The sequence below is a fragment of the Aulonocara sp. 'chitande type north' Nkhata Bay genome, linkage group LG13 (assembly GCF_057382095.1).
Source record: "Aulonocara sp. 'chitande type north' Nkhata Bay isolate Kocher_YH1m ecotype deep benthic linkage group LG13, A_spYH_male_GT1.1, whole genome shotgun sequence".
NCBI lineage: Eukaryota > Metazoa > Chordata > Actinopteri > Cichliformes > Cichlidae > Aulonocara > Aulonocara sp. 'chitande type north' Nkhata Bay.
The window spans coordinates 11,657,296-11,729,384 of record NC_141356.1 but is presented as its reverse complement, the minus strand read 5'-3'; the positions used below and the strand labels follow the sequence as shown (position 1 = coordinate 11,729,384).

Sequence of the window (72,089 nt, the reverse complement as noted above, 5' to 3'; positions counted from 1 at the left end):
TCAGCCATCCCAACAACAGACTGTTCTCTCTGTTGAGGTCAGGAAAGCGATTCCGCTCCCTGAAGACCAACACAGAGAGACTGAGGAGGAGCTTCTTCCCGCAGGCGATACGGTCTCTCAATCACACCACCACACAGTACTGACCCACACATACAGTTCTTACACACACACTGGACTTTCTGGACTTTGTTTACACTAATTCGATTAGATGCGTGGTCATCTAATCGAATCACTTCATCACTAAATCACTTTAAGCATATTCGCACTGCACAAGACACAAATGTGGACACTGGACATTATATTTCTTCATTTCCATTTAATACTTGTACAGCTGCTGTTATTGTGTATATATATTTATATTTCTTCATACATTCTTATATATTTCTATACTGTGTATTTGTGTATTGTGTATTTTGTTGTACAGTTATTTTATTTTCAACTTTAATTTTTATATTTTATTTTATTCTTTCCTAGTTAAATTTACCCTTTTTAATTTTCATATTTACCTTATTCATAGCCTTTTTTTTTTCTTTAGGTCACGAGCAGTTGTGTAAGCATTTCGCTGCAAATTTGAATTTGAATTTGAATTGAACATAGAACATTTTATTTGACTGAAATAAAACTAAAAAAGTAGTTTTTGGAAGAATTTTGTGACGAAACAAAGTAAAACAGAGGAAATGTTTTTGGTTTTTGTCAGTTTGATCGACACAGTCAGACTTTATTATGTTTTTTTCATTAGATTTTGAACGTCTGAGTCAGTTTTCTGTATGCATTTTAATACCTATTCTGATTTCTTTTAAACCTTACTCCTAACAAAGCCCTTTATAGAATAATAATCATGACTTAATCATTACTAATTAAGTCAAACTAAACATTTTCAATCAATCCTAAACTGAAAAGAAAAATCTGGAATCTAACTGAATCTAAAAGAAACTGGAAACAGAATAAAATAATAATAATAATAAAAGACGGTTTTGTGCTACCGGATGTTGCTGGATACAGTCTAGATCACGCAGACATATTGTTTGTCAGACAAACAAAAATGCTCCAAAGCTCCAACACTGTGATTAAGGTGAAGCCTACAGCAGGCAGATAGCAGACAGTCGAGCCCTGATTTGGCTAATCAGGTTCACTGCTGGAGCCTCTGCTGGACATTAGAGGAACTGCAGGTTTATTCACCTCCAAGGTGGATTCATATATTTTTAAAAGTCAGTATAGTAATGTGCCCCGTGGTGTTGGGTAACATTTTATCTAATATGATAATATGAACAACAAGCATATGTCAGGATTGGTATGATTAGCATTTACTGGTTGTGTTTTTATTATTTTCAATTTATTCATTTTTAATTTTAAAATTATTTTTTGCCTTTTTGTTATTGACACACACACACACACACACACAAATGTTTATTGATGTTTTTTACCTCTAGGCTGCAAAAAAGTGAGATGTTATATGTAGTTCAGAGTTTATTGATGGTTACAGTTTGTGAGTAAAGTTTGGAGCGAGTGTTTCAAGTGTCCAAAGCTGTATCTGCCGTCTCCACACACGGAGGTTAGTGTTGACATATGGCTGCTGTCTTATCAGGTTTCTGCAGCAGAGATCCGTCTTTCACATTATCAACTGTTACTGGGTCATTTTACAAGATCTGAGCATAGTCAGACGCACCCTTTCCCTCAAGTCACAGGAGCTGTGAATCATGGTGAGAGTGAACATTTACACCGAGACAAAGCTGCGACAGTCACACTCGAGACGCTCCCTGTGCAGCTGCTATTTCAAAAATCCTTGTGGAAGTGTTAAGGTTCAATGCAGGGGACTCAAATACGGGACTCCTGAATCAGCTGAACACAAGGATTTATTTACAGAGTTCACCAGGTGTATATACAGAGAGTGCCGGGCAGTGCTATATACAACAATGTGAGGGACGGGGCTCCAGAGAAATCCAAGGGGGGAATCACTCGCTCTCCAATTCTCCACATACACGACTGCAGTTCCTTTCTTCACACTTGACACACAGATTCATACGGGAAAGGTTATCCAGGGAGTGGTAGACAACGATCCAGCGAAGACCAGCAGTCACCTCCTGGCTTAAATGCCGTTCACCTTGATGGGCATCAGGTGTGTTCTTTTCCGTGGGCCGAGGGCGTGAACCCACAATGAGTTCCGCCCTGGCGACAAAGAGGAGGAGAGAGAGAGAAAAGAAAGAAAAAGGCCGATCAGCGTCTCGCCGATCCCCCAGGCCGTGACAGGAAGAGGTGAAAAGTTGACAGGCTTTTCTTCTGAAGGAGCAGCTTTAAAATTGACTTTAAACGCAGCACGATGAAAAGACTCTGAGACTAAAAGAGACGCAGAGAAGAATAAGCTCAAGGTAAAGAAAAGACACCCCAACATGTTTTATGATTTTAGGAACAGACTATCAAGTATGGCCTCCTCACGTCTTCTATTTGAATGCATGGAAAACAACTGCAACAATCGCAGCTTCAATTATAATTCCCGTGGGTACATAACCTTTAAGAGGGGATTTTTTCCTGTTGTTGGGATTTTATCTTCTGACGTTTATTGGAGACATCGAATAGAGTAAGTTCTCAGAGTTCGGGACAGTGTCTATAGTGAGAAGAGATGTTTGCTCTCTTGATCTTTTAATTTTGTGCGTAAGAGCCTAAATAAAAGATAAGTTTTTCCTTATTAATGCCGCAGCCCTTTGAAATGTTCCTACAGACTCTATTGAATTAACCTGTTACTTAACTGTTACGAAGAAATCGTGCCTTTAACAGTCAGTTTAGTTTATAAAATATTATGAGCAATTATTAGAGAAAAGGTCACTTCAATAAAAACCTTTGGTAACCTTTTTGTTATTTACAGTGCCAACCTGGCAGAATGAAAGCCTCCTGAGGAAATGGCAGCACTTTAATTTAATTATCAAAAGTTCTAACGCCGTCACACTGCCCCCTGCTGGATAAACACTTTGATCCTAGTACTGCAGAGGGTAGTTATAAAAAGGACCTTTAAGAACAAGACTTAAGGGTAATTTGCAAGTATTATACAGGTGCATGTGCAGCACAGCAGACTTACAGACATCAGCACAGATACAATTATTCTGATTTTATTCATTTGTGACGATGAACTCGACTTGCTGGGTCATAAACATGAGCTATAGGGCAGTCTCTCAGATTATCCAGGAGGTGCAGCTCCCTCACACACACACACACACACACACACACACACAGGCATCCAACATTAGATCAGTGTGATGTGCGATTAATTAGATCACATTTCCACAGCAGCAGGGCCACAGGGCTGTAAATAGGTGGTAATGTGAGGCAGTAAAAGTCTGAGGGCCAGACTGGGACACTGACAACAAAGTGCACAAATACACACACACATGTGTGATGATACATCTGTGAGGACAATAGTGAGACACTGCAAGGACAACACAAAGAGGAATCCTGACCAATAAATCCACAATTTCCTCAGTCCCAGGTTTCAGTGAATACAAGGCAGACGTAGCTGTGTACTTGGAACCTCCAGCAGAAATAAAATGAAAAGGGGAAAACCTGGGAGGGAAAAGTGCTGTGCCTATGTGATTATTCTTTGGAAGATTTTACAAAATGAGCTGTCCTGTTAAAGCAGTGTCAGGTAGACGTGACATGTGGAAAATCCATTTTCTTCAGCAGTCTGAGTGCTCATGTCCAGACTTCTCTCTCCTCTGCTACCTCATCAGCTCCTCTGACAGGACACTGAAGTGTTTCTAAGCCAGTCGGAGGTAAAATCTCTCTAGTGTGCCCTAGGTCTGCCTGAGAGGCTTCTCCTGGTTGGACACACCTGTAAAAATGTAACCTAGCAAGTGTCCAGCAGGCATCCTAGTCAGAAGCCTGAACGACCGAGCTCTACTCTGAAACGGCTGATCTCTAGATGAACAAGCATTCCTTTCTGGAAATACCCTCCCACATAAAGCCAGGAGCACAGATCAGTCAGTTAAAGCCTTAACCTTCATCACAAGTGTGATGAGGCTGGGGTGAGCCATCTTGAAGTCAGTGGGGAAAAAGGTGAAATTGGCACACCAGGGTCAGAGTGACTTGGTGCCCCAAGTGGAGGATTTCAAGTACCATGGGTACTTGAAAGTCAGGGAAGAAGGGAGCAGCAGACTGATAGATGTGTGCAGCGTCTGCAGCCCCAGTCTGCTCTGTGTTCCTACCCTCAGCTATGACCTCCAGCTGTGGGGAGGATGAGATCGTGGTTATGAGCGCCACAAATGAGTTCGTTAGAGAAAAGGTGAGGAGCTCAGTTAATCTTTCCCCTCACCTGGCAGATTGTCGCCCTTCCTGAGGTTAGTTCTGCTCAAGATCTCTTCCTCTCAAAAGGCACTTCTTCCTCTCCACAGTAGCCAGTGTGGTTATCTGACCCTTAATATTGCACAGTCCTTATCTTATAATAAAATGACCTTGACATAACAGTTGCTGTAAAGAGATTCTGTATAATAAATAAATAAATAAATAAATAAATAAATAAATAAATACCGCATTAGTATTTGTAATTCAAATGACCAAACTGCAGAGAAAAGCTTGTGAAATATCTGGAGAAAAGCATAACAGACGCAAAATATTTTATCTTTTCATTTATTTCAATGAGACATCACAGCATGTGGAAAAATAATTTATTCCACGTCAACTTTTGGCGTCACGAAGCATCCTGCAGCACGGGGTCATTCAGAGCGCTCTCATTGGCTGGTATTCTGGCAGTGACATCAAAACATCTGTCGATCCGGAAAATTCTGGGCTTAAATAGATTTGATTAACAGCTGATGCTGGTCTTTTATTTATTGCTTTCATTTCTTTTATTTAGTTTTTGTTGTTAGCTCCGAATCTTGAAGGTGAAAAATGAGCAAAACTGACGAAACAAATGAATGAACATGTGGTTAGCTCTGCTTGTGCTGACATCAGCACAAGCGTGATGATTTGCGTGATGAAAACTCACGCAAATCATCAAAGACATTTATATTTAATAAAATATGATCTTTTCTCAGGAACCAGCCTCATTTGACTCTTTTCAGCAGTTCCATCTGATAGAATAAGAAGAGATTTTAAAAGAATTGCATGAAATGAATGCAGACCATGCTTTGATGGGTAAACAGCGCCCTCTTGTGTTCAGACGAGGAATGACTCAAACCGCATCATCGTCTCAGTTTTAAGATCTAATTTTTAAAGCAAGCAAACTGAGATATTACTGTTGTTCTTTGTTTGTTTATTTATGAAATATTTCAGTTTCAGTTTTCTTCTGTAATCATTTATCTGACTATCAGTTCCCCATTTATTTACTTTCTTTCCGCAGTTTTACTTTCAGCAGCCAATTTGTTGTTTTCAACCAACCAGCAGTCGTACAGTTAAACCCATGCTGCATAAATTAGCGCTCCCTCCATCTCCTGAAGAGGCGTTGCCTTTGCAGGCCTCCACTGTAAATAAGGATGTGTGCTTAATGACTTTCCTGACTAGCAAACATTTTTTTTATTTGTAAAAACTGATCTTAAGAGCTTGAAAAGTTGAAATGTAAAAACAAAACAAAAAAGCATTTTTTTTTGTTTTTACATTTGTGAGGATGTTTCACGTCTCATTCAAGAGGCTTCTTCAGCTCGTTCACCCACTGTTGATCATTAGACTTGTCACGTGACCCTGAAGAACTGAAGAAGCCTATTGGTTGAAAAGTGAAGCACCCTCACAAACTTTGTCTTCATTTTTCAAACTCTTAAGACTACCAGTGACAATCTTGTGAATATAATAATAATAATAATAATAATAATAATAATAATAATAATAATGTCTCATCTGCTGTTTATTTTTCAAACACAGAGGTTATAAAAAGTACCTTCAGCGACGTCCTTCTTATTTGTCTCCAAAGCAGAAATGAGGCAAATTCAAATCACATTTTTAAAATCATCTTCTACATTAATGTAATAATTGATTTATTTGCTCTCTGTTGATGTTTTTCCCTGACCGCCTGTTTGTTGTTGGGTAGATTTTGGCACTTTTGATCCTTCATTTAAAATTTTTTTGTTTTTTTTATTTCATGAAACATTTTGGACAAGAATCTAAACATCCAAACTTCTTCTCCGATCCTTTCGTCCTTTGTTAAAGTTCCCTTAATTTTTCCAGCCTTCTTCAGAAACACGCTTGTGTTTGGGCCGGATCAGAAACATCATCATGTGCAGGAAATAGCTGCACCGCTCACCCTCCTCTTCCTCCTCCTGTCTGAATCTCCTCTGAACTCCAGTAACCTCTCTCCCTCTCCTCTCTGTTTTTTGGGGGAAAGGCGTGTGCGAGCGCGTCGCTGCCAAGCGGCCTGAAGCTGAGGATTCTGCTCCTCTCGCTCTCCCAGATGTTGCTCCTGCTCTCTGTCCCACACTTTGAGGCGTTGCTATGAATCAAACCAAATATTCCTCCTGACAACAGATGCCTCTCCCCTCTGAGCTCCTCTGTGCTCTCACATCAGCACAAACTGACGGCGATCAGACAGGATGAACCGACCAACCCGCTGTCCTTACACGCACGCACACGCACACACACTGCCTGTGTTTTTATTCAAATTCAACGCATTATGGAAAACCTTTTATTTACTTGGATTTTACAGTTATCCACCAAATAAACAAATAAAGATCTTTTTCATGCAGTTTGCTTCATATTCCTCTGGTCCCTTCACCCCCGTGTCACATCGCAGAGGAGCGTTGCCACCAGGCGGCGGAGAAGCTCACCGTCACGGTAACACCATCCGCCCTCCGTAAACTGCAATGTGTGGCCCAAATGTGCATTTGAAAAAAAAAAAACACACTGTTGACAGAGACGCAGGCAGGCTGGGAGTTTATTTCTCACTTCCAGGATGAAGAAACATTTGCATGTTGACAAACAACGATTTAGCTTCAGTAGTTACTGAACACAGTCGAGACATTTGCCTGCATTTGTGTGACGTAGACCTATAGTTGTGTTATATCAAACCTGTCTCCTCCACTCTCCTCCATCCCCTCCCCACACAAAGCTGAGTTTTCACAGTCACACTTAGAAATGTCCTCCTCCTATTTTCTTTCATTTCGTGATGATTGTGGTGGATCAGCGTAGCTGCCACACACACACACACACACACACACACACACACACACACTCTCTCTCTCTCTCTCTCTCTCTCTCTCTCTCTCTCTAACTTCAAAGCCTGTGGAAATCTGGGTATTAGCTTGTGTGCCTGTGCACACCCAGACACATCTGTGTTGCAAGAGTTGGTTATATGAGCAGGTCCAACATGAACGTACAACTCGGCGGATTGAATTTATATCTGTCTCTCTATTAACTTAATGCATCAGTGGGGAAATTACAGAAATTGATTGGTGAGCTATCGCCAATCACTTTGCCCAGCGTTGATCCCTGGCTGTGCTCGTGTCATTAGCAATTCTGAGACCCAAATGTTAGGAGTTAAAAGTGTCCCATATTCTTTCATTTCCAATAAAATTATCAGTGTAGCTGTTCTCCCAGCTGTTACAATGAAGTTTAACACACTGGTATCTGTGAAATAATGATTTTACAGTATTTAGTTGAGTCAGAAGCTAGCAAGACTTTAGCCAGCTAGCTTCCATCTAAAGATGATAGTATGACAGTCCGAAGCCTTTCTAAAGAAGCGAACCATACAGCTCTGCTAGAAATTTGAACACAAACCAAGATGAAGATCTAAATACGAGTAACATATCTAGCTACCATACCTGGTACCATACCTGGTAGCTAGGTATGGTTTGGCTAATATAAACACATTAGCACAGCAAAGATGGAGGATGAGGCTGAAGTTGTTCTCAATAGAAGTCATCATTATGCTGCTCTTTGGTTTTGTTTACTCACTCTGAACAAGTCCTGATTCTAAGCTCAGTGTCCTCTCTAAAATATGAGTCAGCCCAACTAGCACCCAAATACGTACTGGACCACCGCGAGTCCATGGGTTGTAGTGAGTTTCAAAACTGAGCTTAAAGATGTGTTTGACCTGATCATGGATGGAGCCAATCCTAGCTAGCATAGGGCGAAAGGCAGGAGGGTACATCCAGGCCAGGCTGCCAGAGTGTCCCATTGGATAAGACGGACAACCATTCCCTGCACATCAACAGTGCTGATAATAAACTGAAGAAGCTGGGAATGACCACTCAAGAGTTTCTGAATGCTCGTATCTGTTCAAATAAAGAAGATAAAAACAACCAAAGCCCATTAAAAAGATGAGGGCCCCATCCAACACAGGACAGTCTTATAACTGATCTTTAAACTGATTCTGGCAGCAAGATAAACCTTTAATAACTACGTATAATCAAACTAATAACCTGTAATCAAGCTTCTTGCAACATTTTTACTTTTTGGATACTCGCTGGTTAGCATTAGGTGGTTTTAAAAAACTGTACAGTTTCCTCTTTGCCACCCAGTCCACATCTGCTCAGAGACAGAAACTGGTTACCTGAGATCCCCATATCAGGGATGTTAAAGTGAATGTTTAAAGCAGGCTGCAGCCCGGGTTTGGCTCTCAGGGATTATTTGTGTATGCAGTGACCTAATTGCTTGAAACTTCAGCTATGTTTTGATATCAGGCTCCATTAATGTAATAGTCTACATATAACAGAACATAAGGAAAGGCCATAAAGGTCTCGTTTAATAACCTTTGCGAGAATAAACACACATGTTTGTGCTGAAAAAAGCAAGCAGTCCTTCAGCTGACTGCTCACTCATTCATTCACTCTTTATGTTTTCATCTCCCCTCTCTCGTTCATTTTCCAGATCTGTGTCGGATCCCCAAATTGTTTAAGGAGAGATCCGCAGCCCATAAATCCATGAGTCAGCCGCAGTCCTGCTGCTGTTATGTAACATTCCCATAATGCAACAGTGCCTGGTCCCTCAGTCTGCTGCCTCGAATCCCAGCACGCCACGATGTAACAAAGAGGAGAACAAATCTGATCTGTCATCAGACATAAACACAACATGTCTGTTTACTACAGCTGATGTCTCCAGCGTGGGCCGGAGGCTCACACGAGAGCTCCCAGCAGCTTTGTGTTTCACCATCAGGTGCAGAGAGGCCCGAGCGAATGAACGTCTGAGGTCCAGAAGCCATAAAAAACTCTGTGCTGACGCAAAACACATCTGCTGTTACAGCAACCCTCAGCGCTTGCTGCTGAACAGACTCTGAGCTCGGAAAACAAACAGAGCTCGAGCCGACGGCGAGACTCGACCAATTTTAGAAAAGCTGGTGCCTGAAAGCTGCTTTCGGTTCCTCTACAAAAACAAACTGCTTGTCCAAAAAGTCCATTTTTACACAGCAGCTGACCACCTCTGTGTGATGAGTGAAGCTCAACAGAAAGTTCTCCACTTCATGTTCACGTCTTCCTCAGGTTATTCTGTTGTCACAGGTAAGTCAAAGACGGGGACACAATATTAGGAACCACTGTCAGTGAAAGTCAGTACAATTACAAAGTATTATTTTATTTCATTCAGATTTATTACAGGAATGTTGCCTATAACACCTCGACCATCATTGCTCTCCTTTAGCAAGTTGTAGTTGTTGTTGAGGAGGTGGAAAATGTTTGAAACCTGAAACACATCTTTAGTTAGTCACACAGAAAGTTTGCAGACTGCTGGAGCTTTTCACCCCAGCCTTAGCCTGAAAAAGCTATGTGGGCCCGCCACCCACAGGAGGGGTCGTACAGGTTCAACGCTCTTTGAATCAGTCAGAGATGGAGGTCCTCGAGGCCCAATCCCCAGTTCCAAACCGGCTGAAACACTAGTTCATGCATTTATTACTTCCAGGCTGGACGACTGTAATTCATTATTATCAGGAAGTCCTAAAAACTCCCTGAAAATCCTTCAGCTAATCCAAAATGCTGCAGCAAGAGTCCTGACAGGGACTAGAAAGAGAGAGCATATACTTCACTTCACCCATACTGACTTCTCTTGAGTGACTCCGTGTTAAATCCAGAAAACGAGGTTTTGAATAGAATCAGGCCCCATCTTTTCTGAAAGACCTCATTTTACCGTATCACCCCAATAGAGCACTACTTAAAAGTAGAATTGGAGGCAGAGCCTTCAGCTGCCAGGCCCCTCTTCAGTGGAACCAGCTTCCAATACTTTTAATATTAGGCTCAACTTTCCTTTGTGACAAAGCATATGGTTAGGGCCGATCAGGTGACCGTGAATCCCCCCTTCATTACCCTGCAGTAGGTCTGGGTGTGTGTTTCGGTCAGCTGCAGCATTTCAAGCTGACATTTCATCAAATCAAGATGTTAACCAACTGAAAAAAGGATGATACAGAAGATGTGATTGGTTGGAGCTACATCCACTGAAACTTAGTGTACACTTAAGCCTATATTAACCTATAAATACAAGACAAAAATACACACTGTGGCACTCGGCTTGTCCCCTAAATTGCAACTGGCACTGCGAGGTACCAGCAAAAGCAGCACATTGTCACCACTAACCATATATTTCAGCTCTGCTTCGTTTGATACAAGCCTCAGTTGTCTGACTTTATACTGGCCTTGGAATAAAAGTGAGTGCAAAAGAGCAGAGCTTGCATTATGAGAATATCTGATCTAAAAATGTGTTCAAGGCTTTTCCAGGACCTGCAGAAAGACTGGAGCTGTTTTTAGGAAACCAGACGGAGAGTTCAGATGATCTCAAGCTTACCGAGAAAACCACACACACACACACACACACACACACACACACACACACACACACACACACAGATTTGTGAGGAGCTGTTCAGTTTCTTTATGTTCAGTGAGAGTTGGCCTGTAGCCCAGATCCAGTTTCTCTAATTATGGACAGAGGTTAAATTGTGGCGGTGACGCAGAGTCTACAGCTCCGCACAGTCAACGCAGGAGGAATCACAGCTCCTTACTTCCCTTCAGCTTCCTTTCAAAACAAAAGTACCAGTGTGGAAATAGCAAAGTATACAATACATTTGGAATTATCATCAGAGACACAGATGCTCAGTGCTCACAGTGTACCAGTTATTTTCTGACCACTTGTTTAATGTCCATAAATAAATCTCACAGAAAAATTCTGATAATAAGAAAATCCAAATGAGCAGAGGAGAGAGAAGAGAGAAAAGCAGACAAACAAGACCAAACAAAGTGTGGGAGAGAGCAGGCAACAGGTTTTATATCTCACAAAGAAAATGCCTTTAAAAATGTTTGAAACCCAAAAACAGATAAACGAGGAAATATTTTCTTTCTCGTTAGTAAATTTCTGTTTCTACCAAGCAAAAGGACAACAAGCATGTCCCTCCCACCTGCTGACGAAATATCAGATGACGATTTTTTGACATAAATCACAATTCCGAGATGATCGCTTTATGTTATATAAATAAAATTATTGGTTTCTTAACTTTAAGCAATGTGATTTTAAAAAATATTAATGAATGCACTTATTTATCTAATAATTATTTTTAATTACGTATTTTTTATTCTTGCTTTTTTGATTGGACCTTTTTTGCAGGTATTCGTTGATTCTTGTTGCGTTTATATTTGCTTGAATTACTTAAATTCACAGAGATTGTGAAAGTTTCAGCACCAACATGCGTTTATTCTTACAAAGGTTCTTTCGTTCTCTCTTCTAAAGCTCATGTTGCCCACTGTCTGCCGTTATTTCCTCCTCTCTCTAGCTCTCTCTCTCCCGTGTGTGTGTGTGTGTGTGTGTGTGTGTGTGTGTGTGTGTGTGTGTGTGTGTGTGTGTGTGTGAGAGAGAGAGAGAGAGAGAGAGAGAGAGAGAGAGAGAGAGAGAGAAGCTGTGCTCTCCAGGCGCCTCCTCCTCCTTCTCCAAACATGGCGCCGGCCCGCAGCTGTGCTGCCTCCCCGTCAGACGACGCAGAGAGGGAGAGAAAGAGAAGAAGAAGCGGGTAGAAACTCGCCCCAAAGTTTAGGAAAAAAACTTAATTTAAAACCAAGACTGCTTCGTGCTTTTTAAAGTACATCGGAGACTTTACGCGCCGCTTTTGGAGACGTTTACGCGTCAGGCTGTGCGCGTAACGGAAAGCCCACCTGTCCGACGAAGGTAGATTTCACTCCGTTTCTCGTAGGATGTGAGTCTTCCTGATTTTTGTGAAATAACGGAGCAGAGCGAGCAGGCAGCCGGGGGACTCGGGGTCAGAGCTGGCTCTGGTTAAAAACATGTGCAGCCCTGTGACCAACAGCAGCACAGAGGCTGTAGAGGAGTGAGTCTTTCCAGGGGACGGGGAAAAACGCAAAACAACGTTTCCACTCTTCCACGCTCAGAGGATGGATGGAGAACATTCTGCGCTGTCAGGAGTTGAGAGGGAGAGAGAGAGGCTCCCACCAATTTACAACAGCTCCCCTCCTGCTGTAAGAAACCCGCCTTTTATCTTTATCTATTCCACAACAGAGCGATCCCTGTCATCCCTTTCTGTTTGTTGTACAGAAAACATGTTTCACGTGCTACTGGTTGTTCTGGTGATAAGGAGGCATATTTGAAAAGTTATAAAAAAATAAGCAACGTTTGAACATTACAGGTAGAAATGTTAGACATCATTATCCCGTTTGAAAAAGACAATATATGAATTCAGGGTAAGGTTTTTCATGCATGTGCTTTAAAAAGCAAACCAATGACAGGTTTTTAGGAAGCATTCATCTTTGCAACTGGTGCAGGTTCAGGAACCGCACTGGGGTCTGTGTGCCCATACTGTTACATTCAGAACTGATTGTTTGAGTTTTACTGTGTAATAATAGATATCAGGCGTTTCGTGTTCTAAGAAATAATAAAAAAACGTTATGCAACACAATTAGAGCAAAGGATTTTACTGCAGGTCATCACTGCATGAGTCTCTCAGCGTGCATCTTTTTTAATGCAGTTTCACGTTCCACTTGATCCAAAATCATTTTGTAATAAGACAAAAATCTTCACTGTTTGTACTTCAGGAATCGGGTACATGGATTTGAACTTGTGTAAAGTCCCCTAAACTTCCTGAACAGATAGAAAAGTGACATTTAACAAAAAAAATAAATAAAAGACTGCACTTTTGTTGCTTTTTGGAAAAAGTGATGCCCCTGCCTTACATAATGATGCCTGACTCCAGCTCCCCAGCAGTGATGTAATCATTCGAACACAGAGCCGGGCGCTCGCCTCGCTTGTTGGGCTTTTCACCGGCGTTGTTTTCGGTTTGGTTCTCTGTGTCACTTTGGAGCAGACTGGCGGGCTCGCTGGCTGCTCGGTTGATGTCATCTACATTGTGTCAGGGAGCAGGAATGTGCAGATCAGAAGGTTCGGGGCTAATAAACAGTCTGTCACTGCTGAGACCCACTCTGTCTGGAAATGCCATAAAGTGGCCGCATGCGCTTTTTCTCTCCGGGGCTTTGGCCTGACTGATTCTGATTCTTCTTCAGAAGTTTTCTGGCTGCTTAGGCTCAGTGCGAGCTGAAAAGATTCAGGCTTCAAGTTTGGAGAAACAGCTCCTGGAGACAGTGGCTGCCATTGTTTTACCCACCAGTAAAAACAGACCAATTGAAGGCGGCTGGTGCTCCCTGTTTTTTTTTTTTTTTACCTGATCCAGAATTCTTGTTTCTGAGAGTTGCCCGATGATGAGAAAGCATGTTATTATCTGGAAGACTTTTTCCAGACCTCCAAGAGTTTGATGAGCTGATGGTCTGGTTACTTAAGTCAAGTAAAACCTGACTCAGCAGATTCATGACAAACATTTTTTTGGGTTTCAAGCTTTGATTGTTGGGTTCTGCTGTTTTTCTCTGAAAGTATTTCAACTGTGAGTTATTGCATATAAAATCAGCCAAATCTGAAATAAAGCCGGTTTAAAGGTTTTAATTCCTTGACTAAATAGAAACTCGACTTTTACATGTGTTACAAGTTGTTAGAATATGACTGTGTCACACACAGAAGATGAGCCTTGTGTTAATTGTTATATTGAGATTGAAATAAAAATAGTTTCTCTGAATTTTTTTTCATGTCACTGTGGGATGGTGCTTCAGGGTTTAGCACTGGGAGCTCACAGGTGGACGCTCCTCCTGTTCTCCCAGGTTTGTCCTGGAGCTGGCTTAGTTCTCGGCTCAGGGAATTGTTAAACGCTTTGCTTCCAGGTTTAAAAAAATCTTTGATAGACTTCCATTTATATGGTTCCACTCCACACAAACTTTCACAGTAGCATCTCTGTAGATATGCTGTAGCCCCATGGTTATATTTGAGCATTTCCATCATCCATCTGACGCCATCCACGATTATTTTGATGTTGGACAGTCTCCTTTGTCTTTGTTTAGCAGTTCAGCCGCTGGTAAGCAGCTAGCCCTGGCCCTTTATTCTTTCATGTTTTCTCTGTTGATCATTGCCATGGCAACATGTTTCAAGTACCTGCTGATTAGCCTATTAAGAAAAGCCTTGAAGCATAAATTAAGTGGCACAAGCTGAGTGCTATTTGATTTGAAGATGACTTTCCGAGAATGCCTTTGACAGACCTGGCTCGCGTTCATCTAATCCATCCATGATAATCCATAACCAGGGAATTCAGTTTAAAATGAATTACATGTGGATTTGAAGATGAGATTCCCAGTTTGGAGGAGAAAATAACTCCAAATATAAGAATGTTTATCAGACAGAAATGATTTTTTGTACAGATTGCCTGGGTGACATTCGTGTTTATCCACAGCAAACAGCCAGCGTGCTAACTGAATCTTCGCTGACAGCTCGCTAGAAATTGAAAGAGCAGCAGTGCTTCAGTGAGTGTGTCTGTGTTTGTGTTCATCTCAGCTTCAGACTAAACTCAGAACTCCACAGAAACTCTTGGTGTTCCCCTAGTTTCCCTTTAGTCCCCTGTCCAGGGTGACATCGGGGCTTTCCTTTGACTTTGAACACAACACGCCGGCTCTGAGATGAGCTTCAGGTTCTCTTTGAACACGCAGTGCACATCTGATTTCTGCATCTTAAAGAAAGAGCTCAACTTTATTTGCTTTGCCACTGCAGACAGCGCGTCCTCAGTATAAGCAGGACTGATCATCAGAGCACGTGACCCTGGTGTAACCTGCAGTGTTTCACGTCACTTTTTGGTATAATCTCAGCTCGCTTCACATCTCCAGCAAGGTGGTACTAAATAACGAGGCTCCTGGGAACTGTGCACGATTACTAAACCAAAAAAAAGAGCCAGGCAGTACTGGGCTACTCTATCAGTGGTTTGGGGAGTTTTTCTTCAGCCCCAGATATTGGCGCTTGGTGAAAAATCCTAACGGGACTAATGCTTGCTTTATTTTGCCATGACCGGTCTCCAAACTGATGCCAGACTTGTGGTGATGATGCTGATGATGATGCACCAGAATGAGCTCACTGATTCTGTGAGCCATCTCGGATAAATGTTGGCTGCTCATTGGAGCTGATTTCAGCCTAAATCAACCCAAACCAGCTGACTTGAACACAAGTTTAAATCTGGGATCCAGAGTCAGACTCACATCTGGTGCTGTGCTTCCAAAACTCAGCCAGATCTGGCATCATTAAGCCGTGCTTACTCAAACTTGATGAGGAATAATGTCTGTGTATTTGGAAACCATTTCTAACAGACTGTTGAGTCTTTGTGTTCAGGAAGCAGACTGTACATCAGCTGCAGGTCAATCTGCTGGATGAGATCGTGAACTGAAGCATCTATAGCTGGTGTAAAGACAGTGCTTCACGTTTATATACAGCATATTCGATCTGATTAGAGATGAGCAGCTGACAGAGGAGAGGCTGAGCAGAGTGTGTGAGACACAGTCAGACGCTGAGCTCTTCGTGGCGTGGTTTCTCTCTGGATGACAGCATTTCCTCTCAGACTAAATGACTGAGCAGAGCCGGACACGACGGAAATCACAAGACTGCTGCTAAAGCCGTTTAATTATTGTCAGATGTGAAGCGGGATCTAGTTATCGAGAAAACTTGAGCAGGAATGATTTGTTGACAGCCTCATTTCCTTGATTGAGTTGTTTATGCTGCACGCTTTCCCGGACATCACCTGTCAATCAGCTGGCGTGGGCAGGCCTGTGGCGATGATGAAAGAGTGAGTGATGTGGCTTCACTGGGAGAGGACTGTAATTATACACACATCACTTCTAAGGGAGTGATGCAGGAAAGCAGCTCTGCATGAAGAGAACGAAGAAGTTTACAGCGGCGCTTCGGGCTCTGTGAGGTCTTCAACACCGTGGCAGCATGTCGATATTTAGCATCTTAGTTTGGCTTTTTAGTGCACTAATTAGCACCATTTATAAAGCAAATATACTTATATACAGCATATATACCATATATACAGCAAACTGATGTCAGTGTCATTAATTTCATGAACATTTATCAATAAAAATGTTCTTAATGGAAACCAGCTGAGCTGATAAATGATAATAAATGCAAGTAAAAAATGTATAAAATATCTCAACAGTGTCGTTGTTGGTCACAGTTATGGGATGGTAATATGACAGTTCCAAATCAAACATGTTAGTTCAGACATCAACGTCAAGCTCAGCCACAATCCCAGCCCCTGAGATTTACTGGGATTGTGGCTGAGCGTGACAGTGCCAACCCACATCATGATGGCTCAGCTGATACCTTTCTACATATCACAAACTGCATGTCGGCTGTGTTACTTAGGCTGCTTTAGCTTGCCCGCAGTTCTTGCCCATCTGCCGGCTGCTTTGCAACCCACCTCCACCTTTAGCTTAAGATCGTTTTTGATTGTGGGCACAAAAGCAGTGACGAGCAGTCAGGCTTGCAGCGTTATAATTGTTTCCACTGTGGCCACAACGTTTTTCTCTGGAGTGCTCGTTTTGGCTCAACCCTGTTTTATTGGGGTCTGCTGCTAATTAAAGGGGAAAATAGGTCTAAAGGAACCTTTCAAAAGATTTAAGTAAATGCATATCAGTATCTGTTTTTAAAAACTTTTTAACACCAAATTGTCCTCTGAAGATATATAAGATAGAGTCCTTACAATAGGGACAAGATGACAAGAGACAGCAATACAAGCTACATTGTAGCCACAGCCACCCCTTTGCAGGCTGCAGGACACTGCTGCCAGGCCCTCTGACCACCACCAGTAGGCAACGGGTGAAGTGTCTTGCCCAAGGACACAATGACAGAGACTGTCCAAGCCGGGGCTCGACCTTTCGATTACAAGGCGAACTCCCAACTCTTGAGCCGTGATCGCCCCAATCTCCAAGAGAGATCTGCTGTGATTATTTGGATGTTAAATACTGGTTTTGTTGTCAAATAGCTGTATGAGTCTGAATGTAAGTTTGCAAAAAAATTCAAAATAAAAACATTCAATACTGAGGAAACATGTATATCCTGACTTTTGTGGAAATGTCCTTAAACAGCTGTAGTTAAAACACCAAATGTCAGGCTCGCAGAGTCTCAAGAAGAAAAGCCAACGAGTTAGAAAGCTGTGCATTAAACGCTTTTTGCAGAATTTCTCAACCTGTGGCGATTTAACGAACTCAGATGGAGCAACTGCTTTACTGCCTGCACTGAGTGAAATTTAAATGCACTTTAATTTGAAGTAATGAGAATCTTCTTCGACATGTGATTTATTGAATGATTTCAGTGTCTGCTTTTGTATTCCTGCATTAATTCTGGGTTTTCAAAAAGTGTTTGATCTGATTTGAGTGAAAAACCTGTTGCATCTCATTAACACTGTGGAACGTCTGAGCTGAGAGATGAGATGAAAGGGCACGTGTCGGCTCGTGTGTGTGTGTGTGTGTGTATCTGTTGTACTATTTGTATTCTGCGTGACGTGTGACACATAAGACTGCACATACACAAATGAGCCACAACATTAAAAGCACTGCTGGGTGAATCACCTTGTTACAATTCAGTGTGCATTAAGAAGACCTCCTAACTTTGAGCCTGTTCAAATGGACTAGTTATAAAAATTTGAACTACTACCCAGTTGTGATGAATGGGGAAACTATTCATAGAGGCCAGAGAGCATTTTTCTGTGTGTGTAAGACCGTAAACGTATGTATATCTACTGTGAAGTTGGGTAATTTTACGTTGGGGTCTATTGGGACTGACTTTGGAAGCAGCCTCAAGTGGACGTTAGAGGAACTGCAGCTACTGGCACTCCCACTTTGGCTTTGTTTTTCAGCCTGGAGGTTTCTGCATGAACGAAAGCACACCCCACGCATTACAGGCCTCACCCACAGCCCACAGGACTGTAAGCTGCCTCAGTAGCACAAGAGAGACACATACAAAATGAGACAGGTGGTTTTAATTATGTGGCTGATCGTCTATGCCATCATCGTAATCTGTTCTTTTTTTGAAAATGTAGCATGTACCTGACTGTTTTTCTGTTCTTTTTAGTGCTTTAGAGAAAATAACATGGAAAAACAACTGTGTGTGTGTGTGTGTGTGTGTGTGTGTGTGTGTGTGTGTGTGTGTGTGTGGGCTGTCGTCAGGGCTAAAAGGGCTAAAATTCTGTTCACAATATCCCTCAGGGTCTCATTTCTTTTGAAACTGATTCATTTTGAATGGATGATTAACTGTCTTCCCGTTCCATCACCTGAACACAACACTGCTGGTGCTGCTGCTGTGTGTGTGTGTGTGTGTATGTGTGTGTATGAGAGAGAGAGCGTGGTGTGTTTGCGGCTGTCATGAGCGGCTGCTGTGCATCTGTTGAACTCCCCACCTCCTCTTCCTTCCACCTCTCAAGCCTCCTCTACGATCTGTTCTCTCCATCTGTTCTTTCATTTCCATTTCTTCACTGACTTCCTGTCTCATATCCTCCTTCATTTTTCCCCACTTTCTCCCATCTTTTCTGCATTACTTCACTTTCCCTCACTTATCCTTCTTTCCTGCTCTCTCTTTTCAACATGCTTTCTCATCAATCTTCTCATCTTGTTACCACATTTTTCTCATTGCACTTGTGGTTCACAGACACCTAAAACTCATCAAATACCAAAAAGATTAGAAGTGTGATTCATCACAGAGAAGACTGAGTGAATATTAAGTTCATTCATTCGGTTCAGGTCATGTTGTCATTGTCTGTTCATGCAGCTGAAAACCTGATTTCATTTAGAGGTTCTGACTCAAGAGCTAGAGCACCACTAAGTGCTGGTTTCTTGGTGTTATGGGTGAAATCTGGGCTTAAAATGTTCACAATCGAGTTGAAGTCCTAACCTGGATCATCTAGAAGAGATAGAAAAAAGGAGAGAAGATGGAGGTTGTGTCTGGTTTTAAAGGGCTCCATAGTTCTGTTTTAGTTTGTATGTGATTGGATCTCGGAAAATAAACAGAGCTGGTTTTCCATAAAGTTTTGGAGTAAAGGTTTGTGTGTGTAGCTGAAGTCATGTCCGGTAGTCTCTCACTAAAGCTGGCATCTCCACTTTGATTCTTCACGTTTCTCTCAAGGTAGACTGGTGACGTTGATTATGGAGTTACAGACTGAAGCATTTGAGACTTCAGGACTTTGCAGCGGTTCAAAAAGATAAAACAAAGGAGGAGATAACTGGTCTGTTGTGCGTGCATGCAAAAAAACTTTCTTTCCACTCGTTTTCATGATCATGTTTTTGTGTGGTAGGGTTTGGGGCGAGGAGCCAAGCAGCCTTTTCCATCTCTGGGCACCTTCATCTCCACGCTCAGCCAGAGGAGGGACATGGCTGGACGTGGACTGGCTGGTGGCATCATGGGCAACTTGACCGGTAACCACGGACTCAGACACGGTGAGTTCAGACACAACTTATTATTATTTCAGCAAACAGAGTGGTTTTGCCCCTTTTCTGTCTTTCTTTGCACATCGAAAAAGGAAATTTAATCAAATTTCCCAAAATGCTGTCTCTATCCTCCATTCTGTGTTCGTGCCTTTGGTCCAGGACCAGATTAGAGCTTTGGCTTTCAGGAAATGACACCGGACTCGAGCTAGCATTCATAAAACATTATGAGTAAAAATACAAAATAATTTAAAAAACAGTTAAAAAAAACTCGATCCATCCATCTTCTTCCGCTTAGCAGGCTCGGGTCACGTGGGCAGCAGCCTAAGAAGAGAAGCCCAGACCTGCCTTATTGTGGTGGAGAGGTTTGTGTGTTGCAGGGATCCCAGGGGCTTTGTTGTCTGGGGGCTTTTGCCACCTGGCAGGGTCTCCCATGGCAAACTGGTCCTGAGTGAGGGACCAGACAAAGAGCGATTCAGAAGAACCCTATGAGTAGAACACCAAGGGAACAGTTCACCCTTCCCGGGATAGAGTTACCGGGGCCCCGCCCTGGAGTCAGGCCCGGGAAGGGGGCCGAACGCGAGCGTCTGGTGGCTGGGCCTTAGTCCATAGGGCCTGGGCACAGCCCGAAAAGGGGACACGGGCCCATCAGCAGCCAGGAGCGAATTAAAACTGTTTTGGCAAAATCTGCCTGTTGAAAGAACCTGACTGGAGAAGCACTGCTCTGTAAACCCAAACGCTAAAAGGATTTAAATAGGAGAATTATTTGGAGTTATTTGTTGCATTCTCCCTTTTTTCCATTGATTTTTTTTTACATTATTTTAAGCCAGACTTAAAAAAACGTGTAATGTGCATCTAAGTTACTGCAATAATGCTGAAGCGTTCCAGCAGAATTAGACTGTTGAGCTGTCATTGGGAAAACACAGACACACAACCATTCGCACTGCACCACTGTGCCGCAGACACTGTGACAACTGATTCATATTAATGAAAAATATTTGAACTGACATAATAAGAACTTTACCATAGACATCATACAGAGATCAAGAGATATGACACTCACAAACCCAAACGATGAAGATGGTGTGATGTTGTGAAACTATGTGCATGCACAGTTTGATGCTGCTGCTGCAAATGGAATAAAGTGTTTAAAACCTGATTTAGGGGCAAAGGTGCCAAACCTCTGAAGTGTTGGCATTGATATGAAAGGTTTGGCTTTTTAGATAGGATTAAGTTTTGAGACTTGCTTCCAGAAGCACTTTAAATATTTGATTACGTGCAAAATGCACTACTTTACTGCAAAAAACATTGAAACTCTTAGAGCTTTTGATGTTTAGGTTCTTCACCATAAAAGCAATTGTGAGGCTTCTCTGTGGTTTTAAATGTGTAGATGAAACACTTTGCCTTTAGCATCTTTAGTCAAATTGAACTTGTGGCTTTTTTACTTCTACTTGTGCAACAAGCTTTGCTCCGACTTCCTGTCGTCTGAATCGGCACTGCTTCATTCCAAAGCAGTAAAGCTGCTCAGTGTTTTGTAATATTGTTCGCCGCCTCTTTGCTCTCTTGGAAGCACCGATCCCCGTCCTCGTCTGCGATGTAATGATGTGTTACTTCCTCTGTTTACAGTGTGCTTGATGTATGCACTCACACTCTGTTTATGCTGCCTGCAAATGATGACATCGCTACTCTGAAATGAAAAGCTTTGAAAAGGAAGAAGAAGAGAAAAAGCTGTGCGGCTGTGGATTTCAACATCCCGCAGTGTGAGAAGATCAGACGCCTTCACTAATAACGAGACACTTACAGACATTTTTAAGGGGTGATTCAGATCTCAGCTGACTCACAGTTGAAGCTCAAGTCACTTAGACTCAAGAGCTGGAAACAAGTAATAATTACAAATGGTTTGTTCTCCTGCACGTGAAGCATTTTTGGGCAAGTGGCATAAAAAATGTGTTTAGATAAGGTTTTTAGTTTCTCTTATTAAATTAGCATTGCAGTTATCAGATTGCGAGCTTTTCTGCGTGGCTTTAATTATTTTTTCATTGTGAGTGTTTTGACGGTAAAGGGGATGCTGCTTCCTGTTAAAGGCGTGGTTGTTTTTAAATGCCGCGTGAGAACAGAGACCCGGCGGAGCACCCACCAGCCCACTTTGTCACCACGGCTACTGATGCCAGAATAATTATACAAACCTCCGCCCCAAATCAAAACCATATGAAAGTGAAAACCATCAAGACACACACATGAGATATTGTTGCATTCCTCGGGCCCGTTACAGTCGGCCAGCCTGCTGGATAATCACCACAATTTGCTACTTCATCTGTAACGTGTTACGGGTTTTTGTAGAGATTTGTCAAAATAAAAGTGGAGTTTGGTCTCAGAAGGAACACTGTTCCACTGCAGCGTGATATGACTCAATGCAGTAAATATATAAAATGGCTAAATTGGTTGAACGAAGTGCAAAAGTCTTGAACCACCACTATTTTCTTTGTATGTACTTCCGGTGAGCTTTCTCGTCATTTTTTAAAGTCGTCTTGAGTAACAGTTCTCGAGGCTTCTGCAGGTCTTTCAAAGTCCTTCTTTGGACTTTGGCTGCTTTTGTCACGGACCCGGTGCCGGGGACTCGGGGTTCGTGAACAGTGTGGACCTTTATTGTTATTAGTGTATTGGATGTATGTTTGCTGCACTGTGCTCTTGTGTTCCATGCTGGTGTGTGTGTGTGTGTGTGTGTGTGAGGCTGGAGGATGAAGGACAGCCACCTGCAGGCCTGATGGGTGTGGCCCTGCCAGCTGCTGGTCACGCCTAGCTTACCACACACCTGCTTCTGATCAGGATCGTCGGGGGAGCTACTTAACAGAGCGATGGAGCTTCCTCCGGCGCAGGATCGTTGAGTTAGACTCCATGTCAGTGTTTCTAGTGTTGTTAAAGTGTATGCCTGCCGGAGTTGGTGCCATAACGGCTGTGTCTGTGTTTTTCCCCAGGAGGACAGCGGAACACAGGACTGCAAGACACACGGGGTGTGTGAAGGCACAGGGGCAGAGAGCACGGGATACCAGCACTTGGGAGAAGACACGTCACGGGAGTCGAGGGAGCACTTTTGGAGATTTAATGTGTGGTGTACAATTACCTCACTGTAAATAAATCCACTGTTCATTCCATTAAGTCTGCGTTTTGGGTCCTTTCTCCTACATCCCCCACGGTCTGCCCTCCAGACCGTGACAGCTTTTGCACTCGTTTTCAGTCCCAGCCTGGTACGTGATCAGTTTCAGAGAAGTGTCTGTTGAAACAATCAGATATAAAAAGGTAGCTAACTTAACAGACAATATAGCAAAAAAATAAATAAAAAACAAATTTTAAATCGAATCTTTAGGAACTGTTTTACTTGTAGCCTCTGGCAAAAATACCTCATATGTTCCTATTTCTTTTGCTAAAAATATGAAAACTGTCAAAGATGTCACAGTGTGACTGAAACAACATTTTTGCACCAATGCGGTGATTTCCAAAGAACTTTAGCTGCCATGTCTCAGAATCCTTAAAAAAGTTGTGGAAACATATGTACATGGAAGACCAATGAAGAAGTTTACATATCCACTGGTGTTTGACTGCAGTGACTACTCTAGTTTTTAGCGCTTGACTTCATTTTTCTGCCCCAAAGGTTGCCACTTGATGCATGACTAAGTTAAACAGAATAAAAAAAATGCATAATTGTAATAAACAGTAGTCATGTAGCCATGTGCTCACACATAGAGCAGGTAACCAGCAATCATATTTTGCTGTGACGTGACTGAATAAGAAGCTATCACTGTGCAACTTGCCTCACAAACAAGGTGCACACATCATCTCCAGTCTGATGCTTGCTTTGTTCAGAAACCTCTGCAGCAATGAAAGCAGGATTGAATGGAAAGCACTTGAAAACACTTTGGGAAGATCTCTCTCACCCATCATCAAGAGACATCAAAGTAAACTCTGGAGAAAGAAAGAGAAGGAGGAAAAAGATGAATGTGACTCTTATGATCAAAAGGTGTCATGACAACGGATGCTTGTTGTTGTCAGCCCTGCGCTCAGTGATATACGAGCTGACAAAGCAATGATAATTAGGATGGTGAGGGACAGGGGAGTGAAGATGGAAGGTGAGATTTAACAATATGTTCTTCTCCTTATTGCAGCTTTGTTTCCTCTTTGATTATGAATTTCTGTCTGATTTCATTAATGAAACAACTAATTCCTTCATCGAGGAGAATTTCATGACAGAAATGGAGCATAATGAAAAAAAGAGCCAATTCAAATTTGGTTCCAATCCAGATAATTTTATTCAAAATAGTTAAATAGTCCTGGCTTTGGCAGACAAAGCACAATCTAAATGCTTTTGTAGTTGATTCATTTCATGGACCGTTTGCATGTTTGATATTCTTGATCCACAGAGGATGGCTTGTTCCTTTTCATCTTCCTTCACAATCACCATCAATACAAAGTTTACTTTTGATCAGCGGTTTGATCCATTGTCTGGAATGCTCTTTGGACAGTTTCATGGTTCAGAACGTCTTGTTTTGTGCGCAATCAGATACACACAGAGCAGCACAAGATGTTTGGACTGATGGAGAAAAGTAAAAGGTAAACCAGGTACTAAATCTTCAGCCAACACCGAACCAAACTGGCAGCCTGCTGACACAAGTGCACTCGGGGGGGGGGGGGGCATCTTTCACTGAGGCTGAGAAAATCACAACGAGTGATGAAATGGAAATTTCTATTTGAAATCTACTTCTACACATTTTTTTTCACTATTGGATTAATTACTTTTTCTAAAACAATGATTTCTTCATTGTAGCATCTTTCCTCACCCTCGGGACAAAATGCAGACATTTAGCTGTTCTGTTGGTGGATGAGAGGAGTTTCTCTGTGATATAACACGTGCCCATCTCTGTTCTTGTGTCCCTTTTATCTTCTGCTTGCACAATCCTTCCACTTCTGCAGAATGAGCATCCACAATGCACCTGGACAGGGCTGCGCCTGCCTATTGTTAGTGTTGGGATTGAGGCTAATTATAAAGAGAATGGATGGATGGTCATCAGTGTGGGAGGATAGATGAATGCATGTGTGTTATGCAGCGCAGCCTGGCCTCTGTGATTGCACACTGATTGGGGTTAATAGCTGTTGTTGATTCATTTCTCTGTTTGTGGACCTCTTTTGTCTCCCAGCACATATTCCCTACACCTACATGTTCTGAGAAACATTCAAAACAGGCCCAATGTCTGTTTTGCAGTTGTTGTTTTTATTTTCATTTTCACTCCATGTGTCAGTTTAAACGCTGTCGAGCTGCAGATCTACAGCTGTGAGTAATTAACAGTTTGATGTTTTTATTGAATCTACCCACCCATCTTTATCCATCCATCCCTCTTCATCCATCCATCCACCCCTCGTCGACCATCCATCCATCATTCATCTCTCTTTATCCATCCATCCACCCCTCGTCGACCATCCATCCATCATTCATCCCTCTTTATCCATCCATCCATCCATCCATCCATCCATCCATCCATCCATCCATCACCAATCATCCATCCATCCATCCATCCATCCATCAATCATCCATCCATCATCAATCATCCATCCATCATCAATCATCCATCCATCTTTATCCATCCATCCATCCATCTTTATCCATCCATCCATCCATCCATCCATCCATCCATCCATCCATCACCAATCATCCATCCATCCATCCATCCATCCATCCATCCATCCATCAATCATCCATCCATCCATCATCAATCATCCATCCATCATCAATCATCCATCCATCCATCTTTATCCATCCATCCATCTTTATCCATCCATCTTTATCCATCTACCATCCATCCATCCATCTTTATCCATCCATCCATCTTCATCCATTATTTGGGCAAGACAATTTACCCTACCGCCTACTGGTGATGGCCAGAGGGGCCGATGGCGCGATATGGCAGCCTCGCTTCTGTCAGTCTGCCCCAGGGCACCTGTGGCTACAACTGTAGCTGCCTCCACCAGTGTGTGAATGTGAGAGTGAATGAATAGTGGAATTGTAAAGCGTTTTGAGGGTCTCGAAACAGAGATTGCATTGCATAATTATTAATAATCTGCACATAAAACAAGATGTCTTGAACCAGATATCTGCTTTACATTATGAACATTTAACGAGCAGACTTGATATTATATTATGACCGTGATTAGGCCTTTGTGAGTGCTGCTATAGCTGAGAAAGCTTTTATTGTGTAGCTCACTAGGCTGAGAAAATGAGAGGATGTGGCTTCCTGTAAAATTCTACTTTGGCATCCAGATTCCTTTTTAAACTCTTTTTCTTTAAAGAACTCCTTAAGTCATGTTTTCTGTGCAGATGGTCAGTGTTACTGAGAGTGTGCTATAGTTGAACTGGTTCCTCTTCTTTATTTTCCTCTCCTGCAGGGAGAGAGCTGCCTCCGATATGCAGCAATGTTCGTCAAAAGCATCGGCTCTCCATCGACACTCTTCCTCCAGAGGTCAAAGCTCCATTCCCCTCTGACCCCATCATCCCCCTGCGCACCAAGACTACCAAGGAGTTTCAGTAGGTGTCAGTTCGCTGGAGCTTTAAACACACTTTAAACATGCAGGAAACATCCTTAAATCAAAGGTAAAGAGGTCGGTCTCCGTGAAGTCTTTCGTGTGTTTTGGCTGCTAGGGAGGACATGGAGCGTGCCCTCCAATCAGGAGACTGGAGGGAGGTCCGGGAGTTTTACCTGACAACCTTTGACTCCTTCATAGAAATCAACGCTGCCTTCAAGGTATATCACACACAGAATCTGGTTCTCAGCGAATGGCCTGTTGTGAGAAAACACTTTTAAATGCTGGTAAAATTTCACAGAACTGTTTTACGATGTGGTGCGATGGGAAAGCAGTTTTCACTAACTCTCTCCGTGTGTTACTCTGCCTTCGTTTTCCCCGTCACTCCTTTCCCAGCGAGAGGCGAATGGATTGTTTAACACTATAGAGGACTCAGGAGTCAACACCAAGTTTGTCAACGCTGTTTATGACGCACTGCTCAACACGGTGAGACCACACCTTCAGACATGCTTACATACGCTCAGAAACGAGGAGAAAATACTCTGAAATTCGTTTGTTGGCTGTTTGCAATCACGATAGTTTTCCTGTAATCACTTTTGAATGTAAAATATTTTACATTTGATGGGCCTCATCAGCCAACATCTTGTGTGCAACTGCTGGAGCAAATCAGCTTAAGGCTTTTCTGGGAGCTTTTAGGAACTGACTGTAGGGAATGACAATACTCCAGCATAGAAGTGAACTAGTTTTTTAGCATCAAGCATTTAGCATGTTTCTAATTTAATCAGTATTGCACATATTAAACAAGGCAGTCATAGAGATTTTTGGGTTATGTGTATTAAGAGATATATCCTGGTCAAAACTGACTCCAGGGTTCCTCGCAGTAGTACTGGAGTCGTCCACACCTGGTGAGCGTTTTCTCAATTTAAAAGTAGAACAAGTGACCTTCTAAAGGTCTAAAGGTTCTAAAGGTTAGATGAATATGCCGTTCAGTGTTTTTATTTCTCTTTGTAGGCCTCTGTACACTAAGCTTGTTTTCGGTTGTGTTTTTAGCCTCAGGACATCCAGAAGTCAGTGCTGAAAGGGATCATTAACAGCCTGCTGAGGGAGTGGAAAGGGTGAGACGAGCTCTCTGCATCTTTGTGTTATCATGTTCCACTTATGAAGTTTACTATACATGCTTTTATGAAAGGAAATTATTAACATTTCATTGATATTTTTCACATTCTAATCACTGATGTTGGAATTCTTGTTCATTTATTTTAAATTGTAGTAAAATAGCTTAAAGTAATACCTTGAATCTCTGTTTTGTACCTCTTTGCTGGTGTAGTTATTTGTTATATTGTGGGACTATTTGTTAACAGTGTCTCACTGTGTTCTGGGTTTGGTCTGTTCTTTTTTCAGGCCTCGGACAAAAGATGATCTGCGAGCTTACTTCATTCTCGTTCAGGTACGATTGTGGGGAGTACCCAGAAGGCCCCTTACAGTGAACTAATCTTCATCACAAATCAGTGAAGAAATCAAATAAATGAGAACAGAGAGTACAGCTGATTAAGTCAGATACAGCATGAAAGTGGGAGCTAGAGTGTAGGTGGGTTGCAAAGTGGCTGACAGACTAAAACAGTGCGCCCTGTTGGCAACTTTACACTTAAACATGCATCATGTCTTGATGCATGTTCAATCATCCAGGTAAGGAAATCCCAAAAAGTAGATTCTGTTGATTTGGACATAGAGTTTTCATCCAAGTGACTTCTTCACTATCTGCTACATCCAAATGAACAGAATCAGCTTTTTGGGATTGTCTGCAAGCACTTGCTAAGTAACCACTGAGTGACTATGAAACTGCGACAGTAAAAGGAGGTTGTTCAAATGACCTGAAAGACCTTCAAAATAAAAGTTTTCCCTTTCCGCTGAAACCAAGATGTTTCAAAAGGTTTAACTTTTACTTTGACGGTGAATGGTCTCCTGTTCTGGTTTGTTCCGTTTCACAAGTGTTTGAAGTCGGGGTGCTGTTGGTGCCTTCGAGCTACCGAAACAACAAGGTTTTCGGTGTAGCACTCTTTGCCACCAGTTTTTTGTAACAACAGTCAGCAAACAACCTCTCACCAAACAGTTAACGTTTACACATTTTTGTCCCCTAATAATCGGTAGTTACCATGGGCTCAGTGACTGGTTTTTAAGCCTACGTCACTGGGACTTGAGAACATTTGTTAAATTTGGTAGTTTTTGCCCATATTTATTCTTATTTAACAAAGACATTTTCATCAAAATGTTTTGTTTTCTTTTTGAAATTTCCCTTTGCTATTCTTCTTAATCTTGCCTCTTGTTTTCATTCCAGTCTTCTGTCTTTCTCTCTTTTTGGGGATCTTTCTTTGATGCTATTTTTCATCTCGGTCTGTCTTTCGTTCTCTCCGTCCAGTCTGATTCCCATATATGGTTTTGGGGATCAGCATCAGATAAAGACAGCAGTCTACAGTAGTCCCACTGTGGTTCCACCCTCCATCACACACACACACGGCCGAGCCAAACTTCTGATTTTGCCCCATTTGACTTTGAGGACTTGTCTCGTCTTTCAGCTCTCATGAGAACATAACCACGCACACACAAACACACAGATCGGGACTGGATGAGGTCATTTTGCAGTTGAGGACTGTTGGTTTCCTGCCTGATGATGACTCTCCTTCCTTTATGGGCTCTGGTTGCTACAAATTCATCTCTTTTTCCCTTCATCTGTGCATTATAACCATTCTCAGACTGAAGTGAGCTTTTCGGGATTATCTCACTCATTTTGTCATTTGTTATTACTTTTATTGCATCCAAACTTGTGCGCGTGCGGTCAAAGTGAAAGTGGGTCACACTTGAGGAAAAAAAGTAAAGAATAACAATCATTTAAATCCTACTTCAGTCGGCCTTTAGCCCTGCAGTTAGTTGAACGAATGAGAGATTTTTAAGAAATTGCAGTAAACCAGCCTTCTCTGGATCTTACAAATATGAACCGTATGTTGAACATGAAGCATTTTCAATGGAAAACTCAAACATTATGTTCAACTTGAACCATTGTTTTGTTTTGTTTCAACTTGTTTTCATAGTTCTGCCCATTATTTCTTTATGTTATAATGTTGTACTCTCCAAGTTAATTAATAAGAGCTGAGAACATGAGGCCGTAATGAAGTCCACCGGGGCAGTTAACTCTTGTTTTCATTCTTTCATCTAAACAAATTTGTCTAGTGGGTTGTTTAAGGGTTGTTTGGATGCTTGTGGGAGACCCAGCAGATTCCCTTTAACGCATGTTCCCGTGATCCCAAATGAAAGGTTTAAGACTGGTGAGTAAATGTTCTAAAAAGTCAAAGAAATCATACACAAAACTATCAAAATAAGGGGTACTTTCCTCAAAAAGAGTATTTTCTTAGTAATGCAAACTAATGAGATATTTATGGTCACTTTATTTTATCTAAAAATGCACTCAACAACAGAAATAAGGAGATGAGTAAGAAATAAAACAGGGAAAATATGCTTATGACAAGCATGCGGTAAAAGCCACTTGGTTATGGTTAGAACATGAATAAAGAATAAACTCCATCAGTCATATTTTCCCACTTCATGATGCTCTTAAACTTATTTTATTTTATCCTATCAAGTAATAAAAGAATAAGAAACTCATGAAAACTAATGTTCCACAAACTTGACTCAGACTCTTGCTCAACACTTCATGGCTTATCCTGCTGATCTGAACAACACCCTAAACAAGCAGCAGTCCACTGGAGAAGGTCCACCTGAGACAGAATCTGCATGTAAATGCTCATCCATAGTGTTCATAGTTAAAAAGCAGCCATCCAGTAATTGGTGTAGCTCAAGTGTGATGTTTTCCTTCTATTTCTATTCCGTGTTTTTCTTGGTTGACTGTCGTCCATGAAAACAACACTGAAAACTGTCCTCTTATGGTCTCGCCTTTGACTTCATTATGTGATAAATTTCTCTTTCTGTTAGAGTATAAAAAGGTAGAAGTAGCCTTTAACTCTAAGTTTCAGAAAGAAGGCTTATATGGGCTATGCCCATCGGCTAATGAATTGTGATTGACAGTTTGTGAACCAATGAGAATGCAGTTTAACAGTCACATCCGCCTCTGATGACAAAAATCCTCATGTTGAGGCTTCACGATGGAGCTTTGGAAACCAGCAGGTGAAGTTATTAACAAATGTACTGTTTTATTCCTTATAACTCGAAATGAGTAAATGAGCCCATGAAGTCATCAGAAAACTGTTTACTGAGATTATCCAGGACAGCTTTCACCAGACGAGCATGCTTTAATCAGTCAACTCAATTTAACCCTTTCACACATAGCGGTCACTACAGTGGACAGCTATTCAAAGGCTGTGTTCTTGCATTTGTGTCAGTGTTGATGGTATACTTGCACATAAACCACTACATAGGACGCTGATGTGTCACTCCATGCCCTGCCACACAGTCAAAACGTATGTTGTCCACCTAAGTGGACATTTAAAAAAAGACTCTTTGAAAAGTACATGTTTAAAAAAGTGAATTTCAAAAATGGTTAACATGGTTAACTACTGCAAGTAAAATGAACATGTGGTTCATTACCTTAGCATGTTCCCCGCATAAATAACAGTTATTTGTAGTATATATTGACTCACATACTATTTAATACAAGACAGTACATGCCCTCATAAATGTTTAAGCAGAGGATACCTTGAATTGTGTACGTTTCCATGGTTGCCATGTGCGTTCACATGCATCCAGGCACTAAGTTGCTGCTCTATCAATTTGTCCTGTTAAGGTCTCTGTTAGTAGCATCATGCAATACATTTGACATTTGTGTTACGATTTCCGTCTCAGTTCACATGTTGGATTCCGGCTTTTTAACTATGTGTTTCTGCTGTGTGCGTGTGTGTGTGTGTGTGTGTGTGTGTGTGTGTGTGTGTGTGTGTGTGTGTGTGTGTGTGTGTAGAACCCACAGTACTCAAGCACCAGCACCTATGTGATCTATGCTCACCTGCTCAGGCAGATCGCAGCTTTGTCTGAGGCTGACCATCACTTCCTGGTTCACTGGTTCAAAAAGTAAGTCCAAAACTCTGTGCAAGCGTCTGTGTGTTCGTCTGTGTGTTCGTGTGTGTGGTAACCAGTTTGATATTGGTTCGCAGCCAGTAACAAATGGACCTCACCGCAGTTTAAATAAACAATAAAAATGTCAGGTATCATATTCTGATTGATGTCTCTTTACAGCGTCTATAAAGCTACAGAATATTTTCTTTGTCTTTACATTTGAATTACTTTGTCTTTTACTGATTTTCGTCATCCACACTGGATCTAAGGAGAGAGGATTTTGTATGTTAAAGAGATCGTGCAGCCTTCTGTGGAAAATGTGGGATTTGAAGCTTTAAATAACTCGTGGATGTGTGGGCGGATTGGCTCTTGTCATCTTGTTTCTGCAGCAGGGTTAGCAGGTGATAAATTGTGAGATGAGAACATAAATTAGGCAACTACTCTGCTTAGTCTCACTTTCTTAATGCATATCACATACACAGTTTTGAGGTTTTATGAATCTCTGCTGTCGTTTGGTGCAAACCCTAAAATTTGACAAAACACAGCACTCGCATTCTTTTTACATCCAGCTTGGTTTTTGTCTTCAGCTTTGCTTTCCCTACTCTAATCAGCCCACACAGTGCGACCTGCATGCCAACACTTTCCCTTCTGGAAAAAAAAAAGTTCAAACGTGTATTTGTGATTAACTGTCAAGTATAATAGAATTGTTCTACTTAAAAGAGTATGCTTAACTACTTGACATCCACCAGGTCACCAATAATCTGTCCATGGCTTGAGTTTTGTTTTGGCAAAATGTTTCTGGCAAAACTTTAGAAACTGCAACATGTTACATTACAAATAAAGAGTCATACATCAGCTGTTGCATCTTTTTTCTATGTGACTGTTCCAAATAGGCATTATATTATATTTAAAAAAGGGGTCAACATAAGCCAGACCCTACCCTAATCATAGGTGGGCTGCTAGTGACTAGCCGGATGTTAAATAGTTAAAAAAAAAAAAACTCATGGCGAGTTACAACATTGTGTGCTAATGTATTGTAGTTGTTGTCTGCTGTTGTGTTACTGTACACATATTATCTGCTTTAGCTTGAATATAGAAAAACATCATAGAAAAGTTTTATCAGGTCATCTTTCATTATATATTGTTTTGCTAAGAACACGTTTGGTGAATCTGTCAGTGACATACTACATGACTAAAACTGGTGCCAGGCAACATATGACTCAAATAGTCTATACGAGCAAGGGAATGGAATGGAAATCTCATTTCAGCTTTTTGTGGATGCTAACAAGGACACATTTGTTTTAATGTTTGAGAATCTGCTTGCAAAAACCCAACAAGCTGTAGTCCAAAGTTTTATTCAGAATGGCAGTAAAAAAAGTCTTAGATCCAGTCCTTATGGTGCAGGAACCCTGGACGTGAAAGCAAAGACTGGAAGCTTGTTTGGGAGTTTTAGTATAAAAGAAATTTTTCACAATGTCAACACAGTAATCAACAGTAAGAGATTAATAGTTATGGGGCTTATGAAATATTAAACTTCTCTCCAATAGAAAAAAAAAGCATGTTTATTAATTTATAAATTTCTTTATCTTATTTAATTACATTGTTCCTCACTGTCCAAATATAAACTTTGTCCAGCTAGAAGACTTTAAACATCACACACAGCCTGAAAGCACAAATGTAAACCAGCTTCTGTTCGTCTCCCTCTCGGCTTGAATGAGGAACATTTGAATTCATGCTGTTTGTGGTAATGATTTACTAGCAAGCTGCTTCAAATTAGAAGTTCTGTTTAGTTCTGCTCAGATCCAAAAACCAAACTTCTCCAAAGCTGCTATTAGTTTTCCTCCTTGAAGTGTAAACATCTATTTTTGTGCACATGTATATTTCAGGGTGCAGTTTGACTCTGCCAAGCCACCAGTATTAACTCCATGTATCTGTGTGTGTGTGTGTGTGTGTGTGTGTGTGTGTGTGTGTGTGTGTGTGTGTGTGTGTGTGTGTGTGTGTGTGTGTGTCAGACTGTCTGCAAGGCGTTTCAGACAACTGGTAGAGCGCCTCCTGCAGTTCATCTCCACTCGCCTATTTCCAGCAGAACCAGATGAATTTCCTCCTCTGTCCAAGTGCGCCTGGTGGATTCCCTCTGCAACCAAAGTGCTCAGCCTCTTCAGTGAGTCTCTTGCAAAACTAATAACATCTCGATGTCTGCTGCAGATGATTTCTGTCACATTTGACTGTTATTCTTGTTTCCCTGTCCTCAGATGCAGCCAACAGTGTCTCCTCCCCTCCAATCATGTCCTTCACTGACTTTTACAACATTACTCTTGAACACATAGATTTTATGGAGGATTATAGGACCTGGCAGAACTATGGCAACTCAAATAGGTCAGTTGTGTTTTTTCTGTATACATTAAACTGTATGAATTTTCCATCTGGTTCAATCCTGCTAAATCCTGATGCTTGCATCATTAGTAAATCTAAAAGTCATATCTTGCAATTAGGTTTGTTTTCTTTCAGCCAATACTGGACAAATTACCTGCCAAGAAATTTAGCTGAACATGATTTTCAATTTAATCGCAAAATTTAGTGTTCACTTGAACCGTTCTTTAGAGCACCAAAGGCGATAGGATACATTTTACTTCCAGGACTTCATTTGAGTCATTTTGCAATTTAACAATAATCAACTTTTAGATGGACATGACCTTTTTGGTTAAAATATTTACATGTATATATATATATAAACTATCATATAGAAAGGGTGTGATAGAGGGCTTGTCCTGGTGAAAATCCCGGACGAGCCCCCAAACATTTTCTTAGTCCATAAATTGACAATGTAGTGGAACTAACGGCATATAAGATGGCACCATCTTGCTGTAATTCTATGAATGTTAAATGATGTAAATATAATTATAAAACACATAAGCTTGAACCAATTTTATTATTAGATTCAGGCTTCTTAACTAATATCTTAACTAACAAACTTTTAAAACCGAATCCAAAAAGTACGACTGCTTGTATCATCCAACTCAAGTATTAAATAACAAAGAAATTGAAGGACCAAGGCTTACTGTAGTCGACACCAAAGCCAGCCATTCTGACCACGTCTGGCTTTAAATGCATGCATAGGCTGATAAGGCATAACTGAAGTAATATTAGGTACCAGAACACTTTGAATATTTCTTTCTTTGTTTGTTGTTACGGATTGAGATATGTTGTATTACCATATAGATTTGTAGGAATAATTTCTTGCTAGCATAGATGCATTTCTGTTCAAATCAAGCATCTTTACTACAGCATAATAAACTAATGAAACTTTGACATTAAATTTACACCACTGCATGTAATGAAATAGCTGACATCTCTCATTTTGGTGGGGCGTACCTCTTCGGTGACAAACTGGCGCAAACGAGACCCTGTTGTAATTTTGTATGAACTAGGCATTTATTTTCTTTCTTGTAGATCACTGAATATGGTAGTCAGCATGTGAGTAGTTGATTTGTTGCTACGTAACAAGTTTATGGTTGATTGCAGTAGCAGGTTATGCTAGAGCTGCTCATTTCTCATGGATACACAACTTTTCCACAAAGATATGTTCCTGAAAATACCAAAAAGGTAACATACTCTACTTTAACTTGTGATTCAAATCCAGTCATAACCCTGGGTTGCTCTATATAAGAGACTAAATCAATGTCATCTGGATTCAGATTGGTTGACCAATAATACAAAACCTGAATGACTCTGATTCACTTCACTTTTGTTATTCAAATCTTCATCAGTTTAGTTTTGTATGAACTGAAAACTCTCCAGATTTCAGCAATAAATAGAAAGCATAAAATGCTGTACTACTTTGTAGTGTAGTAAAGTATAGTACAGTATAGTAGTAATGATTGGTTGATGATATAGTCAGTGATGACTGATTTTTGTCAAAAAAAAAAAAAACGTTTTTAGACTTGCCTGTAAGCTCCTATTAGAATTGCCCCTCCATATTACAGTACATTACCCTGAGTAAGTGCTACTCATGACCAAGTCATCTATCTTTGAAGATTCCTGGAAGTGAAATTGAGCATCTCCTCAAAAGCTGAATAAAGTAACGCTTCCACAGCTGCAGTTTATCCAGAACTATGGAAAGACTTGCAGAAGCCGTGAAGTTCGTTTCACGCTGTGTCACGGCTCGTTAATGTCTCACAAAGAAAATGGATCTGGAGTTTACAGTTGAAATGACCGGCTCTTACAGCCTCTGGCTGGTGTGGTGGGGGATTTGTGGAGCTCATGTGGCTTGGAGGGTGTAGACTTCAGAGCCTGCTCATTAGGGTAAAGTATAGAATTTTGAAAACACTTGAAAGCTGGTCAGATATGCAGTTACAGAAAGACATATTTATGAAACTGCTGATAGAAAAACAGACTAAGAAACTCTGCCTGAGAATTATTAACTATTCTTAATTTTTTCCTCTTTTTCAGGTTTTCTTTCTGTCAGTTTCCCTTCATCCTCTCGACGGTGGTAAAGAAAGCCATCATCCAGAAAGACTCGGAGCAACAGATGATCAGTCAGGCCAGGGTGAGTCGCACATTAACAAAGCCTGATTCCAGCCTTAAAATATTGTAATAAGGAAACACAGAGCAGGCAGATTTGCTGAAGCTGTATATGAGCAACAAATGCTTGTCTGTTGAGTTTAGGATTCTGTGTTTTTGCTTCACAGCAAAGTCTGGTCAGTAAAGTTTCTCGCAGGCAGAGAGTGGACATGAACCTTCTGTTTCTCAACATTAAAGTACGACGAGCACAGCTTCTCAGCGACTCACTGGATGAGGTTAGTACATTCACAAATTTCAGTTTTTGATGTATAATCATTTTACAAGACGTTTAAACATCTTTTAAACTTTTTAAACTGAAATATGCAAGTTAAAGCATGCAGTGTAGACTGGTGTCATCAGGGCGTTTATTAATTAGAAATAATGTGAATGTTGTCTGATCTTTAATGCATGAACAACTGCCATGATGATTATTTATTTTAAAAAAAGAAAGATAAAAAAATCTCCTGCAAATTCCCAATGATATCTTTCTGTTTTTTATCAGAAAGTTATTTTTATTCCAGTGCGAACTGGAATTTCTAAATTCAGTTTCTCTGATTTTAGTGCTTTATGCTTTATTTTTGGTGGTTTATAAAGGCTGCTTTGGTAATCTTAGTAGAAAGTTCCTTTTAGGGGCAAATTCAGGGGCAAATTGATAACATGTATGGCAGTTGCATGGAAACCTATTACTGATTACTATGTCTGATTTCTGATTTCTAAAAACAAATCTGAGAACCCGTTAACCCATCAGCTGACAAACTAAGGGCACAAATGCTAGCAGCTGTCTGAGCCGAGACTTCCTGATGTGTCTGCCAATCATAGTTTATGATCGTTAATAAATTAGAAAAAGCTAATAAAAACCTTTTGTCCTCTTTAGACAATGCCCAGTGTTTTTGAATTTGAATTTTGGTAAATGGATTCTGTTTTTTGCTGTCCATGTTTACCTGGTCAGTACCTGCTCATACATGATTGGTTATTAAAATTAAGACAAACCAGGAACATTCATGTCCCTAAAAACTCATCCTTTGTCTACTATCTTTACACATATTTATATGCAGATATCTGAAGTGACCTTGAGCCATAACACACTGTGAATTTATGTTTAGTGTGTTTTAAATGTCCTAATGCAATTTTAGTTGATACCAGAAAGCCAATCAGAAAACAATATGTTCTTTAGAAATACACAAGCACAGATTGGTGCAGGTTCAGCGTCATTTAATGAAAAATGAGATGTGTTAATGTGCCTTCTCCACTGAAGTACTGAGCAAAGATCGTGAAAAAAGAAGGAACTGAGGAGAAGCTCATGGGTGTAAACTGGGATTTTTAGGACATCTGAGAGTGTGATAACAACCAAAAACCAAAAAATTTCTTAAAATGTTGTTTTAAGCAAGGGGGAAAAATTGGAAACTTGTGATGTGGGAATACTGGGAATATTGGCCAGTGAATATATAGACCCTGCCATGAGGATCAGCAAGTATGCCTTTAATGTTTTGCAGTCATGTGTCACCCTCAACCTCCGTCAATCTGAAATGTAACCGTAAATCTGAGATAAACACTAAAATCCAAGTCTAAATTATGTGAAATGTTATTTTCTTCCTGCAGTGAGGTTCAGACCAAATGTCTTTCATTTTGGTCTTTAATTGCTGGTCTGTCCCTGTGAAGATATTCAGTCTGCAGACACTGAGGAATACATGATCACAGCATTTTCGTACTTTCATTTGAAGAAACCATTTAGCAACTTAAGTAACAGTGTTTATGGGAAATTATAGCAGAGGATGTCATTTTTTTACCCAGAAAATATTTCCGCATCTACTTATTTTCTACTGCTTCTGTCTGTAGCAGCAGTCTAAGCAGACCAGTCCTCTTTCTTGGTGACCTGTGCCTAAAGCTCTTGTGGCGTTCTCAAGCCAGAAGAGAACCATAATCTCTCCATCATATCTGCACTGGAATCTTTCCCATGTTGGGTGTGACTGGAACACCTCCACAGGAGCCGTCCAGAGGCACCTGGTCAGCTGGTCTGATTTGATGTGGAGGAGCAGCAGTTTTACTCTCAGCACCTCCTGAACCACTGAGCTCCTCACCTAGTCTGGGAAGCAGAGCTGAAAGTGCCTCTGCGGGCTCTTGCTTGCAGTTTTCATAATTCCTTTCATAACTTCTTCCCTCATCATGACCATAGATGTGGGTAGGAGTGTAGATGGACCAGTAAATCAGCTGCTTTTGTCATATCTCTCTTTACCAGAACAAATAGCATCCACATCCCAGCAGACACCGCAACCACTGGTCTGTCAATTTTGCATTTGCTGACTTATTGTTAGCAATGCACAACTTTCCCTGGTGCTCTACAGGAGCCAAATAACCCATAATAATGGGCCTGATACCCCAGATTTCTTAAGCATCTCAAACAGGGCACCATAAGAGCAATCACACACCAGTTCCACAAAGCACATGCAGAACAGCTGGACACAATATTGCCAAGGCGTGTCACCCAGGATAACCCCACATCAGACGCTTCAGGCGCTGCAACTCTTACCCATCCAAGGGGTACAAAGGTTTCTGCAGCAAGTGTTTCTGCAATGCAAACTGAAACGAAATGTGTGTGTGTTTGTTTCATCTCTTTGTCGCCGATAGCTGACGAGGAAGCGATGCGATCTAAAGAAGAAGCTGCGGGTGACTTTTGTCGGGGAGGCGGGGCTGGACATGGGCGGCCTGACGAAAGAGTGGTTCCTGCTACTCGTCCGACAAATCTTTCACACAGACTACGGTGAGTCAGGGTTTCAGATTGGAGGTCATTCACACTGAAATATGAGCTGCTGGGCTGTGAGTGTCCACAATCCAGCCTTCATCATAAAAATGGAAAAAAAGCTTTTCTTTGAATAGGTCTCGAGGGAGCAGCTGAGAATAACAGATAAGGTTGAAAATCTGGAAGGTCAATCCCGTTTGATACAAAGTCAGTGGAAAGTGAAGCTGTATTTTATTATTGAAGTCAAGCGGAAAAAAATCGTATTTTTATTGGATAAAACGGAAAGTACATTTTTATTAGACGGAGGCCTCGGTGGACGTGCTTTGTGAGTTTTCAGGTCAGTGAAACTGCAGCGGGAATAAGTGTCAGATGGCTGAGAAAAGTGGCCCGTGTTGGTTTTGGCAACTGTATAATTAGCTGTCATTTCAGTCTGGAAGAGTTCTTATTATGATGGTCTTCTTCTCTTGTTTCTCTTTTCCTTTTTGTCTGTTCTGGCTGCCTGACTGTAATTATCTCTGTTTGCCATTGTTGTCACTGTGCCTATCTCTTTCTCAGTGTTGCTCTCTCAGTCTTTTAAACTCCTTTAGCTCTGTTTACACGATTTATTCCAAATCTAAAGCCAGACACGGCTAAGTCACTCCTTCTCGTTACAGTTGCGTTAGGCTCTACAACGACCGGTAAAACTATCACATGTAAAGTTGCTCGTGTTTGATGTGACGTTTGCTCGATGTGACAGCTTTAGAATAAAGACACCATTATTATTTAGATGGTTCAGTGTAAGCCTTGCTTTTTATGCGTGTCCCAAGTTTTGACTGGCTCTGTGTTCAGCCTCTCAGCTAGAACTTGTTTTTTTCCCAGTAGCTATTGGCAACTTTTCCCCAGTAGCAAGAATGCTGGACAATGGAACAGCTGGAGAAACTGTGGAAACTTTACTTTTCTTTCAGTAAAAGAAAGAACTCGCCACAAAAAAGGCAATAAAACGGAAAATACAGTCAAATGAGAAGGAAAGGCCTCAGGCAGGCGTTGACTGGATGGAGAGAGATCCTGGACATAAGAGGGTTTACTCCGTTATTATTTCTAATGATAGGAATATGAGTATTTTTCCAATACTCTTCTTTTAAAAACCCAAGAACCTCCCATCATATTGAAACCAGTAGCTCTGTAATGCAAAGAAGTGCTTGAGTGATGTTGCAGGTATCACTTTCACCTTATAGTTTAACACTGATTCTGGAGAAAGATGAGTACTTCTAAGGCCTATAATGCCTGTTAAAGCTGGCTGAAGTAGTCCAGTTTGTAAAATTGCAGCAGAGGGGAGACTGGTGTGACTGTCTGCTGTGCTTAAAACAATCCCTGCACTTCCTTTTCCGACACTGATTATTGTATTTGTGTAATAGCTTATAGTCGTTAACTGTCAGCGTAGACTTCTTCACACTTAATATCTTTAGTGTCTTACTTGGTCAAGCCAGCGTCAGCAACCGCAACAAACAACCTCCTCAAGGCCAAGGCTGCCTCTTCCCCATCGTTCCACATGTTTAGCTTCTACCTTCACATTCTTCTAAATTGGTCATTCATTGCTCATCCTTTTATACTTATAAAAAGGCCATTAATCTCTGGCTCTCGTCTACAGCATGTCATTTATCCCGTCTTCCTTTTTCTCTCCCCAACCAGTCGCAGCAGATGGCCCCGCCCCTCCCTGAGCCACCAAAGTGCTTGCTCATAGGGGGTCATATTTTCAGATTGTTGGGTTATTTCTCTGTATGTATTATTGTAGGGTCTATCTTACAATATAAAGTGCCTTGAGGTGACTGTTGTTGTGATTTGGCGCTGTGTAAATAAAATTGAATTGAATAGAGTTTATTTCTCAGTGGTATTGACGGGTTTTGACCTGCTGTTGTGTTTTGGCCCCAGATACATAAAACTGAATTGAGTTGAACTTGCTGGCTGCTCCGCCTTTCCTTTATAAGTGTCTGTGTTTGACAGTCACCAACAGCTGAAGGAACCTGTAGTTCCTTGGCAAGTTTTCACACATTAACTAAGATTACGTGGACCTTTGGTGGAAACGCAGCGAAAGACTCTCACTTCCATGCCCGCTGGTAATGTGGATAAATAAATCTTAAGTAAAGGGCTCAAATATTTCCCTTTGGAAAGGATTCAACAGTTTCCTAAAACAGCTGGAAAGTCTAGTTTTAAGCAAACATGAAACAAAGTTGAGGAAACGGCACATTTTTGGGGACTATTTTCAGTGGTGGATTACTACACGTGTGTGTGGGATTCACTCAGGACAAACTGCAGTGTCTGTTCGTGGTAATTAAAGCGCATGTCGCACAGCATAGTGCAGCCATGTGTTATTAATAGTTCTTGGAGAACAGCAGCGCACAGATGCATGGGTTATATCAGCCTTTAAATACATACACAGTGCTTCATAGCGCCATACTTTCATTGTTGGTTTTGCTCTTTTGGGGAGACAGTAAAAAATCCTTTAATGTGAAGTCTCGATTGAACGCACTTATCACAAACAGTTATTTTATTCACCGCTTTCCAGCTGCGCTGTGCTGAGTTGCACATTTCACAAATGGTGGCGAGTTGGTGGTTAACAAAAATCATTTAGATCTCAGTCCAAACTGAATTTCTGTGAATTGTGAGGAAAACATTTCTCAAGCCTTTCTTCCTCCATTTTTCAATTCAACAAGTGTGTTTCCATCACTGCCGCTCCAACATTTCCCCTAACTGCAAAACGATTCTCACATCACGTCTGGGCAAAAAAACCCTTTTTACAATATTGATATAGCATTTTCTCCAAGTTTCGGCCGCGTCCGTTCAGCCTTTGTAGTTCAGTATGTTGGAATTTGCATAAAATATACTCGAGTGGAACCAAGCGAGCGTCTGCCTGTGCATCTGCGTTTTCTGCTCTCTGCGTCTCCGCTCTGGTCAAGTTGTTCTTTCCATCGTCGTTCCATCTTTCCGCGGTCGTCTGTGTTTGTCGGTGCCAGGGGGATGTCGGCCCAAAGCAACACACTCAATGAAAGCTGTGTTCCCCTCATTAGCAGCACAGGGAAATCCCCACCTCTGCACACACACACACACACACACACACACCCAGCTGCACACAGACAGGTGTATGCGCACACACACACACACACACAGGCTCTTTTATACATGAGGTCTTTTCCATTTTGTGTGTTCAGAGATGTGAGTGGTCCAGATGTGAGTCTCCACTCTGAACAGACTGCTGCTGTTTCTTTCAGTCACAGCTGGAAGAGTTTCAGCAGCGCTCGAGTCTCAACAACTTGTGTGTTACTTTTTTTTAAAATGATTTATTTATTTTAATTAAATATTTAATATGCTTAGGACGTCAGCAAGGTGCTGCAGTTGCAGAGAAACTCTAATCAGAAAAGAGGTGATGTGACTGACATCCAGCAGATCAGCAGTGAAACAGCAAAGCTTTTCAGGTGGAGGCTAAAGAAGCGTGTGCTATGTACACACCTACACATTACACCTGCAGCAGTGATGTAATCACATCATTGATGCCATTGGACTGTCCTGGTTGACACACCTCTACAACATTGATGGAAGTTGGGGACAGTGTCCTTTGCTTGCTGAACTGCAGAGGCGGTCACCCTTTGAGAACCACAATTCCCTTGGAGGTGGTGCACACCCTCTGATCCCCCTTCTCACAAATTCCAAATGTGCATTTAAAATTCCACATGAGGGGAAGATGCGAACCAACCTCTAACTCTGATATAGCTCAGTGATCTCAGTGATGAACCAGGCACTCTTTCAGCCTCGCATTTCAACTTGCAGGGCAGGGCAGTCGACACTTTCCCAAACCGCGCTGTTTGGTTTCTATCTCCGCTTGTGTTCAGAGTAACAGCAGTGCTTTTGATTTCAGTGCAGTTTTACTGCTACTTTCCAATTCGACTCAACCTAAATCCCTTTCCCCCCAAGTTTGGACAGTTGATTGAAAGTCCTGAGTTGAAAACTTTAGGTGGACACTTTTTAATTTAACAGGGACTCACTGATTCCGGGAAAAGTCCAACTACATGTACCAGGTGTCTTTTTTCTTCTGTCTTTTCTTCTTCAGACCCTCTGTTTGTCGTAAAAATGACCTTTCCTCTTTATTTTTTTTGCCTTCATCACTTCCTGTATCCTTTTTTCTACCAATCAAATGTATCGAATTAAATAAAAGAGATGTGTTCAATCTAAATGTAGTACTTTCTTTTTTTAGGGATGTTTACCTACATGAAGGACTCACGCTGCCATTGGTTCAGCAGTTGGAAGTGTGACAACTACTCTGAGTTCCAGTTGGTCGGGACTGTATCCTTTATGAAGAACAACAACAAACATCAGGGTATGTGCAAGCTTTAAATGTTGTTTAAGCGCTTTATAAATGAGCTCTTTGGAGGTCCTAATGAGCCTAACGAGGTTGCCTACGTTATCCGGTTCAAGTTAAGAGAAGGACAATAATATATATATATATTTTTTTTTAATGAACGTGCATCGGAGCAGTTTGTTTAGCACCTCCCACGTTAGCGTTTTAATGCGTTTTCATTGTTTTTGTAGCTGCAGAGCAGTTTCACAGCATCTGCTTTTCTGCTCTAGACAAAACTGCTGAGTTTCTGGGAGGGTCGGACTATAAATGCGTGTAATGTGCAGACGGGCACAAATAACCACACACAGGAGCTTTCCTCGTGCGCTCCCTTCTGACGTAGCAAACACTCCTCCGTTTTAAACCGCAAAGGAGAAAAAGATACTATAATGTGTGTGTTTAGGCCGTGGGTCTGCACATGTAACAAATACGCCTCGCTCTGTGGAGGCTTTTTCAGCGCAGCACATAAAATTGAATCGACGTGGTCAGAATCATTTTTCCAAAACAAGACCTCAGCGAAGAGCTTCATAACAAATACAAATAGAATCACAGCAGGTTTGTGTGTTTTTAAATAATAAATGATATTAAAAAAGTATGTTTTTATCACAGACTGTAAACCAGAGGAGGAGCCAGACATTTGAAACACCCGGGGCTTAGCCCTAAAGGGTAGTATGCATGTGGGATTTTTTTTTTTTTTTTTTGAGGGGGGGGGGGGGGGGGGTGTAGAAATGACTGAAAGATTAATAGGCTCTGTTTTGAGTTTTGTTCAAAAAAGTGACTTCATATAGGGAAATATATATATCACACATGCAGGACACCTTAAACTAGTTTTTTAATTGAGCAGCAAGGCAGAACGAAGTCGGGGCTGTATCAAGACACAGGGACTAAACCCCAATTCAACCAGACCCAGAACTGATCCAGAATTAAAACAGGACTACAACAGTTCAAAAGCAGGATTACTGAGGACTTAACCAAGACATAACCACAATCAGAACTAGATGATAGTAGCACTAAAAATCATCATAGACCTGCACTACACTTATTTATTTAATTCTACCAAAGTACAATATTTAGATTGAGAAAAGTTTATATAATTATTTAGCCTTGTTGTGCAAACAAGCCTGCAGAACTTAATAAATGTAGAATTTGAAAAATAGCAAACCTAAAAAGAAACACTAGGTACGAGATACATGAGTACCTATGATACGGTGATACTTTTAGTAAGCAACCATTTGACTAACATGTGTGTCTCACCTGCTCTTGTTCATCTCTGTTCTGTCCTCATTCTCCATCTCAATCTCTGCTCCTCTCTCTCCCTCTTTGTGCTGACAATCATCAAATATACAGTTGAAACCAGATATTTACAAACTCTTCGGATCAAAACACAAACACTTTTTTAATTGTAACATCAAATCAGACTAAATGTTTATTTTTTTAGATTGATAAATATAAAAACATATTTGTTAACTTTAAGAGTAAAGAGAGAAACTGTCTGTGTTTTTTAATTGCAAATGGCACCAAATTGTATTCAAACTGAGCCACACTTATGGAGCTCCACAGTTCTGTTCCTGGTGTTTTGGTTGACATCTCTTGATGTTCCCATGTCAAAGAAACAGGCTCTGTGTTTTGCCTTATATGCATCCACAGCTGTGCCACCAATTTACTCACATGGACTCTACTAACCTATCAGAAGCTTCTTCAGCTCAGAATGGAATCGTCTGGAGTTTTCTTATTAATTAACAAACTTAGTGTATATGTACTCCTAAATTTAATGAAAGTGATAAAAAATAGACAGCTCTGTCTCTCTTTATTCTGACATTTAACTAATTCAAAATATATTTCAATATTTATCTAAAACAAAAGTTTACTCTAAATTGATGTTGTACAGTAAAAATGTTTTATGTTTTCTCCCTAAAGTGTATGTAAATATCTGGTTACAAATGTGAATATCCTGCTGTGTACTGAAATCCCTCTTGTTTTGCATAGAAATATACTGAACAACATACAAAGCATAATATATAAAATAACATTTACCTGAGTTTTTTCTTTGAAAGAAGCCTCTAATGTCCATTCTTATATTTCAGTACATAACTGAAACCGAATTAGTCGGGGAGGGTAAGAACTGAAAATATGAAATAAACACACGTAAGCTAAGACTCTCTAAAAAATAGCATTTGTTCGGCTTTTCATTTCGCCATTTGTTGATTCACTTGAAGAGCAAGTAAAATAATATTGGTCAAGTGATCAGTTTGATATCAATCTTTCGTGATGCACCGTCATATTTACATTATTTGTACGGTACGAATGATTTGCTTTGGTACCTGCTCAAACTTAAGCTCTCCTTAGTATGGCTGGCTCCGTCTCTCCAACAGCGCACTCACGGGCAGCAGCTCCCCCCGCCCCCTCGCTCAGTCGCTTAGTGCCTGAGCTTGGATCATACCAATATCAGGGGGGGATTCACGCACAGTCGTAAATTCCCACAGTGTGCACTATGTGCTTCGAATATTGTGTGTACTTTTTGTTTTATACAGTTGTCAGCCAGGCATCTAACTATGAAAAAATTACACTCCAAAATACCCCGGGCTTCTGACAAAACAACCCGGGCTTAAGCCCCGTAAGCCACCCCCACGCTCCGCCCCTGCTGTAAACCAAAAATGGACACAGCCTAATATAGAATTGCCTTAAACCTGCTTTTCATTGGGCAGCAGAGGGCAGCGTCTTACATTGCAAAAGGAAGTCTGATTGTTTGCATGTTTATGAGAAAATGATTGTAGTGCTCCTCTCAGTAGGTTTGAGTACATGAGTTACATGATCAGCCCAGTTATAATAATGGCCAGCAGGGGGCGCTTCCTTTGCCTTCCAGTTGTAAATCTGTGACCTCAGTAAACAATTCCTTCATGAGTTTTTGGTTCAGCTGCTAGTTTGAAGTCTTATTGATACAACTTTGTAACCGGCAATAAAGCATGATATGCTTTATTGAAACTGTGACATCATTACTTCTGTCTTTTATATACAGTCTGTGTCATTAAGTCAATGCAAACGTTCAGTCAGCAGTGAAGCTCATCACTTATCCTTCTGCTTCAGCCTGAAACGCACCAAAGATCAGCTGTTTTGCTCCTGCTGTTTCAGGGTTCTCAAAGTGTGGCTCACGGGCTATAGGCGGCCTTTGGTAGCTGTTATGTAAGTGCAACAAGTACAGACGCACTACAAGCTTTTCATTCATCCACAGTTAACATCATACAGGTCAATCTGGAACAAGATTAAGTTAACATTTGTCTTCAGTTTCAGGTCAGGAAATTTAACAGCAAGCTGTTAAAACAACATAACGTGAACCAGCACAAAAATGACAATTCTGAACATAAAGCACGATCCTCTGAGCAGATGCATTACAAACACTAATGATAGGTTTTATGTTTCCTGCATTATCACATGTTGGCTCCTTTAACTGGCACCCAGTCCTCAAAGATTCTGGTCCAGTTTCTCTTCCCTTTTGTCTGCTCTGCAGAGTTTTGTAATAGAGTTACTACAAAATGTACTTCTTTGTCTTCTACAAATTCTGTTCATGCATCAACTCAACCACTCGCTGAGTTTTCAGGCACATAATTGCCGTCTGAGTTTAACTCGCGAGCATCATAGTTTCCATTCACTGCGTGTAAGTACGCAGAAGTCACAGGAAGGTGGATGTGGTGGATGGTGGGAGCAGAGGCCAGGGACTGCAAGTCCCCTCTGTGGTTACGTTTTAACAACAGAAGCACTTTAGTTAAGGTCAGGGAAGGATTGCAGTCTGGGTTAAATACAGTAAATACAACACACCATTTATTCCTATTAAACTCAACTACAATGAATAAATAAATAATGTGAATACAGTATTATATACAGTAAATCCATCTGGATGCTGTTTTACAAGACTGGGTGTTAGTGTGTTAATGTGAACTTTAAAAATTAAATACATTTTTTACTGCATTGTATCCGACAGCTTTCTGACTACAGGCAGCTGCACCTTCCCACCTTCTTTCAGGCTGTTGGAGCTAACTGCACCGTGTGTAGCTTGAAAGTTGCCACGTGCAGGAAAAGGAAATGATAGTCAGGTGGTCAGAAATGTAAAATGCCTGTTCTCCAGTCGGAGGGCTGAGATTAGCTTCAATTTTTCACTCAATTTAAAATATTTTCAGTTCATGTGGACATTCCTTCATTTTGACTCGGCCCCACCTAAAACGGACCTGCATATTTTTGCATTGTTTCACTCACTTTTTACACATTCATGCACAGCACAGCCTCCCTGTGTTATTATTATCATTCTTCTCTCCTCAATGAAAGTTTATGTGCGTGTGTGTGTGTGTGTGTGTGTGTGTGTGTGTGTGTGTGTGTGTGTGTGTGTGTGTGTGTGTGTGTTCATAGAGTTCATGTGTGTGTAATATGTGGCCAGAAAGTGATTCAGCACTTCGGGCTCAGTTACTAGCCAGCTGGGAACTGTCAAAAGGTTACATAACCTAATAGCTGCCATTCCTCACCAGGTTAGTGTGTGTGTGTGTGTGTGTGTGTGTGTGTGTGTGTGTGTGTGTGTGTGTGTGTGTGTGTGTGTGTGTGAACATAAATCTGTTTATTGAGTCGCACACTGGGGATCCAGCGTTCAACTTTAAGTTCCCATAAACGTAAATTTTTGGGATGAGGCAGTTTTCGGTTACAGCGGCGGTTAAGGTCGGAGTACGTCTTCAGTAAACGAGTCCTCTGTAATGAGGGAAACATAAATGTGCAGTTGTCGAATCAGTGAGTGAGCAAAAGAAGAAAGAAGTGGAAATCTGTGTACTTACACGTGTGTGTTTGCTGCTGGGTGTTTTTTGCATGTTCCACATGTGTGTCTGTGCTGGGAGCTAATTTATCTGTCTCCCTGGTTCTTGTGTTGTCGCCATGGCAGCACTGTATCATTGTGGATATGTGGCAGAGGGCAGGGAGAGAGTGTGTAACAGAGACTAAACAGAGGGAGATAAGTGAAAAGGAAAGTGGTGCAGTGGGGGGATGTCAAATGAAATGACAGAATATAAACAGATGTAAACAAAGTGGAATAAACATTGATGAGAAAGAGAGATGAACACGTGGAAAGATGAAACCCAATTTATCTGCCAGAACACGGGGCTGAAATAAAGTCCAGCTGCAATGTTTCCAGCGCTCTGTGTGTAAAATCATCAGCTGTTGAGTTACATGTGCTTTTATACGCACTATACATACTTGTTTTGTTTAAAAATCTTTTTGTGTGTATATTAACAATCACAAAGACTAATGGAACTGCTGTTTTACTTCACATCCCTAATTCATCAGTGCTCAGATCATTATTTCACTTATGTTGTGTTTAGTCTTTGTTTCTGGCCACACAGACAGTGAAAACCACGTTGCAGAGGTGGTCAGAGTAACGACCGTCAGCCACTTACTTAGCCCCCACATTTATGAGGCACAGTGTGTCACAAACAGAGAGGGGGAGAGCGATGATGAAAATAAAAATAAGAGCTGAAAATTTAATTTTTCACCTTGTCGCATGGTGCAGATCCTTACAGTCTTTGCGGGTTCCTGAGAGCCTGGAACGGGGATCCCCCGAGGACAGCTTCCTGATTATTTAAGCCTGAATTTGGTGAAAAAAGATCCATATGTGGTAACTAATCATATTATTTTTAATGACCAAAAAAGAGAATAATTAATAACTGGAGGAAAATCATATCTAGCTTAAAACTATTAGAATGTCATTATTCTACCTTTGGTACCATGTTGTAATAATTACAATAATTGCTCTAAAAATCATAAACGTCTGCAAGAAGAAATTATGTAAAACTAACACAAAAAACATTTTCAGTTTCATTTGGACTGGAGATCAGCTGCATCCCAGTGAAAGCGTTCAAATCTGTATTTTTTATGATGATTGTTTGTTTGTTTCTCTGTTTTCTTTGTTTTTTTGGGTTTGGACTTCATAACCAGGAGGATTTGTGATCGAGCAGTCATGTGCATATGTGGTTTGCATGGATAAGGATAACATCAGAGCAGAGATGTAGGCGAACGGGAGAGGCCAAACCGAATCGTTAGTGTGAACGAGTTAAAACGGCATTTTCTAACCCTGGCTTTGGCGTGCAAAACATCTTTTGTTCAGCCCTAATATTGCTGCCATCATCACACCCCGTAAACCTTTCTAAAGAGATTGTTTGCAGACTGAGAGTCTTTGTGTAAGGAGGCCAGCATGCGAAGGGGGCGGCTCCACGAGGCGGCCTCTGTGTCAGCTGGTGTGTGCTAATTTAATTGAAGCTCTAAAGTTTTGTGTTAGTCGTCACGTACTCTGATCTGTGTTTTGTAATGAAGTTGCCACAGAGCAGCAGCGATGCTGCGCGGTGCTCCGAGTATTCCTCGTCAAGGTTGTGACGAGCTGTGACATAAAACCTGTTCGTTTATCCAGCACTTCCTGTGTGAAAAACTTATCAGTAGCAGAATTAATTTGCAGATTTTACATGTGACTTTGTGCCTCGTTAGGTTGCGGCGGCGATGAGAAAACTCTGACTTTAAGGACCAGAAAAGCAAAAAGAAGGAAGGAGAGAGAGAGAGAGAGAGGGATGGAGAGGGGTTGTGAAACGGAGTGGGCACGTAAGGAGTAAGGAGAGGTGGATAAAGAGATAAAAGACAGAGGGAGACAGCTTTGTTCATGCCTGTCCCATAAAGTGTAGATTTATGAACCAGGGCTGCTAAATGCTTTAAGGTGCCGTGCGTGTGTGTGTGTGTGTGTGTGTGTGTGTGTGTGTGTGTGTGTGTGTGTGTGTGTGTGTGTGTGTGTGTGTGTGTGACTTCTTAATGGCCTCCTAAATGGTTGCGCTAATGGTCCAGTTTATGTTTGTTTTCATGTTGGGGCCTGTGTGTGTGTGTGTGTGTGTGTGTGCGCACAGAGAGCGATTTATTTATTTGCATACATGTGTGTCACCTACCTGTAACAGTGGTCTTCACATCACAGACGCACACACTCTCAACCTACACGCACAATTACACCACATCTGGTCGCCACATGCGGCAGCTGTGAGCAGTTTGTGAGTGTGTAGGGCCGCCGCCCTTCACATAGAAAATGAAGAAAAAAATTGTATGACCATGTGACATTCACAACGTGAACTCTCTATCACCTATGCACACACACACACACACACACAGAGGTTGACATCGTAACGTTTGCTCTGCACGAAAGAGAAATAAATTTGTTCTTTTGTTAATTAGATTAATTGTGATATTAGATATTGTAAATGTGCGCAACACTGCGTAAATGAAAGTGTGTGTCTGAGAGCTTCGTGCTCGGCACAGATTAAACGCTCTCGCCTCCATCTGAGCTGCAGTGTTAGCTGCATGCTTCTCTCCGTTGGCGGATCAGGTTTTTTAATGAAAAGTGAAATGTTTGTTACTGAAATATAATTTAATATTGCTGCTGGCCCAGAGGGCAGTTCCTCCAACAGAGAAGTGCTCTTGTTGGGTTTGGGAATATAAATTTGAACCTTCTGCACGTTTCCCTCCAGGTTCAGAACCCCAAAAGTTGTTTCCTGTTATATGAAAGGCTCGTGTAACCATTAGCATATTTGCAGTAACATGATGATAGCTCACAGGTAAACAATGAAGGGCACAGTTTGTTTGTTTTCCCTGACCTACATTTCCCTTCTACTAAAATTTAGATGACTGTTCATAAGTTCAATTTGTTTTTGTTTTTTTTTTTTTTTTTTTTACAGTAATTTCACAGTTTCGCCCACATTCAACACTAAACTAAGCATTTTAACTTAAGCGTGGAAATATCAATCAGTCAATATATTAATTAAGTGACATTTGTGTAGCAGAAAAATACAAAACAAATATACAATAATAGACAACTTAAAGTTAATAATAAAGATGAAAACAAACTTAAAACAAAAAAGACCCATAATTATTTAGAGTCTCCCCCCGAGGACTGAGAGAAGCTTATTTTTACTTTGCGTTACATTATTGTGTTGTTTCCTCCTTAACCTCATGTCTGATCAGCTGATGGGCTTAGCTGTTTACAACAGCATCGCGCTGGACATCCACTTCCCTCTCTACTGTTACAGGTGGGTGAGTTTCCATTCCTTTTACAGTGTTTCTTCTTCTGCAGAATCTAAAGTGTAACGCTGCTGTCAGCGATGGATCACCTCACAGCTGCAAAAGCTTCCTGTGCACGAGTTGCAGCTAATCATAGAGATGCTGTAGAAACTTTTGCTGATTTTTCAGATGTCACAATCCAACATTTAGAGGGAATAATATGAAGTAACCTTTAATAATTGTAATTCTTCTGTTCTTACAGGAAGCTCCTCACACCACCCACTGTACCATGTGACCAAAATGCCCTCGTTGGCATGGCAAATGCCACCCTGGATGACCTGCAGCAGATCATGCCGGTAGGTATTTCATTTACACCTCTTCTGCTCTCTAGTTAGAGACTCAGATTAGCTTCATTATAAAAAAGACTGACTTTATGTTCTCTTCAGTCAGTTTGATTGTGCTTGATGGGACCTGTCCTGTGTTTGGACAGGATCGTCTTTCTCTTTCTTTTCATGCTTTGGAAAAGAAGGTAAACCCTCAGCACATATAGGCTGTGCCAAAGGTACTTTTTGTAAAAGACACAGTGGCACAAAGTCGTGTTTTAAGCTGGGAATGCTGGTTGGGTTGCACTACCCTAACACGTTTAGGTTTTTCTTTTCTTAAAATCACATGTAGGAGCTGTTAAATTACTCTGGAAAACTAAAATCTTGTAATGTTGAACCATTTTCACGCTTACATTTCTCTTGCCCGCCACTAGAGGGCGCCAGAGTTAAACTTATGAACTCTCCGGCTCGCCTTTCACCCTCGTCTTTCCCATAATCCTTCTCTTTGAGGAGTCTAAATTTAACTCCATGCACTGTTGTGAGATTGGGGTTAAGTGATTTAAGTGCCCTGCATTCCTCTGACCTAGCTTCATGTGTTCTCCCGCTCACATTCCCTTGTGTAATTTTCACAGTGCTGGGTTGTCTTTTCATGCAGTGTGCCAGCCCACAGCTATGCATGCTCATTTTTCATAGATTTTCAAGATTTTTTTCGCTGTGTTTTCTTTGATTTGGTCAAATTCACATTTAACTGTTGATGTAACAAATAGTTGGAAACTTTAGCTTCATTTGCCGAGTGCTCCCCCCAGTTTCTCTCACACCTAGTTAGTAAATTTCTCTTTGCCTTACACACACTTTTATATAAAGTCTATCACACACGCAGCTTTGGGATTTGATAGTAAAGCATACCGAGGGTCTGTGGCTTCATCGGTGTGCTGTCAGAGGCTGTTTCCTGGTTTCTTTGTAAACAGTTCACATCGCACAACGCGGCGAATAAATCACAAAAGATGTGGAACATGCAAAACATTACAGCCACCAAGTGGCAAAATAAAGCATGAAAATCACAGACAGTGGCTGAAAGGGCTGTGTGCAGCTCTCAGCAGAGAAGCATGTTCAGTCTGTAAAGCTGAACCCAGAGAGAGCTCATTTCCATCGATGGTATCTGTCGTCTTGTTCTTTTGGCCACTATTTACAGCACCACGTATCGTCACCATAACAGACCGTATGATGACAGACTGCACCCATAATCCACCTGTCAGTCTCTCACTACACACGCCTATTCTGTCATGTATAAGATCCAGAGATACTCCTTCACTCCAGCTGAGTCGTGTAGAAACCAAACTTGGTTTTCTTTGAGGTTATTATGCAGAATAAATCACTGTACACGTGCCTCATCACTTGGACTCGATCATTCTCCGAGCAGCATAAAGATTGAATTGATGCAAATTAATTTTGATGTTGTCTCGTTAACTTTGAGAATGTCCGAACATCAGAGCGCCTCTCTTTGGACCACAGCGTTGGATAAGCCGATCGACATCCATCCTGATCAATGCAAATTGCTCAGATTAAGAAATAAAGTAAATGCAATTTGTTCAGCGTCTGTTATTTTATATTTTATAGCAGGTAGTGATGTTTTGATGTGCTGACGTGAGTTTGACCTACTTCTGCTTTTTGAGTAATACTTTTTTTTTCAGTTTTTCTGACATGACTCTGACTCTTCCGTTTACTGTCAGTCTTTGAGTCACGTCCGCACCCGCTGACGTTTCAAGATGTGATGAGACAGCCCTACAGTATTTTTGATGGGGGCGTGTTTGGCTTTGAGGGTTTCACACTTTGCATCTGTGCGCTGAGTATTGATGGAGTTTCTAGCAGCTAAGTGAACTGGTCAGATGTCTCAAGATCAGTTTGTTTTCCTTCGTTCTTTGCGGTTCGCTGTTTCAGTCTTTGTCCTGCACAGATAGGTCAGGATGAGGCTGCGTGCTCATAACCTGCTTTCACCTTGCAGGCAGTTTATTTTTCATTTATAGAAAATAAAGTGAAACTTTCACTGGATTCCTGTGAAGTTGACTGTTTGACACATCGGATGCTATCAGCTGCTGAGCTCTGACGAGACTTCCTGTTTCTCCTCCTCGTTTGCTTGGTTAATTTAGTGGTTGATTTAGTTTAGTTTGCAATAGCTAATGTGTTAGTTAATGGAGCTGTACTTGTTGCTTTTTTGCAGATGTAGACATGCAAAGTTGCAGTAGCCACCATTAGTTGCATGAGTCGCCAGAGTTACTGATATGTTAAGATACAGAAGTTGCTGTAGTTCTTTGTGGACTGATTGTAGTTGCCAGCACAATTCTCGCAGGTGTTGCTGCAATTTCAATAGTTTGCTTAGTTGCAGTAGTTTATGGTGGTTGGGTCAGTTGCAGAATTTGCCGTGCTTGGTTGAAAGCTTTGCTGCAGATATTGGTTCATTTGCAAATGTTGCCACAGTTGCTGCATGTGTACTTGTGTTTGCATAGGCTGAGTTGATTCAGTTGCAATAGTCACCATGTCAGATGCAGTTCCCTGTAGTTGGATTGCTTGCAGTTGTTGCCACAACAGTTCCAGCTGTTGCTGGAGTTTGAAGAGGTGCCATGTTTAGTTGCAGGTGTTGCTGTGGTTTGCTTATATTGCTGCACTTTTTAATGGTTGGGTTAGTTGCAGAAATTGCCATGTTAGCCACAAAAGTTGCTGTAGTTGTTATTTTAGTTGCAGTTTCCGTGCAGTTTAGCTGTGACTTCAAGAGATAATAAAGATGTTTGTCATTCGTTTGTTCATTCATACGTAAAGACCTTCAGAAAGATCGTGAAACATCTCCTGACGGTCAGTCCGAGTTATCCGATACACGAGCTGCTTCACATCCAACACCTTCGTCCTCATGAAGGTCAAACCTCTCCTTCGTAGTACACACACAGACACACACACGCAAACACACAGGTGCTATAACTGTCCCTAGTTGTGTAACAGCAGGAAATCAGATATAGTTTGAGGCCTGAGTTGATGCTGGAACCATAACTCTGGAAACTCTCCAGGAACAGACTTTATCCAAACACCAGTGGGATTCACCGTGTTTGCCTCAGAGCGCCTTAAAACTGTAAAATCAATCGTAAGTCAGAAGGACGATGACGTAACGACACAAAACACAAATAAATGTACTGATTAGTTGCTTCCGTGCCATCTCGGGTCTTCTTTGTCCCCACATTACTGATTTCAGATATCGGCGTCAGAGTCATTATTCGCAGCTCAGCGGAGCTTTAATTTATTGCTTCTGAGGTATGTCGACGTTTTGAGGTGGGGCATAACCAGACTAAACTCATTAGAACTCAGACCTCAGGCGAACTGTGTGAGACATTTGTCATCTTCGTGTTCTGTCAGAAGAGGGTGTGTTAAAAACACTGTTTCATTCCTAACCTGCAGTCACAGAGTTTTCCCTCCAATCCATCAACACCAAACAAAAGCTGTGACTTACAGAAATGAAAAATGCTGCAACTCATTCATGCGTTTCCTGATTCTGACCTCTCGACCTCTCGTGTCCATCTGCAGGAGCTGGCTCACGGTTTGGGAGAGCTGCTAAGCTATGAGGGAAATGTGGAAGAGGACTTCTACCTCACCTTCCAGGTAAAACTCTTCTTTTAAAGCAGCTTGTGTAGGATTTGCTGAGCAGAGTCAACAGTGCCCCCTGTGGCCACCAGTGGTAACTACAGGGTTCTGCTACATTAGGCTAGCAATTTGGACATGAAAACAACAGCAAAGAGACAAACTGGTTTTAGAGACAGTTCCTCGTCTCCTGTTGTGCGCTCAGTTGCAGCCAACGATCGTCCAAATTGTTGTTGGGAGAATGAAAATGAGCCAGAAAAGGCAACAGAACAGCTAACATGGCTGACATTTAGCTTAGTTAGCTACTTCGTTAACTTCCTGCTGCACAGCATTGCATTCAGTTTGCTTTCAGCACTCATAACAGTTCAACCCAAGTTATAAGAAGCCAATCTTGGGCTTTGAAAAAAAGGGGAGTGGTAATGAAAGTGATGTGACTTGCCCTCGTTAAAGTCGTTAAAGTAACTTGCTGTTGTGTTACAGCCCTGAAGCTCAGAGATTTGTGATGTTGAATAGCTTCTGCTCCGCACATGTTTCCACTCTTGCAAAAGGTGTGAAAATGCAGAAATGCCACTTGTATAAAATCTGACAAAGACTTTCCTTTGTTGTCCTCTAGGATTGAGTTCAGCTGTTAACTGTAATTGAATAAAGGTGTACGTGATTACCTGACTGCAGGATTTTATTGATTCCGGTTGTTAATGATGTGAAAGAGACCTCAATACATGGAAAATTTCCAAGCAGCTATTGTTAGAACTGTTATATGCACACAGTAACACACCACAGACATCAAGATTAAAGTGTATGAAGGTGGCGACAGACAGCTGTGACTGCTCTGGTAATTTTAGAGCAGTGGGTGACATGGATCGGTTCCACCGATGACGTCCAGCCAGGAAGTCAAATGTCAAACACAAACTACGAATGAACGTTTATTTCACTAACAACATCAGAGTAACAAAAATTTAAAAATGTAGTGCTTTCTTGGTACAGATGGGTCTGAAACTGTCTAATAGTTTGGAAACCTGGTTTTCAGGGTTCAGTCAGATTATTGATCTTTTTAAAGCATCAGCCTGTGATGACAAACACCAACACAGAAGTGCTAAATAGCCACCAGAGGTTGGCCCTAACGGGGTCATTCCCCCATATGCTCCTGGTTAAAATCCCCCAGTCTCAGAGGTTAAATGAACACGTGTCGCTACAAATAAAAACATTCATTTTTTACGATATACTTGCCTCAAGGCAACAGTGTCGCTGCTTTCTGTGCATACTCGTGTTGTGGATGTCAAAAAAGATTTCCCAGCAACCAAGTAAGTGTGTGTGCGTGTTTCTGTGCGCATGCATGGGTCAGTCTGTGTGTCTGACACTGACAGCCATCCTGTGTGGAACCTCGTGAAGCAGCTGCTGGTGGATGTGAAACAGAGGTGGATATCACATTTCTGACATTTGACTTTGGAGTAGTGCAGCATCCTGGTGCTCTGTTAAAATGCGTCAAAGTTCTCTCCATGCTCCTGACACACGCACACACACACACACACTGACCCTTGGCCTACTTAGGTTCCTCAGACCTGACTCTGTGGTCCACTCTTCCTCCCTGTCACAAGGAATGACCCTGACTGACCAATCACAACCTTTCCTCCCCCCAAAGTTCCATATCCTTCAAGTTAGTAGTTGAATATTTATATATCCTGAAGCTGGCAGGTTCTCCTTTGGGGAGCCAGTCCCTGCTCCAAATCCTCTGATTGAAGTGATCAGCTGGGTGTGAAATGCTGAAGCTGCCTCAGAACAAGACGATGAGCTGAATGAATGAAGTGTGTTGGAGGCGAGAGAAAGTAAAGTGCTGTGTAATCTTGCCCTGAGACTATGCTCTCTTATTAAATAAATAGTCAAATTTATTATTTCAATTCAGACACTGAATATAAACTTCAGGTGAAGCATGTACATGAATTGTCCACTCCAACTTCAAAAGTCAAATTATCTTCTACTGCTCATTTTCTTGGGTAGCTGCATCTCTTAAAAGCAAAAACAAAAATTAACTAAATTCAATAAAATCATTTAATTTACTTCAATAGGATCAATATATTTCCTGCAAAAAAAAACCTTTAGTCTAAATTTAAAGAAAAAATAACCTCAGAACCCTCTTCCTGTTTAGATCAGCAGATGTAATCACCTGCTGAATAACAGGATGCTCACAACCTCCTGCATTAGTCATGACAAAGCAGGTCTTTCATTTTCCTGGAATATGCACAAAAATAGTATATTTGTTCATCAGTTTACGCACTGACTTAAATATCAGATTACTGCAAACAGATTACAGAGAGGTTGCAGTGTGAGTTTTAAAGCCTGTGGAAACAATTTAAAATGAGTTCTTCCTGCATTTTGTAGCATCTTGCATATTTAGCGAACAGTCTGGTTGTATCAGGCTGCTTCGTGCTATCTGTTGGGGTTAAAGGTGAAGCTGGAGCATGTGTGGGAAGAAAGAGTCTGCAAACAGCAGAGAGGAGGTGTTATTTTAACCCAGTATGTCAGCTCCCTGTGAGCTGCAGGCTGGTCACAGTCGCACCTCTGTGTGCTACACATGAACTCACTGACTTACAGTTTGCTCGATCAGTTTGGTTAGCTCCGGCTCACTGTGTCCTATTCTTGTATGTTTCTACTTCAATGTATTCCTTTCACTGCATTTATACCCCTCTGTAAGCAATGCTGCAGGCTACACTGAAATAATAAATTCTCTACAGTAACCATAGCTGTAAACCCGAAATGAAAGTGTATTTTTAAACATTTCCTGGCTCTGAACGAGCCTTTTGGGGATGATGAGGCGCACAAGCACAACTATTACACATACTGTAAAGGCAGTGAGTATGTTACCTTATTAGCTCCCTGTCTTTTCATTTGACTTTTGGCTTTTCTTAAAATCTCTCCGGGGGAACCAAAACATTAAAAAACTCATCCACCCATTGAAAGCATCGACAGGTGAGGTAAGAGCACATCACAGTGGTTATTTCATTTCAAAAGCAGCTGTCACAGTCGATGTGTTGGAACCAGGAAAAATGTCCAGCATCAGTGTCTGAACAACTCTGACAATCTCACTGTGAATGTGTCAGAGCGTCGATGAGGCGACAGGTGTTGTAGGTCTTACTGGTGCACACTGAGCTCAAGGATTATTTGTGCCGGAGGATCATTATCAAACCTAAGAGCTGCTGCAGCCACAACAATGGACATGTGAGTGTGAGAGTGGAGCGATGAATGAAGGGTGCCTCAGGTTTTCTTGTGCATCATGTGGACAGTCAGGTGCTGATAGACCTTGAGCACTGGCTATTTTAACATGCACATATACATTGCTGCTGATCATGTACACCGGTTTGTGGCCGCGGTATTCCCCGATGGCAGGATAATGTGCCCGGGTAAACTCTGCACATTGTTCAGCAGTGATCTGGAGAACATGACTAAAAGGTGAACGTGTTCACGCAGCGCCCAGATTCCCCAGAGCTCTATCCGATTGAGCATCTGTCGAATATTCTGGAAAAACAAGCTGCAGGTGAAGCTGCAATCTGGTCTGAAAATGCAGGAAAAAATGACACCTTTAATATTCTGAAACTTGTTTTACCAGCCGCTTGTCACACAAGGTGATATGACCCTGAAGACGTACTCAAAATGTACTTTTCTAAGTTTACTCCAGTTTTTAATCAGAACCAAATCAAACATCCCTGGTACCAGCACTTATTCATATCCTCTACGGCACAGCCATTAACATGGTATTAACAAGCCGAGCCAATAACACGTTTGACACTGTATGATATATCCCATTATAGAAATTAAATAGATTTGCTAACAGGTTTTAACAAAGGCTTTTTAACAAGTTATGAGGGCTCAAAAAAGGCCCAATCTACCCACTGCCGTGTACTTTGAGGACATGACAAATTCTACATGGCTTCATTAAATATGTTGGAGCAATTGGAGAAAAATCTAATTGGATGGGAACTTTTCTTCGATTTGATGATGTTTGTATTGAGCGATCCACGATGAAACCACAACATGGAGACGATGAGTTGTTTGTGGGCCGTTTGTTGACCTAGCTCGCTGACTTCCTGGATTCTTGTCCTCGCATCAGATTGCCAAGAAATTCATTGTTAATCTTTCGTTAAGTGAAAGTAACCACTATCTGAAAAACAAAGTAAGAGAGCGAGACCGGTGAGCACGCCGTGACTGCCTGGTTGTTTCTTTTTGGCAGTCTTGGCTGATATGGGCGCTGATTTGAAGATAAGCAGAAACACATTCATGATCTAAAATCAACTCGATGTTCCAGTGCCGGGGCTTTCTTCACTGATGGCCTACAACAGTTTGTGCACCATTGCATATGTGATGTTGATTTTTGTGCGTTTCAGGTGTTCCAGGAGGAGATGGGCGTGGTCAAATCCTACAACCTGAAGCCTGGAGGAGACAAAATTCCCGTCACCAAGCAGAACAGGAAGGGTGAGTCCACACTGCAGTCACCATTGGCAGTAACTCACCTCCAAGGCAACAGATATTCTCACTGGCACTCAAAGAGCATTTTGTACCTGTATGAACCTGCATCCTTAACTGCAGTGCAGTACTTGTACCTTTAATTGAGGATGAACTGTACTGCAAAACTAAACTGTGCTGCAGATGATACTCACCTTCTGAAGTATGAAACAGAAAATCAGACAGCCAAACACTGAAGGGCACAGTCATAATAAATAGTAGTAAGTAGTAGGAGTAAATTTGAGACTGAGTCTAGGGTTTAGAGTTTAGTAACTTCATAAGTTACAGTACAACTTGGCAGTTTGACCCTAGGTGACAAATTCATAGTAAACAGTACACAGCGTAGCCTTTGAACTGTGGAAGTAATAAAAGGGTGGTGGTTGCACTCGTGACCTGATGCCCTGAACTTAAACTGGTTCTTTGAGATCACAGATACGTCCACGCAGCGATCAAAACAGGACATTTAGAGAGTGATCCAAATATATTGCTGAAAGCAATCCGGAGGTGCACAAGAAGATGACCTTGAAAGGAGATATGGTTTTTACCTTTTATGTGCACTTGACCTTTTACACAGCTACAAACTATAGCACTCATAGGGATCATCATTATAATCACATGAGGTCAATAAAGGCTCTCTGATAAAACTTTGTTGATGACATTAATCAGGTTTCTTTAGTTCATTACCTGACAGCAAAGTCACCTTTAGGTGCCTCTCTGGACCGTTGCCTGAAGATCTCAGGCTGTCCTGTCAGCATAAGAGGTCTTGTTCTTGTTGAAAGCCAGGCATCTGAGTTGGAGTCATTTTAGAGAACAGAGTTTCTAATTTTAATTGAGGCAAATGAAAAGGCTTTTGGAAACATCAAGACATGAGATGACGGTAGTGTTACAAAGTTAAGATACAAAATTGATTATTAGACTAAGTTTTGATAGCTGTATTTCTTAGATCAAAACTTTTGAACCAGTAACTATTGGTTTGAACCAACTATGGGTTCAAAAGTGGACCAGAACAGGGAAGGAGGCACACTCCTCTCCTGTTCTTTTATTTTAACAGTGTGTTTTGTGACTGTGCTCTTCTCTGTGGCTGACGGACCAACAACACAAGCAAGAGTGACTCACATTTCCCACAGTGTTGTAAAAAGCCTCCATCTGGCAGCAGATGCTCTCTGCAGGTAGACGGGTGTCTGCAGTTTTCTACCGTCTTCATGATCTCCCAGAAAACTACAGTGGCAAACCACATGGGAACCGTTAGTGTTGGCAGCAAATTCAGTAGATGCTGAGACCATCATCTGATAAGCATGCAGCATAAGAAGCTGGATGTAAAATCAACGGATTGGTTCGGATGAGCATTCGCTGAATAGCTGGAAAGATATTTCAGCGCTGGGCTGATGGATTCATATAAGACTCCGCAGTCTCTGAACTTTTAATGCAGTGCACTTAGTGACGAAATTGTTCCAGCGTGAAATCAGCTCTGTGATCCAACATCCTCATTAATGTAAAGAGAGCTACTGTCCTGCAGTCTTTAAGAGTCTCGAGTGTGTAATCCTGAGGAACGCCTTTATTGCGCCTTCTGTGCTCTTTAACTCCATGCGAGCAGTGAAACCTGGCTCAGGTAAAAAGCCTCTTTGTTCCTCCTGGGGGGATAAAGTCCAGCTGAGCACATCAACTCTGCTTCTCTTATTAAACTTGATTTTCCATCCAGTGGCTCTTGTTGGGGTCCGGGCCCACTCGTTACCAGCATCCCTCTCGCTGTGTTTGCTGAACAGAGGAGCCAAGGCTGAAGGGCAAATGTTTGTAATGGAAATCAAACTGTTTTTTCTCTTTCCACAGAGTATGTCCAGCTCTATGTCGACTTCCTGCTGAATAAATCCATTTATAAACAGTTTGCTGCCTTCTACCACGGCTTCCACAGTGTGTGCGCATCGGACGCACTCATGGTGAGTCTGCTACAAAATGTGTTATTTAAAGACCAATATGCTTTATCCTTTTCTTAAGCATTTCTTAACATAGACTCTTACGCAAAGACACCCATCCATTCCCTTCCACCTGATCATGGCACCTTTAAAATATTTCTCTGTCACATTTTAAACATTCGAATTAAACTCGAGGGAGATAGAACAGGCCAAACTGTGCACTCCATCCAGTGAAGGGCTTCTCAAAATACCAGTTCTCTGTTTGTTTCGAGATAAACTGTGTATAAATTTGCTGGAGAAACAATTCAAATAGTGCCAGTCATGTAAGATTTATCGCTTCCTGAGCAGCAACCGTGAAGGAAAGAAAACCCTCATGCGTTGATTATTTTTTGTGTTCGTAGGACGTTTTAGATTATGGAGTCAAACCCACAGTCTTTCTTACAGTTAGAGATAAAGCTGCCCAGTTTGACCCCCGTTTATCAGCCGAGTCTGAATCTGGGTCAGACAAACGACGAGTCAAACTGTAAAGAGTAAAGTGGCAGCAGGTCTCAGGCTCGAACTCGCTCCACTGGCCTCCTTATATCAGTTTGGGAAAAAATGGCATGCGTACCGTGTCCGTGTGCTTTTCCAGGAATGTCTCTATGATGGTTTTGATCATTTATGATTAGTTTAGTGATATATACATTTCAGTTTACAGTCACTGTAGGACTGGATTAAATTTGCTTGTGATTGTGGGTGCAGACGACTGCAGACACGATGGCTGAGCAGGTGTTTGGTTTTGGGTTTTTGGAGTAGCTTTTGCATTACAACAAATCGGAGTGCACAATGAGGAAAGTTACATCACTGGGAATCTACACACACTGATGTGGAAACACTGGCCTAACTCATCTTTGCTTACTGCACTTCTTCTGCAACTAATTTTACAAGTACACCAAAAGTCTAGAGCTCTTCCTGTCTTATCTAAACTTACAATAAAACATTAACAAGTCAGCCAAACTATTCCTAGACTCGGCAGTCTAATCAGAGATACCCAGACCTCCAGATGAGCCAGCGCTTCCAGCTCTTCTGGAGGTGAGAGACACAAACCGTCCAGTGTCCTTGGCCTGCCTCTTGAGTGGACATGCCTACACCATCATGTCTTTCTCTTTCTTTCAGCCGAATGACTGAGTTTGTCACCTTATCAGGGTCATGAGATGAACATTAAAGATGAAAAATAAAGCATGAAAATCACAGACAGTGGCTGAAAGGGCTGTGTGCAGCTCTCTGTCTGCCAACACAGCAGAGAAGCATGGCGTTTCAGTTTTTCTGACATGACTCTGACTCTTCCGTTTACTGTCAGTCTTTGAGTCACGTCCGCACCCGCTGACGTTTCAAGATGTGATGAGACAGCCCTACAGTATTTTTGATGGGGGCGTGTTTGGCTTTGAGGGTTTTACACTTTGCGTCTGTGCGCTGAGTATTGATGGAGTTTCTAGCAGCTAAGTGAACTGGTCAGATGTCTCAAGATCAGTTTGTTTTCCTTCGTTCTTTGCGGTTCGCTGTTTCAGTCTTTGTCCTGCACAGATAGGTCAGGATGAGGCTGCGTGCTCATAACCTGCTTTCACCTTGCAGGCAGTTTATTTTTCATTTATAGAAAATAAAGTGAAACTTTCACTGGATTCCTGTGAAGTTGACTGTTTGACACATCGGATGCTATCAGCTGCTGAGCTCTGACGAGACTTCCTGTTTCTCCTCCTCGTTTGCTGTTTGAGCTTCACTTACACCGCCCGAGCAGCGGAAGCGATTCTGTGTTTAGGTGGTGTTATGTTTTCGTTTATTAATTTAGAAGAAGCTGGTATGTGGCAAGGCTGCTGAGCTTCTGTATAGTGACATCAGCTCTGTGGGTTAAAACATTTAGACTTCCAAGGTTAAAATGTCAAATTCTGCTTATTAAATGGAAATCTGTTTATGTTTGCTAAACATATTTGTTTTATTTTGTCTTTAGTTTATATTTATCGGTAATTTAGGGACTGTTTCCATTTATTACATATTTTGTGTAACCTGTACAGCACTGAAGAAACAGAGTTCAACATAAGCTCAGACTGCATGAAGTGCAGTAATAAGAACAGCTGAGCAGGGTGCTCCAGCCCACATTCATATGATTTCCAGAAATAAAACTGCATCAATTGATTTAATTGAATAAGACTGAAATTCATGCAGTCTTATTCTATTAGGAAATAAAACAGATGGACCTCATGATCAAAAAATTCCAGTCTTTCTCTGGCTGTGGCTGGAGGAGCCTGCAGGAAACTAGAATTAGACCAAAGTGTGCCGAATCATTGCACCTCAGACACGTCAGAATAGTTTGAAGATGATGCGACATGTTGGTTATTGACCTAATGTGACTTCTTGTCCAACATCATGAACAGAATAACCTTCTGGTCAGTTAGTTTGTATTGTTCAGCCAACACCAGTTTACAACACCACAACTTTAAGTAACTTTAAGCCTGAACACAAACCAAAGAGGATATTTTACAAAACAAAATCCCCTTTATGAAATTGTTATAAAGGAGGAAACTACCCACCAACCAGACAGCTGCAGATTACAGCCGCACACATGTGTGAATAATTGGTGTTGTGTTGAACATTAATGTGGGAAAACAAACATCGCGGCTGAGGTTTTTTTCTGAATCGTATATCATTTGTGTTTTATCGTCTGGTGTTTGCAGTTGCTTCGGCCTGAGGAGGTGGAGATGTTGGTGTGCGGGAGTCCAGAGCTCGACATGAGCGCCCTGCAGAAAGCTGCTCAGTACGAAGGATACAGCAAGACCGACGCCACCGTACGGTACGACCCCAGCACTTCCTGTTTACTAACACTAGCTAACTGCTGCGTAGGAAGTCCACACATACCTCCCACTCTCTGCTTGGACAGAGAACCTCTGTACATTTTCTGTTTTTAGGCTGACCCCACTGTAAGTTTTCCATGCACAAATTACATAATGTGATGAGGTCAGCGCACCCGTTAAAATGTTACTGTTGCTCGGCTCCTTTGACTTTTATTGTCGCTCCAGACCATAAAGTGGAATTACGACCCTTTTTGTCTCTCCTCAGCTCTGATTGTTTGTTGAAATAAGGTGGAAGTAACGTGTGCAGGGTGCAAATGTTTGCTTTGGATTCATTTTCTCGCAGGGTGTAATTCTCACTTGTTTTTCTCTCTCTCACTCACACACACACACACACACACACACACACACACACACACACACACACACACACGCACACACACACCCAGGCATTTGTTTGTGGCGGTGAGGGAGGAAAATGCCGACACTTGTGTGCCGCAGATATTGTAACTCAGCGTGCTGCTGACAAGCAGCTGCAGGCCTGTTATACAACTTCAGTGCTGTCTGCCTGCTGTGATGCCAGCAGTTTCAAAAATTCTTGTTAGTGTTTGTCTGATTAAAGTTTCATTTTGCGCTTTGTTTTGTCAGCTAATGTTGGTGTCTCGACCACACACATAAAGATTGCAATAATCATATAAATGATGTCACACGATCGAACTCACCTTTAAACGTTAACAAAGCGAGAAACGTTGAAGGCTACAAGCAAGTAAGTTTGGACGGGAGCAATGCCAGGGTCGGGGTGGGACGGACAGTTTGTCGCAGGGCTCTCAGTGATCATGATATTCATTTTTCCTTTTTATTTTATTGACTTTTCTCTCTCTGTAGTTACTGTTTGAATGACAGCGAGCGTCCAAGTGTTTCTTTTCTCGTTTTAACCCTTAGAGAATCCACTTCCCCTCTCCGAGTCTCTGTAATTGATTTGTTTATTTTATTATATGATCTTCGTGCTGTTGCAGATGTTTCTGGGATGTGGTGTTGGCCTTCCCTCTGGAACTGCAAAAGAAGCTCCTCCACTTTGCCACAGGGAGCGACCGCGTTCCAGTCGGAGGAATGGCCGACCTCAACTTCAAAATCGCCAAGATTGATGTCCCGACCGACTGGTAGGTTTTTGAAAAACTGCCATATTAAGACGAGGACTCGGGCTGCACACTGTCAGCTCTGAAACATAATGCACACGGAGCAGTCCTCAGAGCTGCCTGCCTGTGTGAGGTCTGCACACTTGACTGCAGGTGCCTCTGGGAACAAACACAGACTCTTTGAACAGTTTGCATAATCAGTCTTTAAGAATAAATCGAGTGTCTTGATCAGACAAAATTGTTTCATTTCCATCCTCATTTTTCGGGTTAGAGTTTCGGAAGCGTTCGAGTCGCTTGGCTGAAACTCCCCCGGCTGACTCGCTGGAGGTTTCGATTTGTGGAGCTGTTTACATAAGACTCACTGTTGAACTTTAACCAACTCTGGATCTGGGTCAGGAATGAGCAAGCTGGCCCACTGCTGCTTACACACACACACACACACACACACACACACACACACACACACACACACACACACACACACACACACACACACACACACACACACACACCTTTAATCTCTAACTAAACACACTCTAAAATGTTTCCTTAATTGTTTCCTTTTCTTCGTTCCTTTTGTCGAAGCACCAGGAGCTGATAGATAAATAAAGCTGTGTGGGAAAATGCTAACAGCTCTGTATATATTGGGCTGTATAATATTAATTATGGAGGCATTCGATGATCAACTTTGGGATTAACAATTTGGACATGTGGGTTTTTCTGCCGCACTCACAAGTGATTGTCACACTTTGCAGTTGTTAATTAGAGACTTTGTCATCTGGAATTATTGCGTTTGATCTCCCTTTACAAAGTTTTTTTTGTCAGAAAAGTATCATGTGAAGAATGCATGAGCAGTGCTGCTGTGCAGAGGAGCTCTGGCTTCTGCTGATCCCTCTGTGCAGCAGCTGCAGCCTCAGTGAGGCTTCAGTGGTCAGTGTTAACATCTCTGACTTTTTGTCTTGATGCAATCATTTTAAAGTGATGCAACCTCAACAGAAAAGGGTGATGAAAGAGTGATTTCCCTGGCACCTCTTTATGTTTCACTGTATAACTTTGTTTTTCTTTTTCTCTCCGCAGGCTGCCGATCTCTCACACCTGTTTCAATCAGATCTGTTTGCCTCCGTATCGAACCAGGAAGGAGCTCAAACAGAAACTGACCATTGCCATCTCCAATGCTGAGGGCTTTGGCCTTGAGTGACTAATCTGCACACACAAACTCCCACATATACACACAGACTGTTTGCAGTGCTATCTGAAACTTTTCCCGCAACGCATCTGAGATCAGAAAGGAAATAAGTTGCTCGTTGTGAGTCAACACGTTGAGCAACTTTCTTATGAAGATGGATTCATCGATGATTCAAATCTGCGGTGCACAAGATGGAAGCTTTGCCAGGAAAACAGCTGCAGAGAAACTCCAGAAATCCTTTAGTTTGTCCGTGGACTCATTCTGTGATTCAACAACACCAACAACACCAACTCTTTAAGCACTTTAGTTTACTTCATGCTTACCCACCACAGAATACAGTGAAGGAGGCGTGTGTTCAAACCTAAATTCATCACAACAGTCCCAAACGTTCAGCCAGATTCATAAAGAACAAATTTCAGACAGTGAGAGAACAAAGAGTCCTGAGTGATGATGGCTAATGGCAACACCACGGAGTCAGTCTGGGATAACACGAAGGGCCGAGATGCTTGGAACAGCTGACCTGCCGAGTGGCTGGATAAATAGTCGCAGACAAAAATGGTTATGTTTTAAAGACAGACACTGATCTCTGCAGCAGAGCAGCAGAATACTAAATTCAAACAAAAGACAGGGCAAAAGAAAAGCTAATGCAGAAGAAACTGCCCTGCAGAAAATCACAAAGCACGATAAATACAGGTGAACATAACAGAAAAAATACACTAATAAAGAAATGACACAGAAACTACTGACGAAACAATAATGATGATAAAAGGCCAATAAAAAAACTAATCCTAATGTGTGCTGGAGCCCCTGAAAGGGATGGTGTGGTTAAACTATTCCCATGTTTCTGCCAGCAGGCTCCTCATTAGCTAAAGTCACACGAGTGTTCGCCCTGTGGTAGCTAGGATAGGCCACATACACCCCCCAGGACTCTGAACTGGATAAGCAGAAGAGAATGGATGGATGGATGTGCCATCACAGACCGTCTCAAACTGCAGTTAAGGTGTTGAGGTTTCAGGGACGGGTATACCTGTGCAGGGCAGTGCAAAGGGATGCTGGGAGCTTGGTATATTTGCCAAGGGGAAAGCTGTAACTAGAGGATAAGATGGAGTAAAGTAGGACCCTAAATCTAACCTCGGGGTCTGGCACACGCAATGACAGCTGTAGATCTATAAATCATTTTGCATTGTTTCAGAACTTTTACACAACCCTGTAGATACCATACAAAAAGAAATAGAACTATCTTAAAAAGTTATGTTTTATACAGAATTTCATATATTTGTAGGTCCCTGCCACTGAAACCCGGTTATATTTGTTCCCTTAAACCTTATATAACTAAAAACTAAACGTCTCTTAAAGGTTGCTGCTTTCTTTGGGTAAATATTCAAATCGAGTCATTTTTAACCAATGACCTGCTGTTTGCCCACCACTGAACATTTACTTTGGAGAGGCTCTGGCCTAACAGGAAGTTCGGCAGTAGCACGCTCCTGAAAACTCATCATTTAAACATTTTCATTTAAATCAAGTAAAAGTAGAAACCGGAGGCGAATGTTTCGGACAGAAACACCTCCGGAGGGGAGATTAGTGTCAGTCCTGACTGAGGCATTTGAAACGTGTTGCATATGGTTTTGTTTGGTTTGCACTGTGAGGACTTAAAGCTTTGCTGGATGTGCTACCGTCAGATGTACGTCGATCGTCTTGTGAACAGTGTTTTGCTTGTTTTTTGACATTGCCGCCTGTTTTATGGAACAAAGGCTGCAGCAGTTCTTTGAAATGTTTTGAAATGATGACGCAGTTAAAGCTGAGCTGTTGATTAATATTTGTTTTCTTTTTTAATTTTGGTTTTCTTCTTTTGTTTTCATGAGTGACGGCTGCCCTCGGGCTGAGAGCCGGCCTGTAGCCGAGGGCTGACAGATTTTATCACAAAGTCATCTTTGTGCCCGAGAGAAACAACTCGAGTTAAGCACCTCTGTCTGACATGCACTGCTCGTTAATTTCCTTATTGGACTTATTTCGGACACTTATTTAAATTGATGAAAAATGTCCATTCTTGCCACCAGCATCATAAACGTTTCAAAAAGTTGGAACTTTACGACTCGCTATTGTTGTTTCCACATCCAACAAAAATCGGAATTAGCTTTATCCTTGGGTTAAGATTTGGTATCCAGTGGGTTAAACTTGGGGGTAAGAGGCCTGGGAAAGCACTGAGTTCAATGAAACTGCATGCCCCTCCACCCATGCGCAGAGTGGAGCCGTGGCTGTCACAGAAAGCAGGAACAGAGAGACACTCTGAGCCAAAATCTGAGATCCATCATCGAACAGAACCAAACGCAGCACTGCACTCGGGTCCTGAGAAACGCAGAGTAACTGTTGATGAGATTAGTACGAGTCTTTAGGTCTACACCAAAACCTAGATTTGTGTTAACCCAACATTTGCCGTATCTTCACACAGACACACAGATTCACTGAAAAAAGAACTGGTTATTAGGTGACTGTGTTCTCTGGATTTCAGGGTTCATTCTGTAGTCGAGATGAGGTTATTTTGAGGCTTTGGAGCAGGAATGGGACACTGTTTTACTCATTGTGTTCACATGCCCTTGAGTAATCAGGTATTTCAGACAAAAAGGTTTAGTTTAACTTTATCAGTAGTGGAAAGTGACCCATTTAGAGCTCAAGAGGCCGTTAAGTGTCAGTTTCAGAGCGGTGAGGATTGATTTATATTTAAAATTTACAGCACAAGAGATTCTTTGATCTTCCTAGAAAGAAAATAATGCGATTTTTCTTCCCTGCATAATCAAATAGAGCCATCATCATTTCCATCACGAGTGCAGTGCTGCTGTTTTTCCCCAAAGTGGTTTTTATAGTGTAACAATGACTCTGCAGTTGTTACGTTGTAGCTTCAGTTCAAGGGAGCAAAGTTATTTGGAAGGCCTTAAAATTCGTTCACTGCAGAGTTTAATCAGTGGGGTAAAAAGCCGGTTGGCATCCAGACTCTCTGCTTCTTTAACTTTGTTGAACTTTTTTGGCTTCGAAGCCGCTCTCTCCTCTCTCTACAGCTGGGCGGCGGTAATTCCAAACCCCCAGCGCTCTCTTATGCAATGTTACCATGGCAAAATGTCTGAAATCCTAAAAAGACACTGAAGTAACCAAGCAACAGCCGAGCAAGCCGTATGGATGCGCCATCCAAACATCAACCTAATCTGGGTCAGTCTTTCACACTCAGCTATAGGGTCTGAGAAAGCCCCTGACGCAACAATGGGTCCTTTCTGTCATTTAATGAGCAGCAGTAGGAGCCAGAAGAGGCAGCCTGTCTCCAAGCATCTGTTGGAGAAGGCCTCCGTGGCACATTTGCATCACGTTAGCCGCTTTGCTAAATACAAAAAAAGACACATTTTACATGTCGGGAGACGGAAACTGAGAGGAACGTGGACGTCGGGGGTAAAATGATGTCACTCAAGTGTCTTCCTGAAATGTTGATTTGACCCGGGTGTGTTTTACGTGAATAAGACCAAGCTGTGTCAGGTTATGCAGTGGAGACAGCAGTGCAGAGACCTTCTTGAAAATCAGTTTGAAAATAGTTCAAACCGATTCAAAGATTTGTTGCGGTGTAATAATTTTCACGTCCGATATGTAAATAAGTGCAGACGCCACTTAAAAAGTAAAGTCTCGTGTTTGCTTTCACAGGGAAGGTGTCAAATGTGTTTTATCCTGTGTTTTGTTGGGTTTTATCATGGGTTGACTTTGCATGACTCATATTTGAAACCTGTTATGCTTTTCTGCTGCCCAAATCTTACGTAACATACTGTGTTTGCTCCACAAGTATTTACAGTAAAAGCCGATGAGGGCTCGTCTCTATCCAGAAACTGGTCTCCTGAGTTTTCTTTCCATCCAGTTTTATTTTAATTCATGCACATCCTGGTGTTCAAGCTGGCAGCTGCACAGACCACCACAGCCTCCTGCAGCTTCTCACTGGGCAGCTGGATTAGTTTAGCTTAGGTTTTGTGGCTGCACCAGAGGAGCTGCAGATCAAGACTGGTAACTCACCTCGAGGCGAGCACAGCTTTTAGGTCACAGCATCACAGTGCAGTGCAAATTGTGGCTTCGTGATAATAAGTGTCTGTCAAGTGCAAATAGCTCTACTTCAAATTTGAACAAGGATACCAGCAAACCTGACTCATCAGCGGCGGTGGTGAAGCATTCAGTTTGGCTTCAAACTGAAACTCTCAGACATGCGGTCAGGTCCACCAGGGTTTCAATCAAACAACTGAAGTGCAGATTTTCAGTTTAATTCAAACATTTTAACAAAAAAATGCATCAAAGTTTGGAGCCCATGGACATTATCAAATGATGCTCGTCCTCTCTTCAGACCAGATCCACTGGCAGACACACGCTTATAAAATAGCGTTACCTCCTGTTGTGTTCGACAGCTTCAGGTCTTTCAGGCCTTTTCATGTACAGATTGTTGATTTGGCCGCTCCTGACGTTTCTGCTTTATGTCTGATATGTTAACTTTGTTTCTTCATCTTAATCATGGTGTCCCTCACCATCGTCAGCGTCTCTTTGGAGCTCTTACCGAGAGTTCAAGCAGCTACTTTTGAGCCTCTGAAAATTAATAGATTTAAAATCTCTTTTTCAGGAGTGACCTGGCCAAGATGGAGAGCAGTATGATTATGACAAGTACATACACACCAATCAAAGAGTAAAAACTAAAACACAGAAACAACCAAGTTCATAGGCGTCAGTATCAATCAAAGATGAATATCGTGGCAAAACTACTTGGTTTACAGAATTAAAATGATGAATAACTGATGTAATTGTCCAAAAACATATGAACCATATATAACTGTGACTAAGATGAAGTGTGATGGTGAACAAGTAGCTGTTTATGCACTGCTTCACCTCCACACCCCAAATACACAAACACGCCTCCTCTCTCCTTTTCTCTCCTTAAGTTTAGACACCAGTTCACACTGACATTGCTTTTTTCTCATGCATATTTTTTCCTCCCCTTTTGTTGTGCCTCTCCGCCGTGGTGAGGCGGCCCACATTGATGCCGGGAACAAGAGACCTTATCGTTTGCTAAACAAACAGAAATATGTAGGCCATGGCCAGCACGGCTTTGTTACTAAATAACCAAACAACAGTCCACCATTATACTTTTTAATAGGACTCCCGTCTGGCTGAGTCTGCAATTTTCTCTCTATTCATGTTCAAAAATAAGCACACAAATTTGCCAAGTGTCTGGACAATGACCTTAAGTTAGTCCTTTGTTTTTTTATGTTAGCGCTGCTTCCTGTGTGGATCAGCAGAGCAACCTTGAGGATTCCTTCTTTTAAATCTAGTTCATCTTTTCATTGATCTGTTATCATCATAACTCCACACGACTCCACGACAGCAGTAGAGGAGTGGCTGTGGCGGTGCAGTCATTGGTGGATTGTTATTGACACAAACCCTTTTTTTTCAAAGTCTTCGCTTCTCTGTTTTTGTTTCTGTGCAGATTATCCCGGCTGGTTTGTCCCAGTTTAGTCTCTGCCAGCAGTCAAGGTGCTGATGGGAAACCGCTGACACTGCAAGGTTAATCGGT

The 72,089-nt window shown here is 41.6% G+C and overlaps 1 protein-coding gene across 1 annotated transcript; it reads left to right on the top strand.

The window, feature by feature from the left end:
* The first annotated feature begins 11,834 nt into the window (after nt 1-11,834).
* Nucleotides 11,835-70,355, top strand: hectd2 (HECT domain containing 2). The gene is made up of 22 exons (XM_086258726.1): nt 11,835-12,359; nt 19,544-19,685; nt 26,106-26,244; nt 26,359-26,461; nt 26,637-26,726; nt 27,291-27,355; nt 27,642-27,687; nt 31,204-31,313; nt 33,311-33,459; nt 33,551-33,674; nt 35,748-35,844; nt 35,987-36,094; nt 38,484-38,616; nt 42,821-42,909; nt 50,981-51,045; nt 51,279-51,372; nt 54,907-54,981; nt 59,337-59,424; nt 61,282-61,388; nt 64,073-64,188; nt 65,203-65,346; nt 66,400-70,355. Exons 1-22 carry the CDS (start codon nt 12,276-12,278, stop codon nt 66,518-66,520), a joined length of 2,289 nt encoding a protein of 762 aa, XP_086114852.1. The 5' UTR covers nt 11,835-12,275; the 3' UTR covers nt 66,521-70,355.
* Nucleotides 70,356-72,089: the final 1,734 nt, after the last annotated feature.

Coding starts and splice junctions, on each gene's coding strand:
- hectd2 (XM_086258726.1), top strand. CDS start 12,276: ATGGATGGAGAACATTCTGCGCTGTCAGGAGTTGAGAGGGAGAGAGAG. Junction 27,688..31,203: donor CTTACTTCATTCTCGTTCAG/GTACGATTGTGG, acceptor GTGTGTGTGTAG/AACCCACAGTACTCAAGCAC. Junction 51,373..54,906: donor ACCTGCAGCAGATCATGCCG/GTAGGTATTTCA, acceptor GTCCATCTGCAG/GAGCTGGCTCACGGTTTGGG.